The 68,676-nt window shown below is 52.5% G+C and overlaps 4 protein-coding genes and 1 long non-coding RNA gene across 8 annotated transcripts in view; 3 read left to right on the top strand and 2 right to left on the bottom strand.

Moving 5' to 3' along the window:
- The first annotated feature begins 350 nt into the window (after positions 1–350).
- GRPEL2 (GrpE like 2, mitochondrial) lies at positions 351–12,376 on the top strand. Its single transcript, XM_062607702.1, has 4 exons — positions 351–496; positions 5,624–5,792; positions 6,654–6,735; positions 8,094–12,376. The coding sequence occupies exons 1-4, from the start codon at positions 429–431 to the stop codon at positions 8,447–8,449; spliced, it is 675 nt and encodes a 224-aa protein (XP_062463686.1). The 5' UTR covers positions 351–428; the 3' UTR covers positions 8,450–12,376.
- A 2,201-nt stretch (positions 12,377–14,577) lies between these two features.
- Positions 14,578–17,575, top strand: PCYOX1L (prenylcysteine oxidase 1 like). The gene is made up of 6 exons (XM_062607703.1): positions 14,578–14,694; positions 14,870–15,076; positions 15,482–15,656; positions 15,734–15,945; positions 16,039–16,179; positions 16,751–17,575. Exons 1-6 carry the CDS (start codon positions 14,604–14,606, stop codon positions 17,407–17,409), a joined length of 1,485 nt encoding a protein of 494 aa, XP_062463687.1. The 5' UTR covers positions 14,578–14,603; the 3' UTR covers positions 17,410–17,575.
- An 836-nt stretch (positions 17,576–18,411) lies between these two features.
- IL17B (interleukin 17B) lies at positions 18,412–20,452 on the bottom strand. The gene is made up of 3 exons (XM_062607481.1): positions 20,220–20,452; positions 19,052–19,338; positions 18,412–18,849 (listed from the first exon to the last, which is right to left on the bottom strand). The coding sequence occupies exons 1-3, from the start codon at positions 20,238–20,240 to the stop codon at positions 18,591–18,593; spliced, it is 567 nt and encodes a 188-aa protein (XP_062463465.1). The 5' UTR covers positions 20,241–20,452; the 3' UTR covers positions 18,412–18,590.
- Positions 20,453–28,707: 8,255 nt separating this feature from the next.
- Positions 28,708–37,638, top strand: LOC134158085 (uncharacterized). The gene is made up of 2 exons (XR_009962584.1): positions 28,708–28,895; positions 36,192–37,638. It is a non-coding gene; the product is annotated as an uncharacterized LOC134158085 (long non-coding RNA).
- A 12,846-nt stretch (positions 37,639–50,484) lies between these two features.
- CSNK1A1 (casein kinase 1 alpha 1) overlaps positions 50,485–68,676 on the bottom strand; it is a 35,761-nt gene continuing 17,569 nt past the window's right edge. The window contains exons 5-11 of one of the 4 annotated variants that reach the window (XM_062607735.1): positions 68,467–68,550; positions 65,034–65,173; positions 61,800–61,878; positions 60,727–60,801; positions 59,331–59,437; positions 58,388–58,500; positions 50,485–53,178 (exon numbers count right to left, since the gene is read on the bottom strand). In XM_062607735.1, the coding sequence (XP_062463719.1) occupies positions 53,171–53,178; positions 58,388–58,500; positions 59,331–59,437; positions 60,727–60,801; positions 61,800–61,878; positions 65,034–65,173; positions 68,467–68,550 (606 nt within the window). In that variant the 3' untranslated portion in view covers positions 50,485–53,170. Of the gene's footprint in view, positions 53,179–58,346; positions 58,501–59,330; positions 59,438–60,726; positions 60,802–61,799; positions 61,879–65,033; positions 65,174–68,466; positions 68,551–68,676 lie in introns of those variants that run through there. The other 3 variants (XM_062607733.1, XM_062607736.1, XM_062607734.1) reach the window with 3 other exon arrangements.

Genomic DNA, 68,676 nt, shown 5'->3' on the forward strand with positions numbered 1-68,676 from the left:
CCTCACAGGGAAGAGCTTCTGCCTAAGAGCTCATCTCAGCCTCCCCTCTGGCAGGTTCAAGCCATTCCCCTCCCGTTGTCACTACACTCCCGTTAGATCCCTCCCCACCTCTGACTGACCCGTCAAAGGCACACCGCCACCGTTTGGGGGATTTTTACTGTTTCTTTACCAAGAGGTAAGAAGCACCATTTCCTCCACCTCGGGTCCGCCTGCTGGGCCAAGCCGCTTGGTGTTTGCTGATCAAGAGCTGAGCCCACCCCGTTACCACCCCTCAGCTCACAGCCACACGACCCCGATGCACTGCACCGCCAAACTCGACCCGGCCCGGCCCCGCTGCGCTGCCCGCCGGGCCTCGCAGGGGCTGCCGGGAGCTGTAGTCTGCGGGCGGTGGCGCTGCGCTGCAGGCGGCGCCGTGGCTGTGCGGGGCCATGGCCGCCCGCTCCGTGCGGCGGCTCGGCAGCGGGCTCTCGCTCGGCGGCGCGGCGCGGCGGGGCAGGTACGTGCTGCGGGGCGAGTGTGGGAGCGGCCGCGTGTCCCCGCAGCCGTTCGCGGCCGCGGCGCTGAACCCTCCCCGCCCCGCGGTGCGGGACGTGGCAGCCCCGGGCCCGGGCCTGGCGAGGAGCCGCGGCGGCGCCGGGCCCGGAGCGCCCGGCGGGTGTGGGGCGGCGCCGGGAGGGCCCCGTACCCCCGGGAGGGCTTCAGTTTCCCCTCACCAGGGCAGCGCTGCCCACCGTCAGAAGGCCTGGGACAAAAACGGGCTCGCAATAATCAGTCTCTTGCCTGGAAAAGTGTAATTTTGAGGAGGAATTAATTGTAATTCCTAGCGAAAGGCGTTTCTGCGGTCAGTGAGCCGCGGTGTGAGGTTATGTCCTGCCGTTACACGTATCCACGGGTGATTTCTGCATCTCTTCCTGCCTGTCTGAACCATTTATGCGTGAATTACATGTTGCATGTGCTCCTTGGGGTTTATCCTCGGTAGTGATGCGGCACCTGCGCTCTCAGCGTGCTCTGGATGGATGAGGGAAGAGGATACGTTTAACTGGGCCACTGTTGAGCAGAAAAAAGTGTCCATTCTTATCTTTGGACATGGTGGGATATGGCTTGTAAAAGGGAAATCCATAACAGGTGCTTTGGTTATTGGAGTAAAATGTGGGCAGAAAAGTTTATTCTATGTTAGTTTATTCTAGAGGGGGTTTTCCCGTGGAAGAAAAAAAAAGACCATTTAAATGCATTAAAATAATTCTGCAGCATGTAATAGAAGCAGCGGTGTGTGGGACTAGATGTAAAGGTGCGTGGTGAAAGTCGTCCCTTTATATGCTCATATATATGTGAAAACTGTTCACAGTGTGCACCAAGTTGGAAGTAGGTGGCTTTGATGGGAGCTGATCCACAGAGGGTTGCTTGTGCAGCCTGGAGAAGAGAAGGCTCCGGGGAACCTTAGATCAGTTCCCAGTGCCTAAAGGGGCTACAAGAAACCTGGAGAGGGGCTTTGAACAAGGGCCTGTGGGGACAGGCCAAGGGGAATGGCTTTAACTTGACCCAGGAGAAACTGAGATGAGCTCTTAGGCAGAAGCTCTTCCCTGTGAGGGTGCTGAGGCGCTGGCACAGGGTGCCCAGAGAAGCTGTGGCTGCCCCATCCCTGGCAGTGTTCAAGGCCAGGTTGGACACAGGGGCTTGGAGCAACCTGCTCCAGTGGAAGGTGTCCCTGCCTGTGGCAGGGGGTTGAATCTGGATGAGCTTTAAGATCCCGTCCAACACAAGTCTGTGAGTCTGTGATTCTATAAACTCACTGCAGTCAGGAGCCTGCTGCCCAGTTTAACTCTGTCCTGTGTTAAGGTGCAGTTGTGTGCTCCAGTTCCATGGGAGAGGAATCCACATAGAATTGATCTCTGGTATCACTTCCTGATGAAACTGAGCACAGTAATTGGGGGTCGTTAGGAGACTTCCTGCCAAAGCAAGCTCATGGAGTTAAACCACAGCTAATGCAGATGTTTCTGTGTGTCTCACCACTTGCGTGCTTTGTCATGCTAATTTGGGAGGAGGAGGGAGTGTTTAAGGAGAGGTGTGGTAGGACCCTTGTGTTCAGAGGGAACAAGACAGTCTTGGAACATTTCACCATCGTGCCTATGCTCCAGAAAGAGGTGATACTGTTGTTCTGACCACAGAGGGGTGTTCTCATAGCGTAAATTATGATCTTTAAGGACAGTTGGCTTAAGCCATGTGGCTACAGTCAACTTGTCTGCTACATCTGTCTGTCTGGTTTTGTGACATCACTTTGTAAATCCTTCTGTATCACCAGTTTAGTTGTATAATCCCTTCACATGCTCTGGGACTTCCATGTGTCTGTCACTTTAGGATGTGTCAACTTCCTCCAGGGGGATTTCTGCCTATTTTTAGGGTGGCTGTGATCAAGACTGTGTTTGAAGATGGAGCACAGTGCAGTGGACAGACTATAAATAGCACTTGCCCATTTTAGTGGCAAGGAAGATGTAAATTGGGTGGCATTTTCAATTCTGCATAATAAGAATTCCCTTTGGAGTCAGTCTGTGGTTCTTGCATCCTGCCTACAACTTTTAAGGCAGTTCGTCTGAGCAGCACACGATGCATGGGGCATGTCACTGCATGGGGGAATGCTCTGTGGCTCGGTTTCAGGAGCTGGAGAAAGGAGTCCATGCAGGCAACTCTCTGCTTCACGTAGGCAGGTCCCTGCAGCTGAGGCACCAGCTCATTCCTGCCCTTCTCCTACACACCAAAACACACCCATTGGAGTAGTGTAAATCACTTGCAGAGGGAAATGACTCACCTTTGCTTCGTGGATGCAAGAGTTAACTCATTTGTGTAGCTTTTTTAAGGCATGAGAGTCTAACCTGTGAGGTGCCTGCCAAGGCTGCTTCCTCAGCTGCATTTCAGGTTCCTTGCTTCATCTGTAGCACGGCCAATTTCCGTCCCTGCAGCTCTTTAAGTGAAAGGTAAGATGGTAAAGGACAGAGCTTGTAGTTGGTGCTTACCATGGACACACCTTTTATTTTACAGTGGAAGCTATGCAGTTGTTTAAAGCTTCATGGATTGATTTTGAAGCCTTGGTGAAGGGGGTCCTGTGTCCTCACCTCCAGTTTAGTCTAATTTCTGTAACTTAGAAAAAGTGCTGTGTAAACCAGTCAACACACAAAGGTGGCAAGCATCTTAGAAATCATTCGAGATGGGGTCTTGTGCCTTAAACTGATCTCTGCAGCCAGGGATAAAATATGGGGTTATCTTCTGTGTTGGCATTCCTGAAACCCAGAACTGCAGTGGCTGGGTAGCTCTTTAAGAAAAGCCTGGTGACAGCCCCTCTCCTGGTTCTTTAAAGATTAAATGAGAAGAACATCTTATTCTACAGCAAGTGTAGGTAGCAGAGGCACTTTCGGACTAGTATTTGGCATGCAGTGTGCTGAAAAGGAATGGTTTGACATACAGATCGTGTTTTAAGTACTTAATAAAAAAATTCATATGCAAATGCCTTCAGTTGGGAAAAAGGAAGTTTGTCATTAGTGCTGTATTTAGCAACCTTGTACTAAAGATACGCTGAGGCAACATCTGGGCTGTTAAATTTGGGGTGATGGGAGATGCTAGGGCACATATAAACCTCTTAAACTGTGCTTTGGTCAAAGAGCCCTGGCTGCCACCCAAAGGCGGACACCTCTTCCCTTCCCCATATTCTCCCTTGCACATGTCACCAGGCTTCATGTCTCCTGTACTGGCACTTGCACTCATCTGATCTGTCAGCAGACCTATTCAGGGACACAGAAAAGTCTTTTTGTTTTGTAGGGTTAGTTTTCAGCTGGTTTAACTCCCTGCAGCTTCATTCTGCACAGCTCTAGTACTGGAGTAAGGGGAGCAAAACATGTCCCTTCCATTTGCTGCTGTAAGCTCAGCTTAGCTGGACTACTGAACAGCACTTTGGTCTTATAGTCCATTTGACAGACCCAGAAACAAATGATGGACTCTTCTGTGACATTGTAACTGAGCAATATAAGCCTTGCTGAAAAGTAAGAGAGCTTTTAATGGTGCAGGCCTGGTAATGTGAACTCACTCTATTGATTGTAGAGCCTGAATTAGCATCTCTGGGCAGTGTTGAATTGTGCTGTATAAACACACAAGTTTGAGTCAGAGCCAGCACAGTGATTTCCATGCCATGCTTCATTTGACTCAGTAGAGGTGCACTTAGTGTATGCAAAACCCCTCTATTAAAGGGGATGTTGAAAGCCCTGCTCAGAGGAAGAGCTCAGGCATTCCCAAAAAAGGAGATACCCTTCCTTGTTAAGTGTATACTGAAGTGTTTCCTGAATGGAGCTGATCTGGAAGGAAATTGAACTTTCTTCTGTACACCTATTCTAGGTCTAGACCTGTATAAAGTCATGAGAGGGGAGGTGGGCTGAGGCTTTGGCCTCATGCTGGCAAGAACGGGTCCTGTCTAGGTCCGTTTGTAAAAGTGCTGTAGGAGGGGGAGTGGAAGCTCTTGGTTTCACTCTGGCAGTGACAGCATTGTTCCTGCAGGTGAAGGACTTTTTAGAAAAGAACAGAATGAAGCAAAAAAGTATTTTCACACTGGGTTTGATCATCTTCTGACCTAACCGTTTTCAGCCAGACTTCTATTATCCAGTTTTTGGGAAACCTGTGGGGTTGTTACTGAGGCGGTGTTCATGCAGCTCAGCCCAATTATCCACCTCTGTGGTGGTTTCATCATCTCATCTGCAAGTTGTGGAGTCAGCTCCTGGGTGAGCTCCACCTGCTGTACCAGCACAACCTTTGGCAAGTGTGCTTTTTAGATGAAAAGCATACTTGGGATGAAAAAGTCACTGCAGATAAGGTAGGCTTCAGCACTTGGGGCTTGGGCTTGTTTTGGGTTTTGTTTTTTTTTTGCCTTTGGGACTTCATTGCCAGTAGAGATAAAAATAGTTTAAGTGCTTAGAACTGTTGGAGAATATTAGGCACAACTTTCAGTTGGCATGCTCAGTCCCTTTTCCAGAGCTAATGGAGCTGTGAAGGTCCTGGCAGAAGGCTCCAGAATATTTGGGGTGTACAAAACTTGGTCATGTCTCTGACAGTTCTCTTTCATCTCTTAACTGCAGTCAGTGTGAAAACTGGTTCAGTCTAGCGAGTGCTACTTTGCAAGAACTGATTGGCAAAAGCTTCAAACTCTCTTCCTCTTTGCTCAATAGGAGAAAAACTGAATACACCAAATACTGTGTCTGTCTGGGGTTTTCTACATCACTAAAACCAGCTTTATACTGCTCAACTCCTCAAGACTACCTTGCAAAAGCTTGCTGAAGTTTGCCATTTGGTATTGACTGCCTGTACTGGGGGTCAGCAAAAATGCAACCCACAGCTTGTTTTCGTGTGAAAATCGGAGTCGTTGCAAGGCGTGTCAAGGAAGTGTTCAGCCTCTGTAGTGACATGAGTGTAAAGTAAAAGAAGTTTTCAAAACATCTGTGCTTCTGTGCTGCTTGTCTGTATTTCCTGAGAGGAGCTAAGATTTTATCTAGAACCTGTGTGCCTTTAGTAAGAGCTGCTTTTAGTAACAACACTAAACTCAAATTCTTGTTGAGCCTGTTGTTACTTAACTTCCCTTCTTTGTCGTTAGCTTATGTTTCAGGGGGTCCCCCCGTGTTTTCAGCACTGCAGCTCAGCAGAGAAGTACAGGAGACGAGTGCGGCCCAGAAGATCCCCATGATGAGCCCAAGCATCCCCTTTCTGACTGTGCCATAAAGCACAAAGCCATCAAATTGGAAGAACAAGTCCGAGATTTAACTGTGAGTATGCTGCTGGTGGCATCTTTCATTCAGCCCCTGTGACTCGGTCTGTCTTTCACACCCAGCTTTGTCTGTAAGCCCTATAGCACATACACAACACCGCTGTGCTGTGGCAGACTTCAAAGCAGCTGTGCTTTAAGTGTGAGAGGTGGCACTGTGGAAGTACAGTCTGCCTTCCCCAGAAACGCCATCTGTCAGTGGTACCTAGGAGCAAGACACTGGTAGTATGATCTTGACAGGCAAAACTGTATGTTGGAGATGGTCTGGTCAGTTCTTTCACAGCATTGTACAGAGGGAATGGCAGTAGCTTTGTCGTAATTAGCATCACATACTGTGTTGCACCAGATCTGGATTGTCTGAGAAGGGACGTCCTCTATAGTGACAGCGGTGTGGTGGAGATGGTGGGGATCACGTTATAGGAACTTTGAAGAACAGATGTGACAAAGGAGAGGATTAAATACCGGAGCACCAGGCAACTCTGGAGATAATCACCCTGAGAATACTACTGCACCAAGTGATAAATCAGCCGTTGTGGAGCCGTTGCTGAGACCACCAGTGCCTGCTAGAGGAGGGAGTGTCTCAGTGGTTGCAGTGAGTCACGCAAAAAGCAGCAGCCTGACACTGATGTTCAGTTGAGCTGCACCCCAAATGCTTCTGGCCTTCACTTGGGTCTTTTGAGGGAGTTGCATTTGTGCTGATGGATCAGGAGAGGGACTTGGGTTTGCATGTAATGACAACGAGGAGCCCAGCACAACCTTCTGATCTGAAGCAGGCTCTATTTAAAGCTTAAGGGATTGCCAGCTGTCAGGAAGTGGGTTTTATCTCTTTGTTTGATGTCTCCCCTTGTGATGGTGGTTACAGGAGCGATACCGGAAAGCTTTGGCGGATTCTGAGAATGTCCGGAGGAGAACACAGAAGTTTGTGGAAGATGCCAAGCTCTTTGGTAAGTGAAAGGAGGCTGAGCTGTGTTTACTGCACTATCATGGCTGTCTGAGTATAAAGCGCTGATCAGCAGTGTTTCTCTGCCCCTGTTCTGCACTCAGTCATTGTAAAGTCTGGCATGATATTTGCCTGGACTCTTGGTGTCCGGGCTTGCTCACTGTTTAACTGTGTGTCCAGCAGTGTCCTGTCAGGGTTACCTCAGTGACTCTTCTGTGATTTTTTTTCACTTTTTTTATTTTATTTTTTAAATAGAATAGGTCTAGTGCAGCTGAGTGCAGTTCTCCTGACTTGGTTGAAATTTCAGGCTTTTCTGCGTGCTGAGAATTAGCTCTGGCAAGGGTGTATGATGTACTCTTAGCTGTGTTACCAGGTTGTGATCTTTACCATATTAACAGCTTCTCTTCTGCTCTAGCTTTTAGGAGGTAGATCCTGCCTGGGACAAAGGTTGTAAATTCCTAGATCAGATGTTCCTTAAAACTTTTATAAGAAATATTTTAACATCAGGGAAGATAATTGGATTTGTAGCTTTGACAACATAAATGATTCAATGAGCTGGTTGGTAATCAGTCTCCTTCTGTCTGTCCTTTGTTGCTTCTCCTTCATGCTTCTTCATTCTGCACTTGTTTAAACATGTATGTACAACTATTGACGGAACCTAACTATTGTTTCTTTCTCTGTTTTCCTAATGTGTGTTTCCAGTAAGTTCATTACAGCATCTATGTAACTGAGGGAGGCTGGTTTTCCTGACATTTCTGCACTGTGTACTGCACCACTTCTACTGATGTATACAATCTAACCCCTTTTTTCTAATGAAAAAGACTGCATGACTTTTGATGACCAACCCAAGGACCATTCTGTCCCGCCTTCCACAGTGGTTTTAACTTACGAATAAAATTGTGGTTGTACCTTGGAATGGTCATATATTATTTTTACTTCCCCCCATTGTATTTATTTCCCATGTGCACGGGCATTTGTGTGAGTGGCTTGGCAAAACATTTGTCTGTGGGACCGTGTGAGACCATGTGTGGAATAGTGTCCTAAATGGCAAGTCTTAATTGCTAGAATTTCTTGGAGTGAAACACTAATGGTCTGCTTTGTCAGGTATACTATATATATGTGTGTGTATTTATGGATGTACCTTTCCTGCACACACCTTGATCTGGGGAATCTTGATAATTACCCATGTAATGCTAAAGCTTTGGCTACAGGATACAGAAGACACTGTCTGCTCTTGCTGAAGTAGCAATTCAGTTAGCAGCCTTAAAGGGGCTTTGAAACTGCTGTGACTGTGCCTGTCATCAGTGCTGTAGCTCTGTATGTTCTACCCTTCATTTACTTCTTGCTTCTTTGTGCCCGTAGGGATCCAGAGTTTCTGCAAAGACCTTGTGGAGGTAGCAGATATCTTGGAGAAGACCGCTGAGAGCGCTGCAGAAGAAGCAGAGCCTAGTAATCCAAACCCAACCCTGATGAAAATCTACGAAGGTCTCTCTCTCATAGAGGCCAAATTGCAAAGTGTATTTGCCAAACATGGCCTTCAGAAGATGAACCCTGTTGGTGGCAAATACGATCCGTACGACCATGAAATAGTCTGCCATGTGCCAGCAGAGGGGATGCAGCCGGGCACGATAGCACTGGTGACTCAGGATGGGTATAAACTCCATGGTCGCACCATCAGACATGCACTCGTCGGCGTGGCAGTAGAGTCACAGGAATGACGTGGGCTTGCCCACCAGCATCTGGGACCTTGCTGTGCTGAGGACCCCTTAGCACTCAGTGACAACTGCAGCTGCATGTCTTTACTTATTTATTAAGCTAGGTTTGTACTGTATGTTGGCTTCTTTATAATGTGTGCAGTCATTTTGGCATTCATTCTAAGGTACTTGTATATTTAATAATCCTTTCTGGGGTATGTGGAGTAAGTAGTACTAGGAGTCCTGCTATTTGTCAGAAACATGGCACTGTAGCCCCTTTCTCCATTGCTCATTTCTCCATTAAGACTTGTACGGGGAAGAGGGGAGATATGGGAGAGAAAGGGAATTCTCTGAGAGCTAAGGAATCTTGTCTCCTGGCTCCATCTCTGAGATGGATTCCTGCAGCGGCCTTCAGAAAAGTCACTTCTCTGCCTCAGTTTCCATATCTGTATTAAGGGAGTATAATAATACTTACTGACCTACCTCACAGGGATGTGGTGAGGCTTTTTCTTTGCAAAGCACTCAGAAGAGAAAAAGCCCAAAGGGCTGAGTATTATTATCAGGCTGTTTTGGTGTCTTCCCTTGTCCCCAGACCCTTCAGGTGGGGATGAAGATCATCACCTGAAATGACATTGAGGGGCAACTTTTTCTTATTTTCCATTCAACTTCAGGAAAAGAATCCTGAATTAATGAAATCTCTCTTGTACTACAGTTGAATAGGGCTGAGGTTTTGAAGAGAATTTGGTTGTTAGGTCAGACTAACATGTTAATATTTGTTCTCCAGGTAAAATTTCAGCTTACCTCCTTGTTCCTAAAGGTAAAACAAGGGGTTGTGGTTCTTGGTGAAAACAGAAAACTGTTCTCAAATCTCTTTTTCTCTAACCAAAACCTGTATTTTAGAGGAGAGTAATTTCTCTTCCCTGATGGGTATTTGTGCAGCGTTGAAGCATGATAAACTATATGCTCTTTGTTGCAGCTGCTGGCAAAATGGAGATGCACCCTTAAGCAGGAAATCTGGACTGTTCTATTTTCTCAGCTCTCCAATAATGGTACTCAGATAACACCAACTTCCAGTTCACATTCAGACTCTACCTTTGTGTGCCCACAGTAAATGTTAAACCTTTGGGGTTTTGATGCAAGAAGAGAAATATTTTCTACTAGAAATCTGAAGTGCCCTTGAACCATTTTTAGCAGCAGTGATAAGAAAGCAAGAGAAGCATAAAGCTGAGGAAGTGAAAGTTGACCTCAAGCCATCCTCTTAGTTGCAGGCATGTTGTTGTCACAGCATGGCATATGTATTTCCCAGTGGTCCTTTTGCCTGGGAGTCCATTTATCTCAGCTGAACGGATGCAGTCACTGAGTAAATTCAGAATTTAACCCTTTACAGAGAAGCAAGCAGTATAGTGACAGAAGAGTTTTATAAAACCAGCCTGTGGTCTGCACAACACAAAGCCAAGGCAGGAATGGTTGTTTTCAGGTTGATCCTTACTGATTCATTAATTCCTGCCTTTTTACTTGCTAGAATTGGATCCATGGCCTGACAGTTATTTGATACCCATTTCCAAAAGCTATTTATTTTGGATCCTATCACTGGTTTGGAAGGAAGCTTATTCTTCTCCCATTCCTTTGCAGGCTTCAGTTGCATAATCCTTTTGTGGTAGACTTCAAGATTACCGCAGCCTTCACTTAGCAGCTATCGACAGTGATCTGGGGAGACTCTGTGCAGTTGATGACTGTCAGTCCAGAAATTTAAGGAAGATGCATGTTTTTAATATGCTTCATGCAAGCTGCTTAGATGACAGCTCTATGGGGGTGACTCGGTAGCAGATACATTTGAAGTGCAGTTTTCTGCCACTGCGTAGTTAGGTTTTCAGGCAGGTACTTGTGTTTTCAACCCTGAAACAGTGCTTCATGGCAGCATTAGATCATTTTGGACTAACCTCTTGTTCGGTGCTCCTGTTGTAACGTGGTGTTGGAAATCTGAGATATGCAGGACCTCCTGTTCGTTGTTTTTCTGGTCTGCATGCTGACTGGGCCACCAGGTTATGCTGTTACCCAAGACAAAGAGCAGGTAAAATACGAGACATGGCAATGCAAGTCTTGCTGTTCTGCCTCAAGGCTCTCTGCAGCCTGTTTGAGGAAACTGTCTTCAGCTGGAAGGAGCACTGGTTCTCTGCTGCTTCTTCAGCCCGTGCTGTATCAGCTGAGTCTTTTTGCAATATGAGGGGAGAGCTGGTTATGAAAACTTAACTGAATGTGAAACTTTCTTTCTAAGGAACTAAACAAAAGCAAAGGCATTTTATACAACAGGTAGTTTTCTGTTGTAGCAAGGCTGCAGCTTACCTGAGCCAGATTTAAGTCGTGTGTGACCAGAAGTGATGGGATCCAAATCGTCTTTAAATAGACCCACAGAACCCCTTGACTGTGAAGGTGTTCTGTGGCTGCTTGGTCCACCTTCAGACTATTTGCCAGCCTTCCTGCCTCCTCAGCTTGTATTCACCCATTTTTGCCTTAAAGAAATATCCTTAAATGCACTCCAAACCTTCTGTCTGTACTAAGAGGTTATTGATTCAGCTTGTGTGTGGGGGATCTAGTTTCACTGAGGCACTGCTGTGTGGCTAGAACAGGAATCTGAGGGATCCAGTTCCTGTGCAGTCTTTCTCACCTTCCTGCAGGCCCTGTTTAATTTGGGCCAAGTTATTTTCCCTGTTTTTTTTTCAATCTATGAAACTTCTCCAGGATCTTACCAGGCTTTTATGCTGATTACTGTAAGATGTACCCATTGTTTAGAGACTTTTACAGACGTTACCAAAGAGATAAATACTGTAGCTGTTGTTTGTCCTCGTTTCTGCTTCCTCTGAATGTTGAAGTGAAAATGAAATAACCAAACCTGGATTCCATTGCAGAATCCAGATTTCCTAGGCAAAACTTGATTCACTTGCCTTTCAAGCACACTTATGATCTCTTTTCTCCTGGATGAGATTGCATACGGGTGGATTGAGTTTCTCTGCTGTAGGTGCTTGCTCTGTAGGTCTGCCCTGTTTGTGTAAAGCTTGCACACTCAGCACAGTGGGGCAGCCTCCCCACTGCTGCGGTTCCATTGCACTCTGCAGTTACACCAGAGAGGAGACAACCCATGAGCTTTTTCTCTCCAGTCACTTTATCCAATGACTAGTAAAACAGAGGAGAATGTTAACAGGGACAGGATAGAGGAGAGGAAGTGGACATACCTCTTATCACTTCCACTCCATTTGCACAGCCACAAACTGGAGAGCTGGGAATGCAGACAGCTAGGTGAGATGTGCAGGTGGTGTTGGTGCATGGACCTGCATTTATGCTTTCGAGAGGTGGCAGTCCCACCAGCAATGTAGGCATTTGCCTTGTTCTGTGACCTTGCTGCACTTGGTGGGATGTATATGAGTTGAGCTCCTGGATGAGTCTGCAGCTGTGCTGTCTCATGAGTGCAGTGGCATCTGAACTCTGACCGGGAGCAGTGTAGAATGTGAATGTTGCTTTGTGAACCTTAAATTCTCAGTGCTTCATCAGCAGAGCTGCTGTTGGGAGACAGCTGTGATAGATCAGTAGCTATTAGCAGTCCTTTAATTTTTAAAAAACCCTGTATTTAAGTTTTATATTGTGAATATTGTAGTATTTTTTTATTTTCAAACTTGGGATGCTCTGATGTTACTTGCAAAGGCAAACGAACAAAGCGTTGCTAATCTCCAAAAACCTAGGTTCTTTTAGTTGTTGGGAAGCCTGTATATATTGTATTGTTTTGTGTTTCTGTGCTCTTTGTTTACCCAAAGGTTCTGGCGCAGTATGAAAGACAAAGACTGAAGTGCGGGAGTGGTGCAAGTAATTGACAACAACATTTGAGTTAATGTTGGAAAGGGCTGATTTCCTTTAGATGTCCAGATACTGTCCATTTGCTAATAAAAAAGCATTGCAGTTGCTGCTTCTTCCTTTTTTCCCTGCCCCAGCCTGCTGCTTGTTCTGATTGGGCAGGACTGCAAATGAGAGATGTTGCTATTCTGATCTGATGGTCCAAACTGAGAGCCTTTGGCCATGTTGAACATTTTACTAACAGTGCATCTGGATGTGTGCCATGGGTGAGTTGTTGGGTGAGTTGTCAGGGATTTCTGCAGTGATCAACGGTCCAAGTATGTTGTTCCCTGGTTCTCCTGTGCCTGCTTCTCTGTTCTGAGCAAGTCCTCTGGTGAACCATCCTGTAGGGAAACGCTGTCTGCAAGCCTTTGTTGACGGCTCATTCTGCAGAGCACTGCTAGCAGTCAAACCCTTGATGTCTGGTTTTGCCCTTCTGTTCTCTCACAGCTTTGCTTTGTTGTGGTTTGGGTGTTCTGTGTGTGATGTGCTGTAGCAGGCGTGCTGTAGGGCCTGAGCGCCATCCAGGATGGCTCAGTACACAGCCTGTATTAACGCTTGGGATATCCGCAGGCGGGTTGTGATTTCAGGGATTTGTTGGAGAGAAGAACAAGCTTTCCCTGTAGGGTGTGATTGCAGCAGATCTCATTCTCTGCAAAAATAGATGGGCCTTCATTCCTGGTTTTGCTTTAGTCTCCCTACTGCTGATAGGTATTGATAGGCCTTGCTTGCCTTGTCCTCCTGAAACTTGGAATGCCCCTGGGTACTTCTCACTGGAAAAAAACCTGCAAAAGACCATTTACAAATGGCCTTTATGGGGGGAGAGCTGTATTTCTGTGCCAGCAGGGTTCCCTTACTGCAGAGGTTACATCCCATTGCCAGGGCTCTTCTTTGAGCCCAAGATGTGTGGGCACTGCTCCATGCTCACTAACTGGACTAGATGAGGAAGCAGTGCTGCCTGCTGCTGTGTTAGTTAATTTCTGGCTCTGCTGGTTTTTCTCCACGGCAACAGTGAGAGTTGGGAGTTCTCAAACCACAGCCATCTGCAGAAAAGTATCGGAGCTTGTGAGCAAAGGGAAGAGCATTTTGCTTCTGGCACAGTATTGCAGAGCACCTGCAAGCAAGGGCACAGTCTGCCATGAGAGGGAGGTGATGGGGAGCGGTGCTGACCCGCACCCTTGGAGCCAGATTTCTCATCACCCGCAGCCAGGGTTAAATCAGCCTGGTTAAGTAAGAGCTTGTTAAAACCAGAAGCGTGCTGCACAGATACTTGTGTGCTGTGCTTTAAGCTGCTTTGGGAATGTCTTCTCCCCATCCTGGTGGGTTCATAGTGCCCATTGTAAGGATTTGGGTAAGCTGAGCAACAGGAGGTTTTGTCTGTTACCCCCCCCCCCCTAAAAAAAAATGTTCATGCCTGAGTTTCTGGGTTGCCTTTGTCCTCCGCCATGGTGGGGCCTCGCTGGGGGAAAGGAGGGAGTCTGTGCTTGTGTCAAGTTTCTCCTGAAACAAAGTTCAGATGATGATTCTCAAACTAGATTGTGTCCCTTGGTCTGGAGCTAGTGCTGGGCTACAGCAGGCTCCAGGTCTGCAATTACATGTCCTACCTGCTCTAAGTTTCTGCTCAGTCTTTGCTATCCTTTGTAATCTGAGCAGCAGCAGGCTCCCAGATGGGATTTCCATGGCATGAGCTGCCTGCTCTCAGGTACCTTGTTTTGCCCAGGGCAGAAAGTACAAGTGAAGGCTTGAAATACCCTTGGTGATGTGCGAGCCATGCAGGACCCAGCCTGCTCCCCTCAGCCGGGTACCGAGCACCATGTGCTATTGCCCATGTGCAGACCGAGCACACTAAATGCTGGGGGAGCTCCTGGTTCTGGGCCCTTGTTTCACCCGTGGGTTCACAGCGAGTGCGGTGCTGCTGAAGGTCTGATGGCAGCACAGGCAGTGTGTGAGGGACAGAGGGCACCGAGGATGCCGGCTGTGGCTGTGCCGGGGGTTGCTCATGTGCTACACCCAGGTCCCCTGTGACCCTCACTGGGGGTAGCTGCTGGAGGTCACTGACCACAGGGGCTGTTGTTACCCCGGGGCTGTGCGCGCCCGCTGCTCACTGCACGGCCGCTGCCCCTCCTCGCCCCACCGCCCGCCGCCGCGCTGGCTCCAGGTCCCCACTGCCCGGGCAGGCCCCTGCTGCCCGCCGGCAGCTGGGGCGGGGCGCGGCGGGGGCCGGGCTGCGGCAGGGGCGGGCCGAGCCGAGCCGGGCCGTGCCGGGCGGGTGCAGCCGGGCCCCGCTCTCCGCGCCATGGCCCCGCCGCCCGCCGCGCTGCTGCTGCCGGCCCTGGCCGCGCTCCTGGCCGCGCCCGCCGCCGCCCGCGCCCCGCCGCGCAGCATCGGTAAGAGCAGAGATGGGGGGGTACGGGGAGGGGAGGGGAGGGCGCCCATCGCGGTACCGGCAGCGCCCGGCCTCCTCCCTGCCTGCATCCGCGGTGCGCTGCCGCGATGGATGCGTCCCCGCGGGGAGCCGGGCGGCAGCGGAGCTCTGACCCCGCCGCCCCTCTCCGCCGGCAGCCGTGGTGGGCGCCGGGCTGGGCGGCTCGGCCGTCGCCTACTTCCTGCAGCAGCACTTCGGGCCGCAGGTGCAGCTGGATGTGTACGAGGCGGCGGCGGTGGGCGGGCGGCTGGCGACCCTCACCGTCAACAAGCAGCAGTACGAGAGCAGGGGAGCCTCCATCCACGCGCTCAGCCTCCACATGCAGGACTTCGTCAAGATCCTGGGTGAGCGCTGACACCCCAACACTTGCATGGCCTCCATCCCCAAGGATTGTTACCCCGGTGTAGTGGGGAGGTCTGCTCCCAGTGTGCAGTAGTGCTGTCCCTGCACCCTGGAAGAGAATGGGATGGGGCAGCCCAGCAAAGCATCAGGGCAAGGGGTCCTGGTGGGATTGGGGGGGGGGGGTGTGTGTTCATAAACTCCCCCTCCCCATTTGCCCCACTAGCAGGAGCAATTCCATGGGATGTGCCACCATACAGGGTCTGGCTGGGGTCCCACTGCCCCAGGGTCTCACACTCCCTGATGCTCCTCCAAGAGCATCTCTGCCCATATCCCCACCATGGTGGTGTTTGGTGCTGGCCTTTCCCAGGAGCCAGCCGAGCACAGTGGGGCCCCCATGCTCCCCACAGGCCTCAAGCACCGGCGTGAGGTGGCAGGGAAGAGTGCCATATTCAGCGGGGAGCACTTCGTCCTGGAGGAGACCGACTGGTACCTGCTCAACCTCTTCCGTCTCTGGTGGCACTATGGCATCAGCTTCCTGCGCCTGCAGATGTGGGTGGAGGAGGTGATGGAGAAGTTCATGAGGTAGGAGAGCCCGTGGGGCTGGGGAGGGATGCATGGGGCCTTCCCAGGCACCGAGGACATCATCCTGTCCCCTCCAGGATCTACAAGTACCAGGCGCATGGCTACGCCTTCTCCAGCCTGGAGGAGCTGCTGCGCTCACTGGGCGGTGATGCCTTCATCAACATGACGCAGCGCTCGGTGGCCGAGTCCTTGCTGGAGGTGGGCGTCACGCAGCGCTTCGTGGACGATGTGATCGCGGCCGTGCTGCGCTCCAGCTACGGGCAGTCGGTGCTGGTGCCCGCCTTCGCAGGTGAGACCGGGACCATGCTCCTCCCCCTGTGACTCCTTCGCTGCGTTCCCTCCATGGGCAGGCTCTTGAGCCTCCCTCCTCTTCCTCTCCCAGGAGCCATGTCGCTGGCAGGGGCCCAGGGCAGCACTTGGGCAGTGGAAGGAGGCAACAAGCTGGTGTGTTCAGGTCTGCTGAAGCTGACCAAAGCCAACGTCATTGCAGCCAGGGTGACGGGCGTCTCTCTGCACAGCTCGGGTGAGCCTGGGGACAGGGTCTGCTCTGGGCGCACCAGGGCAGGAGGTTGGTGGTGGCAGCAAGGGATGCTGGAGCAAAGAGAGAGCACTGGGAGGCTGGAGAGCATCCTTGTCCTGGTACAGTGTTTGGGTGAGGGCCCAGGGGTCTGTCCATCTCCTCCCGTTTTCTGATCCAGTAGGAGCCCTGCAGCACAGACCTCAGCCCTGAGGCTCCACTCTCTCCATCCTGAGGTCCCCCAGGTCAATTCTCTGTCACCATCCTTGTTGCATGGTCCCCCATTCAGCACAGCAGAAGGGCTCGGTTCCTGGGGTTTGGGGATGCACTGTGCTGCCCCATTCCTTCTTGCCCCACTAGGCTTGGCTTCTCTGGAAACTTATCCCACAGACTTGATACAATCTTCCTTATGCTGCCTTAAAGCATCAGCAGCTCATCCCTAACCATCAAATGCTGTGGTCCAGCACTGGTGTGTACTGGGAAACGGGGGGATGAAGGCCATGCTATAAAAAAGGGGGCCAGGGCAATGCCGCATGGTGCTCGGGGCTACTCCTAACCATCAACCATCTCTTTGCAGAGGGGAGAGCCCTGTACCAGGTGCACTATGAGGGCAGTGAAGGCCAGGGCTCAGCCTTCTATGACATGGTGGTTGTGACAACTCCCCTGCACCCCAGCAGGAGCAACTTCACCTTTGAGAACTTCGAGCCACCCATCACTGACTTCCCTGGAGCCTTCCAGCCCTCCGTCACCTCCGTGGTGCACGGCTACCTCAACTCCTCCTACTTCGGCTTCCCTGACCCCAAGCTCTTCCCCTTTGCCAGCATCCTCACCACTGACACCCCCGACCTCTTCTTCCACGCCATGGACAATATCTGTCCTGTCAACATCTCGGCAGCTTTCCGCCGCAAGCAGCCCCAGGAGGCCGCGGTGTGGCGGGTCCTGTCCCAGCAGCCGCTGGACAAGCAGCAGCTGAAGACCCTCTTCAGGTCCTACTACTCGGTGCAGGTGACGGAGTGGCAGACGTATCCCCGCTACGATGCTGCCAAGTCCCTCCCACCCATTGTGCTCCATGAAAACCTGTTCTACCTCAGCGGGGTGGAGTGGGTGGCCAGCTCCATGGAGATGATAGCGGTGGCAGCCAAGAACGTGGCCCTGCTGGCTTATAACCGCTGGCATCAGGACCTGGAGAAAATCGACCAGAAGGACTTGATGCACAAGGTGAAGACCGAGCTGTGACACCCAGGGGAGGTGGTGGGCTGGGAGCTTCTGCGTGTAGTAGTGTGGGGAGTATTTATTGCTATGGGGGCCCCAGGGGGTTTGGGGCTGGAGGAGAAGGGACGGGCTGTGTCCCAGGTGACTTGAACATGCACCACCTTCAGGAATACAGTCCCTGCCCAGTGTTGCTGTGTGTGCCATGTGCCTCAGTTTCCCTTTCCCCCCTCTGTAGCCTCTACTCAAAAGAAGCTTGTGCATCTGTTCTGGGGAGGGACATCAGGGGGCTTTCAAGGACAAGGTGGCTGGCGTTGGCACACATGGGTTCCCCCTGGTGAGCTGCCCAGCTTCCACCTTAGTCTTCTGCCTGCATGGATTTGCTTCCAATAACCTGGGTGGTAGGGCTGGCCCAGCCAGGGCAGGAGATCTTGTGGCCTCTTCCATGCCATGTGTGCATGGAGCCAACCCCCCATTGCAGGCCTGATGCCCCAGGGATGGGCGTGCAGAGTGGGTGCTTGCAGGTTCCAGCTTGCAGGGAGAGGTGCTGCCGGATGCTCCCTGCTTCCAGGGTTCTCCAGGCTGTGTTTTGGGGATCAGAAGAGCCTCTCTGGGAGAAGCCAGAGCAACACCCCCCATTGGGCAGGGCCAGAGGGGCAGCATGAAGGGCTGAGGCAGGGAGCAGCTCAGACAGGGGCCAGCGATGCGCTTTATTGAGGACCTCAGAAGCCACCCAAACCCCCATCCATTTGCCCCGCTTCCTGGCCCAGCACAGAGGAACTGGTAGGTGCACAGAAGGACTGGGCGCTCCCGGAGCTGTGGCACCAATGGAGCAAATGAAGGCAAACAGGGGCTTTGGGGATGGAGGAGGGTGGATCCTGCCCAGGGGGGGAGAACAGCAGCCCACCATGCTGAGCAATTCCATGAAGGGGGGGGAGTCTCAGGGGGGTGCCTGGCTGCGAGGCTGGCTGTGGGACTGTGCAGCTGGTGACTGGCAGGGGCAGTCCCCGCAATGGGTGTCCCCTGAGGCTGATGGAGCCTGCAGGGTGATTTCAGGGAGCACTTGGAGTTGCCATCACCTTGCACAGGGTCTCCCGTCAGCCTGATACTCAGCGAGGTGATCCTCTCCCAGAGGGCTGGGCAAGCTAGGAAGCAAGAACAAGCTGGTTAGATGCCCATAGGTAGTTGCAGGGGTTAGCTTTGCTATCTCAGAACATGCAGGTGCAGCCCACAGCAATGGTCTCCATGACCATCTGGTACTTCTTGTGACACTTCTTCTTCCCAGAGGGCTTGTGCCCTGCTTCTCCTGGCACCGGGCAGAGCAGCCTGCGGACAGGCAGCCGGCTGTAGATGGGAATGCTGGCCATGGTGCGGTCCTCCTGCATCGTGAAGGGGTTGATGCAGCCAGTGCAGAGGCATCGGGCCTCAGGGATGTCTGCTGGGATCCGTGTTGCATCGTGGTTTATGCTGGAAGAGAGGGAAAGTGAGACATGGTTGGAGAGATGGGGGGCAATGGGTGGCTTGGAATGGGCAGGGCATTGCCTCTGCAGGGTGGCGTGGGGTGCTGTGTTGCATCACACCGTCCGCAGCCACCGCAGCCCTGCGCTGATGGAGCTGTAGCTGCCATGGTGCTTGCTGGTATATCCCCCAGGTCCCTGCCCCAACTCACCTGTATGCCCAGGGGGACAGGCTCCTCCGGTTGGACCTCCAGAGCCTCAAGTTGACCTGGCACTTGGTGTCACCTGGCTCAGAGCTGTTCCTCAGCTGGTGCACCATGTCCTGGATGCTGCGCTCGTAGTCTGCCATGGTGGTATAGGGGTCATCCAGGGCCCAGGCGAGGGCAGGGGTGGCTGTGGGAGGCCGTGCCAGGCCCCTTCTCCTGCCCTTGGCTGCCTTGCTTTGGTCCTTCGCTTCGGGAACCAGGACCATGGCAAAGGTGAAGATGCAGAGGAGAAGCTGAGGAGGAAGGAGGGATGGTTCATGGCTCCCCTTGAAGGGCAGCTCTCCCACCTCCCATGGGCCGCGGGGTGATAACATGACCACTTTGACTTTGGAGGGGCATGTGCAGTCTCCAAAGAGCAACACCAGCCTGCAGGGTGAGACCCATGGGAGCACATGAGGGCAGTTTGCAGGGATGATGGGCACACGGTTGTGGTGAGCCTCCAGCCCAAGGCCCAGCTGATGCATGTGGCTGCAAAGCCCCTTGCCCTGGCTTTTGCCCAAGGTTTCCCTGCCCGTGCTGCTGGAGCTGTGCCTGGTCCTTTCCCTGCCCTCAGCTCAGGCTGTACCTGGCATCCCAGGTTGCAAAGGAGCTTTAGAGGTGACACAGTCAAGAATGGGATCTTTATCCAAACCCTCCTCTCCCTCCCTCTATGCTCTGGGGACGATGAGAAAGAAAAGAAAGATGCTTTTTCCTTCCCTTCTCGCTCCAGCCTCGCAGGGCCAAGCTCCCCTGTGCCGACACCCGGCAGGCTGCCCAGTGGCGAACAAAGTGGCTTTCTGTAGTCCTGCTCCCTGCTATTTGTGTCCCTGCAGCTGGCAGCTCCGCACCCTGCCTGCTGTCCTGCAGCCGTGCCCTGAGGTGTGTGGTCCCAGGGCAGGGACCGCTCTGCCGGGGCTGTTTTCCCCTTCCCATGCTGTCAGGTCACGCTATTGCCTCTCTGGTCTCCGAGCCTGTTGCATCCTCACCATGCCGAGTGTGGGAGTGATGGGGCTGGCAGGCCACAGCACCTCCAAAGCAAACAAACCCAGGTAGCCACCCGTAAACAAGCGTGCAAACGGTTCTATTGAAGAAGGCAAAGGAGGAGCAAGCCCCGCGCCGCCGTGCAGTCACCTACCAGGTTTGGAGCCCGCTCCATCGCGGCGGAGGGGCTGCCGGCCGCCGTCCTGCAGTGAGGCTGGCACCAGAGCGGCCGGGAGCTATAAAGGGAAAGCCTCAGCCCCCGGCTGTGCTCCTCGGGAGGTGTGTCCGGTCCCCGAGGTGCCAGCGCTGGCAGGGCAGGGGCCAGCGTGGTCTGGGACTCGGCCACCCGCCACCTCCCCTGGCGCTGGTTCCATCTGCGGCTGCGACAGCAGCGGGACCCCGCTGGAGCCCGGAGGGGTCGCTGGGCAATGCCTTGCCCTGGGGACGGGGTTTGGACTCGACCCCTGTGGGGCCACCATCGCGGTGACACGGCAGCTGGGCTGGGGGAGTGTGTGTGGGGGCTGTGTCCTCTGCTGGCAGCGATGGGTGCAGGTCCTGGGGGTCAGCCGAGCCCATCCATGTCACACCACCAGCTTTGCTGTCCCCAGGAGACACCAGACCCTTCTGCCCAGCACCGAGGTAACGGCACCCATCACTTCCTGCACCCTTGGTCTGTGTCACCAAGCCCTTCCCCTCCTGCTGTCCTCAAGCCTGTCCCCAGCCCCTGAGAGTGGGAACAAACCAGAGCAGCAGGGTGGCGGATGTCAGCGGTGGGGTGCCGAGCACCGAGACTCAGGGTGCTGCGGTGGGGGACTCTGGGGCTGTGATGCCCTGTCCCTGATCAGACGGGGCTGGCCTTGGCGTGCGACGGGGGCCGCAGCATCGCGGCTTTGAAGCCCCTTGCCCCGGGCTGTCCCTGTCCCCGTCCCCGTGGCCAGGCAGCAGCTGTGCCACACGATGGTGCTGTCCTCCACTTAACCGCACCGCCCGCCCGCCGTCTTCCTGTCTGCATCCTTCCTCCGCAACTTCCCTCCCTGCATCCGTCCTCCCTGCATCCCTCCTCCTTGCATCCCTCCCTCCTTTCCTCTTCCCCTCCATCCCTCCCTGCATCCCTCTTCCCGTCCATACCTCCTCCCCGGCCACGGGAGGCGAGATGCCCGGTGCTCTTCCCCTCCCTCTGGGACAGCGGGGTCTGTCCTGCTCCTTTGGAGGTACCCTTTACACTGTTACGGCTGCAGCTCCCGGAGGGGATGCTCCACCTCTCTTTGGTGTTTTCTGCCCTTCCTGCTCCCACCCCAGCACCGCCAGTGTGTGTGGCAGCACCAGATGCTGAGTTTCCCTCTGACTCCTTACTTGCTGTTGATCCCCAGGGGTTTGGAGGCCCTTGTGCATTGTAGAGCAGTGGGAAATTTCCACCTCCTTTTCCCAGCCCATGAACTGGGCCTCTAGAAAACCCTGTGAATAGGTTAAAACTCACTGCACCCCTAGCTCTCACTGTCCCTCTTCTCCTCCCAGCCCTGCCATCCCCGGGGATGCAACAGGGAGCACAGTCTGGCTGCTCCCACACACAGGGCAGCCTCACATCAACACCCCCAGAACAGCATTTATGGGGCTTTGCCATGCTCCCAGATGAGGTCTGGTGCTGTGCACTGAGCACAGCATGTCCCTTTTGTCACTTTGGGGACCTGGCCATGGCAGGGGCCCTGCAGCCACCTGCCTCTGCTGCATTGAGTGGCTCAGCAGCACTCATCCCTCTGCCAGCAGCCTTTCCTGGGGTGCTGAGCCAGCCCCTGCTGCACCCCTGTTCCATGATCCCCCAGGGAGGGGCAGTGAGCAGCATGGGCACCCGGAGGGTGCTGCAGTGCCTGTGTGTGCCTCGGCCGCCTGCGTTGTGTCAGCGCTCGGCAATGCTGTTTACACATGAGAGAGGCTCAGAGGCATCTGCACCGGCAGCCAGTTACCCAGTTTTGATCTTTTTTGGTGAAAAGGAAACCAGGGCTTTCCAGACATGGCTGCATTTGATAAGCTGGGGGAGGCGGTGGTGGCTTTTCCCCATCGCCTCGCACAAGGGGAGGAACAATGTGTGTGAGCGGCTGGGTCACAGCCAGCCCCTGCCTCCCGCCTGGGATGGGACAGCCAACATGCTCAGTTTGCCAGTGCCAGCTGTGGTGCTGCCCCTGGGGGAGCAGGGTGTGCTGGGTCACCCTGCTGCGGGGACGCAATGGGGAGGGTGGCTGGAAACCCCTGCATGGCTTCCATGGGGGGGGATGTGGTTTTGGGTTTGTTGTAGTGCTCATCCCTGCTATCTCCCCACCACATTGCCCCAGTGCCACAGCAAACGTGTGGTGTCCCAGGCAGAACAGGAGGGGCCATGAAGATAGATAGGTTCTACCTGCCCTGAGTAAACTCTGGCACATATTTCCCAGTGTAGCCATCACAGAACCTGCTGCCGTGTCTCTGTCCAAGATCAAGCTCCCGGCGCAGAAGGATGGAGGGTGGATGTGCTGTGCTTGGCAGAAGAGATGTGCTGGCCAGGGAGCATGTGGCAGAGCATACAGTGAGAACCACAGGTAAGGGAATGGGGGCAATCAGACCCCAGTTCCCACACTGTCAGAAAACAGCTCTCTGCCTTTGTCACAAGCAGGAATGTTCCTGCCGGGGTGAGAGCCGCTGACATGGGGTCTGTGGTCCCTCCAGTGCTGGTGCCACACTGCAGGGCATGGCCTCTTCCCAGGCACCACGCTGCTCCAGAGCCTGGATCTTCCACAGGACTTGTGATGCCCAGCACACCTGAGCACACGCACACTGTGTGTGCCCGGGGCAGGCAGGAGGCTCCAGCACCGCCGCGGTGGCACCTCCTACCTCTGCATGAGCAACATTTTCCACTCATCAAAAGTAAGTGTGCTCAGGCCTCACCCCATCCAGCCCCACACTGCAGTGGGGAGGAGGGCTGGGACCAGGCCCCCCCCAGCAGGTATCTCCCATCCTAGCCGGCAGCGCAGAGCTCGCTCACATCCATATTTGCACAAAGCCCCGCGCAGCGCGTGAGCACTGCAGAGACACCCGGGCCAAAAAGGCTTATTTTAAGCTCACTGGAAAAGGAACATTGTTTGGTGGGAATTAAAACTCCTCGTTCTCAAAAAAGGGAAAAACAAAAAGTGTTGAATTCTGGCCCAGCTGGCAAGGGCAGATGGGAATTTGGTGCTGGCATCGAGCGGGGTGGGTGCCCTCCCCTCCTGTGCCCCTGTGACGCTGGTGCTGTCCCCAGAGTCCCTGGTGGGAAGGGTTTTCCCATAGGAGGGAAGGGATAGCACCCAATGTGGGTGCTTGTGGCCATGGAGCCACCCTGAGGCTCTGGGTCGCCGAAGGCAGTAGGGGTGACCGTGGTGGCTGTGTGAGGGGCTGAATGAACTGTTGGCAGCCTGGGGTCTCGCTGTGCCTGGGTTGTACATCAAAGGGCAGTATTATTTATACAGCCTTAATCCGGCTGTCTCCTCGGGGTGGGGGGGGAGCTGGGTGATGCTGGGGGCTGTCTGTAAATCACGCCCTTTGGATCACTCGCGTGAGGTAACAGCCAGGCTCCGGGTCGGGAGGCAGGGCTGTGCTGCGGGGCCAGCAGCACCCAGGAGGCTCACACGGGGCCAGCGGCGTCGGCAGAGCTCCGTGACGGGGTGACGGGGGGGGACGGGAGGGAGGGTGCGGGTCCGGCACATCCTGCCGCCGGCACATCCATCAGCAGCCCAGCGTTTACAGCACGTCGCTGGTTACATGATCCAGACGCGCAGGTTCCTCCTGCCCCTCTCCTCTCCTGCCTTTTGTTTTCTTTTGCCTCCTGCTCCTGGAGACAGAGCACCTGATGGAAAAAGCCTGTTCTGCCGCTTCCCATGTCGGACACGCTCGCTTGCTTCCGCCCCTGCTCGGCACTGTGCCGTGATGGATCCCTGCTCCTGCTGCCCCACACTGGCTCACCCTACGGTGGCAGTGGGGAACAATCGCAGGGGCCGGGACTAGAGCATGGCAGGGACAGACCCCAGACCCAGTGGGACCCCTCTGGGTTCTCTATGTGGGGCAGTCCCTGACCGCCATAGGACATAACAGAGCAGAGCCATGGTGTTCTTCAGGCAGAGAGGCTGCAGGGACCACTGAGGCACTACCTGGGCATGTGTTCCATCAGCCTGCCAAGCCCAATGGGCACTTGGCCTCATGCCCTGCTCCCTGTGTCCCCTGTGCTTGCCCTTCCACCCTCCCCAGCCCTTTGGGCTCCTGGCCTCATTGTGTGCCCCATTGCCCGCCAGTGCAGAGCATGGACAGACGATGTGGGGCTCCCAAATAAGTTGGTTTTGCTCCCCCTTGCAGCTGAAAGCAGCCAAAGCAGCAATGAGTCACTGACCCCTGAGGACTTCCGAGGGGTGGCTGCATTTCGTGATGCATTGCAAAGGTGAGACACGGTCCTGCCAGGATGTCCTCTGCATGCCAGCTCCTGGCCATGGGAAGGGCTGGTCCTCCAGCCCCATGCAGGACATGGGGCAGCTTGGAGCCAGACTCGCTGCCCTCCCTGCAAGGCCACGGTGCTGGAGGGAGCTCAGGGCAGCGATGCCATCTGGGTCTGCAAGGAGAAATCCTCTCGTTTTGAGGGCTTTGGTGGCTTTTGCTTGTGGGCAGGCATCCAAGCTCCCAGTTTCCCAGGGCACAGCAGAAGGCGGAGGTAAATGGAAAGCTCAGCAGTGACAGTGACGTCTGGTGCGTAGTGTTCAAATCAAACCTCTCCTCTCCACAGCCCTGGGCATGGGGACACCGCTGCATGTGTTGGTAACCAGTGCGGAATGGTCACCAGGTGGGATCTGGTGGTTGCAGTCAGGGCAGAAAGCCTCCTGCCCTGGTCCCCATCCCTGCTCCTGTGCTGCTGTTTCAGCAGTCTGTGGTGGGAAGGGATTTACAGAGCAGCACAGGCCAGTCCTGAAGGTCACCTTCAGAGCGCAGCTCACCCATTCATCACCGTCCTGCCCCTGCAAAGGAGACAGTGCATGCATGGGGGCAAGGGAGGCAGGGGCTGCATGCTCTGGGGTGTAATGACACACTCAAGGGCTGAGAAACACCCAATAGCGCCCAGCACCCCTCTGATGTGGGACAGCAAATGAAAAGGCTCTAAATTGGGTGTGTTTGGATGTCAACGGGGCTCATGGGAGAGGGGGCTCTCTTGTGGCTCCCTGAGCTCACGGGAAGGTGGGAGCAGCCCTCAGAGCCTGCCCAGGGCACCCTCTCCATCACCGCCCCACAGCATTGCCCACTGCCTGCAATGAGAGCACCGGTCCCTCACACCCAGCCCAGGAGCTGGAGCTCAGCAGCAGGGTGGAAAAAGAAGGCACTTTTGTGGAGATCCTGAATCTGAATGGCGGTGAGGAGGGCTCGCTGGGCAGCATCTGAGCAAAGGAGCAACGAAAACAAACCCGCGCCAAGAAATCCTGCTTTGCCCCAAATGTTTTTCTTATGGAGTTGTAACAAGGCAAGAGTTGTAAAGATAGTAACCTCCTAAACATTACCTTATTAAGGCTTCTCAGAAACCACAGGGCACGACCCCTCTGGGTCATGGAACAAGAGAGCAGCATCCAGCGAACAAACAGAGGCTAACGTTACATTTTTCACTTCATTTAGGAAACCTGTTTTCTAATTATAGGGCTTGTTTCATGGCAGCAGTTGGTTGTGTTTCACTCAAAGCCAGCCCACCGAGAGCAGGGGCTGCACAGCCATATGGAGAGGAGAAGGGATGGGGTGGCAGGGGCTGGGAGATGCCGGCTCCATCCTGGCTCCCAGGGAGGCTGCTGGGCTCACAGGGCACGGGATAGGGATGAGCTCAGTACTGCAGGCATGGGGTGCCTCACATAGTGAGGGGTACAGGGGTCAGACATGGTGTGGGAGGGCTCTGTGCCCCGGAGGAGCCCCAGTGTGTCCTGGGGACATGCCACACATGCTGTCCTAGCTCTGTGCCATGCACCAAGGTTTATCTGCAGCACAGGGGCCACGCTGTGCTCTGTGCGGTTCCTTTTGCTCGTCCAGCCTAGCCTGGCTTGCCCTGTGCCCTGGTGACCACAGGCAGACCTGCTGCAGGCTGTCTGCTCCTGGGCCATAGCAAAATCAAGGCTTGTCCTGCCATGGGCCACTGGAACTGTGTGTGTGCAGGGATTGAACCAAGCAGTCAGGGTTTGCATTCAGCAGCCCCACAGAAATCCTTCCTATTCCTGGCCAGGTACCCCAGTGGTGGCCCAGGCTCCTTGGAGGACCCCAGCTCCCTCTGACCTGGCTTTGGCCATCTTGCCATAGGTCCAGGCGCTGCCGCCCCAGTCCCTGCTCTCCTGGCAGATGCTGAGCATCCCCCACAGCCATGTTGGTGGCTGCTTTCCAGTGCCTTGTGCTCGCTCCCACCAGTGTCCTGTGCTCCCCCCGCTGGGTCAGGTCGCGCTGGCCTGCAGCCCTGCATCCCCATTGCAGAGCGGGGCTGAGAACACGGTTGTTCCCCCATTTGCCCGTTTTGTGATGCAGGGTTCATTGCTGCAGGGAGCAGAGGTGAGTGTGTGCGTGTATAGTGGTGCAAAATCACACTCCAGTTCCTTACTCCTTTCCAGGGCAGAAACCTCCCAGACAACTCACCCTGCCCCTCGGCTAGACCCTATTGCTGGAACTTCTCCTCCACACTGGTTGTGCTCCGCACTGTCCCTGCTCACACCTCGAGGTGCCATCCCAGGAGGTGGCTGGCACAGCTGGGTGCTCAGCAGCAGCCTGCCCATCCACTGCTGCTCCTCCTCACCCTTTTACCTCCCAGAATGTCTTGCCCATGCTCCTTCTTTCCAGCTGATTCTCCATCAGCTGAGCTAAACCAGGCCAGCCAGTTCAGAGCTGGCTTTGTCAGCTTTCCTTCACCCCCCAGGAGAGCTGCATGACTCTGAGCACCCATCTCCTGCAGGCAGCAGGGGTTGTTCCAGCCCTGACCCTCTAGAGATGTCTGCAGCCACTCAGGGCTGGTTTGCTGGGGCCAGCCACAGCTTCAGCATGGGAGGATGTCCCAGGGTGGATACGGAGGGCCTGAAAGGACATTCAGCTTCTGTAGCAGGGACTTTGGTGCTGAGGTGACGCGTAAGTCTAGGAGCAGCAGGAGGAACACCAACGCTCCACAGCATCCCTGTACAAAGCCTGGCACGATGGCACAGGGGCCCTGGTCCTGGCTTTGGGGCTGTGCCCAGCTCCCAGGCTCAAGGGCCTGAGGACGGTAGGGCTCGTCTCCTTTCCTGGTCCCTCCAGAATGTGCTGATGGAAATCCTGCCCTGCCAGGCTCTTACTCCACCTTTGTCCCCACTGAGGCCAGGGCAGTGCGTGCACATCCCAGGCCCCACGAGTGCTCAGCAGTGCTGCTGTGCCCATGCTCAGCTCAGGATGAGCTCCTTCCCATGAGCCAGGAGAATTCTCCAGACATGAGACCCCAGCCACCAGCCCTTTTCTTCCCCCATGGAGAGATACCAGCTTGGAAACCCCAGAGGAGAAGCTGTTGGTCCTCCTTTCACTCCCCAGCTCTCCCTCAGTCATCACTTGCTAGAGAGGTCCCTGCAGTGGCTGCTTCCTCCTCTGGAGTCGAGCTGCTGGCTCCACTGCCCCAGGAGAGCCCAGCACAGCGCTGGGGCTCAGGCAGGACAGCAGTGTTCAGAGCAGAGGCCGTGCTTTCCTTGCCATGCCAGGGGCTGACGGCCGGTGCAGGAGGATGAAGGCACATCAGTGCCGGGTGTTTCCCTCCGCAGCTGCCAACTGGCTGCTCGTTCCCGGGGCCCCAATGCCGGCTGGAGGCCATACATGGACTCATGGTCCATGCAGAGCCGGGAGGGGCTGAGCAGACGCAGCCCTGCAGTGATGAAGCTCCCACCCTGGCTCCCCGCGGTGCTAAAACCCAGGGAAAGGTGCCACGTGCATCCAGTTCTGGCTTCACCATCACTCTCCCATGTGGATCCCGGCCCCAGCAGCACTCGGGATCTCACCCTGCACACACGGGCAGCCCCGCGTCCTCCAAAACGCCTTTTTTTCCCAGGCCAGATGGAGCCTTTCAAAGTAATGTGAATCACGAGCCGCCTCCAGCCGGGCCAGGGAGCATCTCCGCTTCCTTCCCCCGGCCGGCGGGACAGCCGCCAGCACCACGCCGGCCCCACGGCCAGGCTGCCCCACCGGACCCCCGCCCCACCGGCGGTGGGATGCGCGTCCCCCCCCCCCGTGCACGCAGGAAGTCAGCTATTGCAAACAACTTTCTCCGGTCGGGACGGCCTGGGTTCCCAGGCGTGCCGCTGGCAGCCCTGCAGCCCTGGCTGCTCTCCTCCCCCCTGCTCCCCCCATAGCCCTCCTTCCCTCGCTCCCCCTCTCCGCCTTAATGACTTCCACATGGGCCTCTGGCATCCCGAGCCAAGCCTCCAGCATTGTCTGAAATCTCCAAATTTAGAAGAAATATGAAAATTGTCAAGCAGCCCTTCCTTAGGGGGTAAAAGCAACACTCGGCTGCGCGGCGGCGGGTCGCGGCGGCGGGTCCACGTGACGGCACCCCAGCCAATGGATCCCCTCGGCGCCCCTGACAGCGGTGCCCGTCGCAGCCTGGCCTCCTCCTGCAGCTCATATAAGGTAAAAACAAAAAGGTTTTGCAGCTTCTGAGCAGCCTGGAAGCAGTTTTTCACTGAGGGGTCCCGTGCCAGCTGCTTAAAAAACCCCGGCTGGCAGCACCGGGGTCCCAGTGGCGGTTATAATGTGCCGGGAGGAGGTGGCGGGGCTGTGCCCGCATCCCGTGGTGCCTCGTGTGGCGCAGCAGGTAGGTGCCCGTGGATGGAGGGAGCGGGAAGGTGCGCGGGTGGCAGCGATGGGCGCATGGCGTGATGAGGATGGGCGGATGCTGGTGCGGTGTGAGTGCTGCTGCTCTGCCTGGTGCCTGCCCTGGGTGTGCGCAGGGACAGGCAGGGGACAGCGTGGCTCCTCCAGCATCCCTCCAGCCATGGGATGCTCAGCCCAGACGGCTTCGAGTAGGTTGGGCAGGGGTGCTTTGGGAGGGAGGTGAGCAGAGCAGGGCCATGGGATGCACGTAGGGAAACCCACTGGGCATGGAGCTGGCAAGGAATAGCAAGAGCTGCCTCGGGACCGGGCAGCCCTGAGCTAAGAGGTTCCCCAAAATCTGTCCCTACAGCTCCGTCCTGGCCCTGGGAGAGGGGTTTGTTGGGGCTCACCCAGCTTTGTGGAGGTGGGGAAGGGCCCTCCCAGAACTGGGGGAGGAATTGCTTCCTGCTCTGTGCATGTCTAGGATGGGAAAAATGGGAAGCTGGAGGGAGGCATGCTCCTCATGCAGCAGAACCATGGGCAGTTCGCTCGGCTCCACTGCCCGGCCATGATGCTGCCACTGTCCGGGGGAAACCGACTGGGAGGAGAGGGGGCTGGAGCTCACCACGGGAGACTTCCAGGGTACTGAAGACACAATGACCGAGAGAACCCCACAGCCCACAGATCTTGGAACCCCAGTGCCAGTCCAGCTGGTGCCACTGCCTCACTCTGTGCCCCTGGCTGCAGCCCATAGCCAGCACACTGGTGTGACCCCAGCTGCTGGCATCGCCCAGCTCCATCACTCACTGGGTGACCGGTTGCCTCATCCTACTACCCTGGCGGCTCAGCAGCGACTGATGAGCGAGGTCACCCTATGGGAGCCAGCGGCTGGGCTGGTGGGGACAGCACAGGGCGTGCAGCCAGCAATGGCAGCGCTGCGATGGCTTCAGGGCATAGACACGGCTTGTTCCTAGACAGCCTCGAGCTGAAGCATTGTAAAGGCTCCCTCTGGGTTGTGCCTCCTCCCTGCCCGTCCCTTGCAGGACGTGGTGCTGCCTCTGCCTGGGTTACGGCTGGCTCCGGGCTGTCCATCTGCTCCCAGGGCACCAGCAGTGTCTGTCCCCTCCCAGAGGGTCACCTGAGGACACGGTGCCCCACGGGCATGTCGCAGCAAGCTGCCATGTCCCTCCTCCGCAGGCAGCTCCCACTGCCGCAGGGACAAACACCAGCAGGGTCCTGCATGAGCACAGTGGGTCCAGCCAGGGCGAGTGACATCCTTGGGGGTGCAAGCTCCTGTATGGGCTACGTGTCCCTCTGCAAAGGGACAGTGACAGTAACCAGGGCACCGTAACCTCTCAGGGCAGCTGTGGCCACCACCGTCCCGTCTGTCCCCATCCAGCTGTGTTTCAATGGATTCCCACTGTCGCTGGCTGCTCCTAAGGAGTTGCAGCATCTCAGCACTGGGATGGAGCATGTGGGGATGGAGAACCACCAGTGTGACACGGCCAACTCCGTCCTAGCGGCAGTGTCCCCAGCATGGAGCTATCCTGCCTATGCTGTCCCAGCTCCCCAGCCTCTGCGCACTGGCCAGGGTGCTCTGTTGAAGGGCAATGGCATTGCCTCCCCATTGCTGGCCAACAGGAGAGGAGTTTATTTCCAACAAACACAGGCAGACGCCTCCGCCAAAGATTTCCCAAGCAGTTATCAGCAGGAATTCGGGGACGGTTCTGTCTAGACAGGCTGCAGCTCTGGGTGGCTGCTGGATGGAGTGGCATTTCCCTCCACGCTTGTCAAGAGGCAGTCTGGAGATGATTAAGGGCTTTTTTTTTCTTGCTTTTCTTTCCCTTTTCTCCGTCTCCTTTTCTACCCAAGAACCAGCATTTTTCCTGATCAGGCTTTTCCAAGGCTTGTTCTTCTGTACCCGCAGTGAAACCTGCCTTTGCTCATCCCTGGCTTCCTGCTGCTCCTCTTCTAGGGCTGAGCTGGGTTGAGCCAGGGCCCAGGGTGCAGCCTGCCGCAGCTTCTTGCTGACCATGGCCAAGATGAGCCATACTTCAGCCCATGGCACTGCTCTGCCTCCCAGCAGTGGGGCTCCTGCAGCAGCAGGCAGGATGCTGGGCACTGTGCTCAGCAGTCACTGCCATGCCTTGGTTATGGTGATGGGCAGTGGCGTGGTGCAGGCATCCGGCAGGCAGGAGCACAGGCAGTGCAGGGGCTGAGCACTGGGCTGGGGACCCCAGGATGGCTACAGTGCCTTAACCTGTGCAGGGCAGAAGCAGCAAGAGCTTGTCTTCATGAGCGAGCCGCCGTGAGCAGCAAGCGATGAGGCAAGAGGCTGGAAATCTGAGCTCTGGAGACATTTCACCATCCTTTGACCTTGGCCGGGAGCACAGACACAAGCGAGCAGATCCTGCACTGGGGGGAGGCTCCAGCCGGGGGTGAAGCCCAACACACATCCTGTGGCTGCAGACCAGGGGTGCTGGGGGGGCACGCACTGTTCCTGGAACCCCGAAACCCTGTAGAGCCAGGGTTACCTGGGGTGGGCACAGCAAGGCCAGCCTGGGCAGCGAAAGGAACAAGTGGGTGCTCTGGGCTGCCCCAGGGACAGGCAGGGACCCTTCCAGCATCCAGATCCCTGCTGTACACTCAGCCTGTGCAGCTGCAGAGCTGCGCATGGAGCTGCTGTGGCAGCACCGTCCTGGGGCAGGGAGAAGCAGCGGCACCAGGGCAGAGCTGGCCTCCGCAAAGCAGTGTGCAGGAGCCCGTTTCAGCTCTGGTGCAGTGGGGCTGAGCTCCAGTGCCTGGGCTGTGGTGGCTGTGAGGCAGCATGGGTTGAGGTGAGGGGCAGAGCTGCTTTGTGCTGGTGGACAAAGTGGGGATGGTCACACTGCCTGTGGGGATGGGGAGGAGGCTCTGGAGGGCTGGCAAGTGCTTGCCTTAGGTGTGTGCTGTATGCGGCTGTCAGTGAGGCAGGAGAACAGACACACATGCAGCCGGCCTGCCCAGGCTCTGTTTGGTTTCAGATATTGAAGTAGGAGGTGCTGAGCACCAACGTGTTCCCTGTCCCACTGGGGGGGAACCATGCAGTGCCAGAGCCGCAGGAGATGGTCAGGGTGCTGGGATGCAGTGTGCTGATGGGCACCATCCCGCTCCAGGCAATCTGCCCCCTGTGAATCTCATGTGCTTGGCCCCAGCTGGGGCTGTGTTAGGAAGGGGACCCGACAGCACTGTTAAGCCTCTTCCCCAGCTGCTACAGGTGGGATGTGCTGGCAGTGCTAGATGCTGCCCACCCAGGGCAGCAGGGTCTGTGGGTGATGGCCGGCAGCATGCAGGCGGCCAGGTCTGTGCCCCAAGACCGCTGTGAGAGAGCACATCTGACCTGCAGGGATGTGCACCACCATGTCCCTGTCATGGTGGCAACACAGGGCTGGGGGGTGGATGTCAGTGCCTCTCCCTGGGCTGGGAGGCGGATGAGCAGCTTCCCTTGGACAAGAGACAGCAGCAGACAGGGCCCGGGATGGGGCTGTGGGGCTGTGGCACATGCCACGCTGTGCGTGGTGCAGATGCTCTGTGGTGGCCAGTGGGTCAGCCTGGTGCTCACTGTGGGACTCACTCGCTGGTTGCTGGTACACAGGGCAACGTCTCTCGCTTCCAGCCTGGCCTTACCTGGGATCCCTCCTTGCAGATCTGTTCTTCCTTTGCTTCCCTCCCCTTTCAAACTTATATTTTAAATTCCATTTTCATTATTGGTGCCTCCATCCCTCTCAAACCCCATCACACCTGAGCAGATGAGCTGCACCACTCCCACCAGCCTGAGTATCAGTCCTGATGTACCTTTTGTGCTCCATCCTTTTCCACATCTCATCTCCTGCTTGCTTGAAGCTCGGCCCATTTAGGGCTTTTTCTTTTAGTGTCGTTTACTGCTCAGCTGGGTGGGCAGCAGGCAGGGCTGGGAACGCTGGGGCCTGCAGGGGGTGTGAATTACTAACTGGGGTCCTCTCATGTCCAGATGATGCTGTGCACCGCGCCCCCAATCCCCCTCTCCCTCATGGAGCAGAGATAAGATGATAAGGGCTGGATAAGGAGCCAAGAGCACTGGCAGCTTAATGAGCTCCAGCCTCTGCTAGAGGAAAGGGAGCCTTGCTGCTCCCTGCCTGTTCCAGCTCCAGGCTCTTTGTTGGCCTCATGAGCTCCTGCACACCGCTATGCCAAGGAGCATCCCAAGGAGCATCCCTTCCATCAGCTCCTCAGGCAAGCTCTGGCTGGAAGCCATTCAGGATCTGGGTGAGGAGCAGAGCCCAGGGAGCAAGGAAGATGCTAGAGCAGCCTCCCTGCACCGCTTGGGAACAGCGTCCACGGGGAGCTCTCTGCACAGCACTCTGGGTTCCCACCAGCGAGGGCTGCAGGCTGGTGACGTGACGGCCTGTTCCCGCTGGGACTTCACCCCTGCACCACTTCCTCTGGACCGGGAATGTGACGTGTAAACAGAGCGGGAGGGCTGGTGCTGGGACCCGCTCCCACGCTCCATGTGCCCTGGGGCCTGCACCTGGACACCAGGCATCAGCCTCGGGCTCCAAACACCTTCCAGTGGTGGGCTGGGGAGGGGGCCCAGGGCTGCTCTGCCCCATGGAGCGGGAGGAAACCATCTAAGGATGAGGACATGGCTGTTGGTGGGCTGGGGGCAGCGGGGAAGGGCTGCGGCCGTGGGAAAGGCGATGACCGCACTGCTGTGTGCATTGGCTCTTCCTTAGCCATGCCGCTTCCTGCTCCTCCTGCTTGCTCCTCTGGAGGCTCTTTCTCACCCCTAAACCAGGCTCTAGTGCTGCAGGAGGGTTTCAGCCTCATGGCACCAGCAGCTTTGCAGAAACCATTGGGCTCTGTGTGGTAGCACAGGACGGGCATCACTGGTCCCCTGCCCCTCGTTGATGTCAACTTGGTTTGCAGCTTGAAGGTGGCAGACACCTTGTCTGTCCCTGGGCTCCCTCCTGCCATCCCCACCCTCTATCTCAAGCCCAGCTCTCCTCATAGGCACCAAATTAGGTGATTTCTCCCTCACTCCAGCACCAGGAGAGAGGCCGCCTGCCCCAGGGGGGAAAATGAGCACAAACCAGATGTGCTCTCCCCTCCACACCCATCCCCGCTCCGAGCCCCCCAAACCTGCTCCTTTGTTCTTGGCACTATAATTTATCCCAGCACAGCCCATCAAGGAGCACCATCCCCCTGGGCCCCCTTGGCTCGTCCCCAGCATGGGAGATGGGGGCCGCCCGGTCTCCAAATCTGCCTTTTTGACCATAAAAGGGTTGGAACGCCGCGACCGGTGGAAGGATGGGAAAGGGAAGGCAGAGCTATTTATAGCCCAGCATCAGGACCTCAGCCTGAACCCGGGGTTAATCAGCCTGCCACCAGATTAGGATCTCCCTTGGCCCCTCCACTTTCTCATAAACCTTTGATTTAATACCAGTGCTGGTGAGGGAGGCAGGGAGGAAGGGAAACAGGAGGTACCTCTCCTCTGCAGAGGCTGCTATAGTCCATGGGGACCGGGATGGAGATGCTGGGAGAGCTGGAAGGCCCCACTGGGAAGGGGCATTGGAGCTGTCCTGCCACCAGCGTGTGCTGCCAAGGAACACTGAGCAGCATCCCTGTGTGACCGCTGCCTGTGAGGGACACCCAACAGGCAGCAGAAGCTGCCCTGGGGTCAGTCCCTTAGGTTTCTATAGAGCACAGTGAGTTCTTCCAGTACGAGCATGTTCCCCTCCGTCACCTAGGAGGAGGCACCAGGTGGAGGGGTCCTTGGGCAGGATTCACCTTGCTGATACCACCCAGCAATGAGTCCCGCAGCCAGCAGGAGGTGGCATCAGGGCTGCTTGAGTAGCGGATGGCCAAGCTGGGTCAAAGCCCATCTGGGGCAATGATGGAGCCCCAAGGGCTGGTGGAGATCAGGCTTTTGGGGGCCAGGAGGAGCAGAAAGGGTGCACGCACAGGGATGAGCATCACCCAGTGCCTTCCTCCCTCCTTCAGGGAGCAGGGCAGAGCCAGAGGGTTCAGGCTTCCCTCAAAGGCGAGGGCCTGGCCTCCCAGCTGGTCTCATGGGGCTGGGGAATTTGAAGGAGGAAACAAATCCCAACTGCTGTTAAAGGGACATTTCCTGCAGCCCCGGGCTGCCTGGAGAGGGGAAAGGGCGCTGTGTTGTAACCGCAGGGAGGGCCGAGCTCTGACTCAGCCCCGCGCCGCCGGGCAGGCAGCTCGTGGCCACCGAGCACCCACCGGGGAAGCGCTCAGCAGAGCAGGAGGCTGGAGGTGAGCAGCGGGCAGGGGGAAGGCAGCGCCAGCGGTGCTGGTGTGAGCGAGGAAGGAGCCGGGGCGCTGTCCTGGGCACGCACGCCGTGCCCTGGCAGCCTCGGCCGGGAGATGCGGTGGTGTTTGATGGTCCCCACAGCATCGGCAGGACCTTGAGTCCAGCCGTTTGTTATCCTGGTGTCTTCTTCTGGAGCTATGGGGAGTGCTTGCATGATGCGAGCGAGGGGACAACCAACCCCGGGCTGTAGCTGTCCTGGCAGACACAGGTTGGGACACACTGGTGTCCCCCGACACAGAGGTCCTCCAGCAACAACAGGAGTGCTGAGGAGCAGAGCGTGGTGGCTGTGTGGCATAATGGTGGTAGCCTCCTTTCCTTGGGAAACCAGGACAAATCCAAGAGTGGAGATGGGGGGAAAGGGCAGGCCCTGAAGCACTGGCTTTTCCACCCCATCCTGGGGACATGCGCTGGGGTCATCAGAGGGAGGATGGGGTGCCTCTTTCGCTCTAAGATCTCCGCTGTGGCAGCGGTGGGTGAGCCCCGCAGATGTTTTCCCTCCATCCCGGCAGGATGCTCAGACCAGCGCATTCCTGCAGCCCTTCGCAGCGTTTCTACCCCACCACCACCTCCCTGGGGATGGAGCTGAGGGCCGTGGGGGCAGAGAAGGCTCCATTCTGTCTTTTCCCATTGAGGCTAGGACGCTGACAGAGGGAGGACAGGGGCCATCCCCAGGGCCCACTGCAGGGCTCCTGCAGGGTGACCTGCAGCTACCACCAGGAGAGGGGAATGTGTCCCACACACACATGGCTTTGAGCAGCCAAAGGGAGGTCTGTGAGTGACTGTTATGTGGTTTCTTGTGGGCATGGAGCTGTTGGCGTTGCTGTCCTCTGTCCTGTGGGGCGCTGGACCCCATAGCAGCTGCCCAAGAAGGGATCCAAGAGCTCTACAGCAGCCCACACTCCCTCTGCCCCACCACACTGATTGCCATCCTCTGTCTTACAGGCTCTGCCATGGGTGTCCCTGGGGACATGGGAGCTGCTGAAGGCATGTGATGACCGATCAGCCCCAGGAGCATGGCCAGCGGCAAGAGACAGGCAGAGCCAGCAGGACAGCAGCTGCCGCACGGGCACAGGCTGTGGAGGATCCTGCCCCTGTCCCCATTGCCCCACTGCACAAAGCGGGGCTGCCTCCCAGCACTTCGCTCCTTGCTCACAGCAGGATGGTCCCTTCCTTGGGGTGTGTGTGGGGCTGGGGTGCTGCCCGGCAGGGCCAGCAGTGGGGCAGAGGCTCTGCAATGGCACGTGGTGGCAGGAGGGTCCCTGCAGCACCTCCCCTGGCACTGGGTCCCTGTGGCTGTTCCCACCCTTGGCCAGAGCTCAGGGCTGGCCTGGCCACGGCTGGTATGGAGATAACCTCACACTGGCCAAGGCTGCTCCCAAACCTCATTCCCAACCCATGGATGCCACCAACTTGGGGCACTGTGGGGGTCTTCTCCCCACTCTTTCCTACTAAGAACCAGGGGCAGCACATGGGGAGCTCAGCCCATTGCACGGGGTGGCTTCTGCCCCAGTTCGCAGCTGGGTGCACCCAGCCGGGGGCCGGTGCCGGATGCAGGGGCTCAGTGGAGGTGCAGCATCTGCTTCTCGTCAGGCTGCCGGAGCGCGGGCCCCGCTCTGATAGATGCTCTGTTTATCACGTTCCGGCTCTGCACAGGATGTTAGTGTTCGCCTGCAAAAGGCTTTTTTGGACTCTGCCGCTCCCTCCATCCTCCCTCTCCTCCTGCTTAGCCCCAGATCCTCGCCCTTGGGTCCAGATGGGCTGAAGCCTCTTCAGACCTGGGGGTGAAGGTCCAGGGAGCATACACCCCACAGCCCCTTGTCCCTGCCCATGGGAAGGGCTGGGCTCAGCCCTGCCACCCTGGGAATGGATGGGGATGGGAAGCAGAGGTTCCTGCCAGCTGCAGGCTCTGCCCTGATGGGGACTGGGACAGGGACAAGGGCTGAAGGGACAGCAGGAGCTCCTCATCCCCTGGGGCAGGGAAGGGGCAGAGGGCAGGGAGGGATGAGCTCTGTGATACACATAGCCCCACACCGTACCAGGGTGCCCTGGCCCTGCTGAGTGGCAGCCCTGGGGGCACTTCCATCACCCTCACCCTCTTGCCCAGCTCCTCACTAACTCTCATGGGGGACGCATGGATTTAGAGGCAGACTCCCCCCCTTTCTGTCCCTATCCCTGTCTGTCCCTGCAGAGCAGAGCTACCAAGCCCAGGTCTGTCCTGCCAAGGTGCTGGGGCTGGGCATGGGGGATGCAGACACATGGCACTGGAGGGGGAAAACCTCTCTGCCTGCAGCCAGCCAGGCAGACACACAGCTTTCCTACGGGATGAGCCATCGACACACGCCAGCCGCAGCGAGGATGACCACGGGCTCCTCCATGTCTCCCAGCCCAAGGTGCAGTGCTGCATCTCTGGTCAATTGGGAGTCTGAGATGAAGCACTGTAGCTCGGGAAGGGAGGAACTGCACACCCTGGGACCGCACAGGATGTGAGGATGTGATGTGAGGAGAGCTGACCCCCATGTCTGCTCAGGACCCTGGCCTGGTGCTGGGCACCAGTGGGAGGGATTGCAGAGGAATGTGGGAGCCTTGTGTGTCAGGGGCACAGCAGGGATGTGGCAGCAGCATCCCCCATCAGCCAGCAGTGAGGAAGTGTGGGGCTGGCCCAGAGCCCAGGTCGCCGTGCCCTCGGGGTCCAGTTTTCCCAGGAATCCCTTGGGTGCTACGTTGGGGATTCCTGGAAATACTGTTCTTGGGGCCACGGCTCGGCGGCTGCAGAGGGCCCATCCCATGGGGAGCCACAGCCTGCAGAAGAGACATCCACCAAGGTATGGGGCCACCTGGGGAGCTGCAAGCGGGAGGGAGGCATGGCTACCCCAGCCATGGGGAGGTGGGCAATGCAGCACAGGCAGCCCCAGCTGCCCCACACCAAAGAATGATGGATGTCTCTGGACATCCTCACTGCAAGAGGATGGAGCTGGTGTGCAGATGGCCGGTGCACATTGCTTCCACCCTGCACCTCCCTGCCCTGAGGTCAATAAAGGTCTCAGCTCCCGACTGACTCTGTCCTGACTGTTCCTTTGGGGCTGGGAGCAGAGTGGGAGCCCATGGTCTGATGCCAGCACACTCTGGGGCAGAAAGGAGAGCCAGGAGCCACCCGTGGAGCAACCCGGGGCTGCTCTCTCCTCCTGCACTGTCCTCCCTTCCATGTCCCACAGCTCCCAGCCCCGCCGTGCTCCTGCCACTGGCACTGATGCACTGCCCCTGCTGCGGGCTGGGCCGGGAGCTGGGATCTCTCCCTGCAGACTCCGGGCTCTCAGGTCCACCCCTCGTGAATCACATCCCTGCCCGCACCGGAGCCCCAGCGTGCGGGGCTGACCCGACCCCAGCCCGGGAGCTGCGAGATCGGGGGACGGGTGCAGAGAGACACTACCGGCCTGCTCCTGCCTGCACACGGGTGGAGACAGGAGATGACAGGGGCAGCAGGCAGCAGGTGCAGGCAGCAGGAGCAGGCCGGAACAGAAACAGGCAAGAGCAGGCAGCAGGAGCAGGCAGCATGCTCGGGAGGTGCGGACTGCAGGTGGCGGTGCTGCGTAGGTCTGAGCAGGCAGCCCGCGCTGCCCGCCCTGCCTGTCCTGCCCAGTCCTGCCCCCCCCCGGCGCGCTGCCGGACCCGGAGGGGGAGCACCCAGTCACCGGGGGGCACCCGCTGTCCCCTCCTTTGCCACGCACCGCTGCGCCGTGTCCCCGCTCCAGTTCATGCCCTGCCTCCTTGGATGCCAGCGATACAAACCTGCCCGGGTGGGTGCCACAGGGACAGGGACCCCGCTTGCCCCCGCTCTGGTTGCCGTTCACAGCTGATCAATGGATGACCCCCCCCCCCCCCCCAAGCTCTAAGAACAAGTGCAGGGTGAGGGGCAGCATAGGGTACAGGGCTGGCAGCGCTGGTCCCTATCTCCCAGCCGGAATAGACGAGTGTTCCTAATCCCCCAGCTACTCCCACCCCTAAATGCAGCTAGACAGACACCCGCAGCAAGGACAGGCCCCTGGGGACAGCCAGGCAATGCCAGCACGGCCACCATGCTGCTGCCATGGCACATCCCGCACACCACACAGCCCTGTTCCTACCCACACCATTCCCTGCTCATGCCCCAATGCCCCAGGGCTAACTGAAACACCCCAGAGCTAACCAGAAATGCCCCAGGGTAACCAGAATGCTTCGGAACTAACTGAAATGCCCCAGGGGTAACTGACATGTCCCAGGGCCAACTGCCTCCCCACCCATACTGCTGACTCAGCGGGGTGCAGCCAGCAGCACACCAGGCTAGGACTCGCTGCTGACGCAGGGCCCCATCACCCCATTGCCTGCACTCCCGGTGCCTGGCACCACCCTCCCAGGCGTGCCCCGTCCCCTCCCCATGGCCTTCAAAGGAGAGATGGGCAAACCCATGTGTGCCTGTCTGGGGACATGGAAGGGGCACTGGGCTCTTGCCATTTGGTTCCCAAAGCTCCTGGTGGGGTTTGGGGTGTCTGCGATGGGACAGGGACAGATCCTGCCCAGAGGGACCACCCCAAACCCAGCTGGAATGGACAAAGATGGGGAAAGCCCTTCCCATCCCGCATAAGTAGAAATCACAAAACCTCTCTGGAAATGCCAAGCCAAGCACCAAACCCAGCCTCCCCCCGCGACAGCGCTGCTGGGTTGCCGTGGCTGCAACTGCTCTGCCTCAACCCTTTCCAAGCAGTTTGTTCTGATGCCGGTTGTTAGGGGGTTACACGGCATGCCGGTGCAGGATAGAAAGTCATGTCTGCCTCACACACACCCAAATTAAAACAACACGGCACTCGGCTCAGGAAATGCCAACTCAGGGAGTTCTGATCGTTTCCTTCTTTCTCTTTCCCCCTTTTCTCAGCTAGGAAATCTATCAGGGATGACCCTGTCCCTGAGATATTTAGGTTTGGACAATATTGGCAATTTCTGGCCCAAAAAATGCCCTTTAATTGAGGAATTCCTGACCTGCCCCAGCATGTGGGAGGCACCACTGTTCTCCTTGTCCCCACCTCTCACTACCAGCTCCCAACCAGGACCTACCTGGGCAGCAGCACCAGCACCATCACCAGCAGGGGATGGGCAGAGACCCTGCACTAGGCAAATGTCCACCTTGGGACTCACTGGGTGCATCCCCCAGCCCCATTCATACGGGTTACCAGCAGCTCTGGGCATAAAGCCTGGAGCACTGAGCCATCTACTTGATAGGGAAACTGAGGCACACATTTCCTGCCTGTCCCTTGCCACAAGGACAACACAGCCAGGGCTTTGCTACTCACCCCAGGTCACAGAATCCCAGCCTGATTTGTGTTGAAGGGACCTTAAAGCTCATCCAGTTCCAACCCCTGCCATGGGCAGGGGCACCTTCCACTAGAGCAGCTGCTCCAAGCCCTGTCCAACGTGGCCTTGAGCACTGCCAGGGATGGGGCAGCCACAGCTTCTCTGGGCACCCTGTGCCAGAGCTTCCTAAGATACCAACCATCTCAGTCTGCACTGTTCTAGTTTACAGCCATTCCCCCTTGTCCCATTGCTACACACTCCCATAAAAGTCCCTCTCCAGACTTCTTGTTGGCCCCATTAGGCATTGGAAGACTGGCCAGGAGAGGAAGTCCAGGCCACATGGGATGGGGGCAAAGCCTCATTGCTCCGTGAGGCTCATCCAGGACCCATGGCAGTGCTGGGGTGAGCAGAGCTGGCACGGGGCAGTGCTGGGGCCGTGCCACTCTGTGCCTAGGACAAAGGGGTGCCATGGTGCCCCAGCAGCAGCCACAGGCGCCGCACACTCCCTGCCTCAGTGTCCTCACTGTGCGACGGCGCTGGCACGGCTCAGCACAGCACAGCACAGCCCAGGCCGGATCCGTGCCGCTGGGTGCCGGGCCAGGGCTGCCATGCGGGAAGGGCGTTGTCCTGAGTCAGCCGCAGCCCCGCTGGCACAGCCCCGCGCCCCGCATGCAGGAGGGAGCTGGCAGCAGCCGTGCTGAGCAGACATGATCATTCTTTCCTTGCTCCCAGCAGGACAAGCACCACCACCACCCCCCCGATCCCTGCTCTCTGGAAAGCACCCAGCAGTGGAGGCTGAGCACCACACTCCCTTTTTTGGGCAGTTTCCCCCATCCCAGGGTCCTGCAGTTATTGTCTGTGCAGAAACTCAGCAGCCATAAATCCTCCTCTGCCTGCAGGGGCTGCCTGCCTGCGCTCTCTGCCTCCTCTCCATCTCCTCCCAGAGCCACATGTGGTGCCACAGCCCTCTAAAGCTGATACTGGGGGTCTCTTAGAGCCATCCCTGCCCTAGCACGGGGACACTTGTCCCCATGGGTGCCCAGGGTGGAGGTGGTAGGAGGGTTCTGTGCGTGTCCCACCAGGCCACCAAGCTGTGGCAGGGCAGGGGCTTGTCACCATCACTCATAGAGACCATCGAGATGATGAGCCCTGATGAGCTGTGGTGGCAAAACGAAATAGATTCACTGACCCACCATGGGAACCACAGACAAGTATATACTTACCAGGCAGCAGCAATCGGCTTAAAGCTAATCCCTGTGTCCTGCTCTGGCCTCGGGCAGGGCCCCACGAAGTGGGTGATGCCACCACTGCCAGGGCCTGGAGAGAAACAGGGTGGGTTTAACAGGGGTTGGTGGGTGCTGGTGTGGCAGCCCTGGGACAGCCACTGGTACCCACAGCCCTGTGCCCAGCTCTCACCAGCACACACAGCCAGGCATCCCCCTGCCCTTCCCTGAGCTCCACAGCCTGGCATGGCGCGAACAGACCCTGGTGCCAGCCATGAGTGCCCAGCACACTCAGCACCATGGCCCTCACAGCACTGCACCACGTGCATAGCCCTGAGGAGGTGTGGAGTACCCTGGTTTATTTCCTGGCAAGGGCAGGACATCCCCGCGCTGGGAAAAGCTCCTGGGATTAGGGCTTTGTGCATGTGCAGGGTTTGAAGAGCTCAGCGGGGCTGTGATGAGGCGAGGGCGTGTGAACATGCACACACGCACACAGTGAGAGGCAGATGAGCAGCAGAGCCCATCCGTGTCCCCAGGGGGCCCTGCATGCACCCCTGCTCCTCCCTGCCCGGCACAGCCCTTCCATGGGCCCTTCACGGCACATCCCCCTGCCCCACATCCACCACCTCCTGCCAGCAGTTCCCCAGGGCCACGCTGCTGAGCCCCCCGGGGCTGTACTGGAGGCAGGATGCTGGCAGCACTGTCCCCTCAAACCCTGCGGTCTCACAGCACCGCAGGGTAACCCCAGCTCCGGAGCAGTGCCTGCACACCCAGCCCTGCCCCTGCCAGGGCTCAGCCACGCCGGCTGAGCTGCTCCCGCTGATGCAGCGGGATGGGATTAATGCGTGCGTGGGAAGCCGGAGAAGGAGCAGGAGGGGGCAGGCATGGCCCCATGGGAGCTCAGGCGTGCAGGAGTCACGCAGGGGGACGCCGGAACGGGGATGGCTCCAGCCCGTGCACAGGGCTGGGGATGCGGGTGTCTGTTTCCGTGCCTGCTGAAGGGCTCAGCTCGCCCAGCACCCATGGGTGCCCTGGCTCCCAGCTTGGGCTCGCAGCCACCCGCCCTGCTGAGTCAGCACCGGGTTGTGTTGGTGCCTGAGTCCTGCGATGCTGCCAAACCCGCACGCAGGAGCTCAGCGGCCCTGTCCTGACTGAGCAAAGCACGGGCAGGCAGGGTGCTGCCCAAACCCGCATCTCCGTACCCCATGCACCCTCTCACTGTGCGGGCAGCACAAGGGGTGCCGGTGGGACCCAGGCAGCACAGCCCCGCCAGCCCATGGCTCGGAGCCGCCGGTGCCCAGCCCATCCCCGCGGCACCAGGCGCAGCCCGGCGCGCACACCCAGACCGACGGCGCTGCCAAAGCCCCTCCATCAGCAGGGCCCGGCGCGGCAGCTCCAGACCTGCTCCGCACCAGGCAGGGCCGGCTCGCCCTGCCCCGCTGCCCCCTGCGGGAGCCAAACGCGCCCAGGGAGCGCCGAGGCAGCGCCAGGACGTTGCCAACAGGACAGGTTCCCACCGCCGCTCCCTCCTCCCCACGTCCCTCTGGGCATGGGATGAGGGCTGGCTTTGCTGCGCACCGGGAGCAGAGACCGTGCACAGCTCGCTGCACGGGCTCAGTCCCACAGGGCCGGCTGGGACTGCTCTGCTCCCCTCGCCGGGATCGCCCGTGGGATGGTGAGAACCCGCATTGATCCAAGGAGCACCTCAACCTCAGTGCTGTGGGCCGGGCTCTGGCTCTACCTCATCTCCTTCTCTAGGGAAGCAGCCCAAGCACGGGGTCCTGAGGCGCATTAACCCCTACCCTGGGGCTATGTTCCTGTGCAGGATAAACCAGCTTGGGAGTGCTTTGGCCACCCTAGACCATCCAGGAGCATGGTAATGACGTAGCCAGGGTGGTGGGACTCTGAGCTATGGCTTGTCCTGCTGCAGTAAACCCCTGCCTGGGCAGAGAAAGGTCCTATAGCCGCAAGCCAGCTGTGAGCCCAGGTGGACTATGGAGCTTGAACAAGGGGCTGCAGCTGGCTCCTTCCATCTGCATTAATCTGCATGAAAATGAGCAGGGAAACCTAAACACACACATACAGAGGCTGGGAGTACGAGCCTGTGCAGGGCAGGAGCTGCCAGGATGAGCCCTGTGGGCTGCCCCAAACCCCCTTTCAGATGGGCACCAGTGGGCTCTGCACAGCACCATGGCAACATGCCACAAGGGTGGTGAACAAAGCTCAGTCCCCTCTCCCAGCACAGAGTCGTTGCTGGGCTCTGCACCCCTCATCACCCAGGCTGGCACCAGCATCCCCGTGCCCAACAGTAGGAAGGGCAGGAACAAGCACAGCACTTGCTCCCGCTGTGCCATGGGGTACACACAGCCCCGTTCCTCCCTGCCTCCCAACAGCCACAACCCAGGCTCTGCTTTTACAATCTTCTCCCTCAAACCAGCAAGGGTTGGGCGTTCACAGACTGTTGAGAAAGAGTCGGCCCCAACCTGCCCTCCCTGGCTCCACGCACCAGCGCCCAGAGTCCTGGAGCTGGAGACTCCAGCCAGAGCCGCAGCAGCCAAGGAGCATTTCATCACTCAGCCTTGCCCCAGGTCGCGCAGCTCCTGACGTGGGTCTGTCCAGCCGAGGAGAACTGGGAGAAACAGAGCAACTTTGTACTTGCCCTCAATTAATGAGTGACCTAATTTAGAGGGAAATCTGGGCTAAGTGGGATGAAGAAGCTGGAGCCAGCTGCTTAGGGGTGCCATGGCACAAACCAGGCTGAGCCTGCGAGCTCCAGATTTGCACAGGGCAGGGGAACCAGTTCAGAGCTTTGAAAGAAAATGCCCTAAGAGTTTTTTATAGCTGAAAACAACCTCATGCTGCACTCTCTCTCCTGAGCCCACCAGCAAGGGGACAGCCCTGCTCAGCCAGCCCCAAGGGAGGTGAGGGACCAGGGCCGGGATGCAGGGGCAGCGGGAGGTTGGGTCTCGGCTCCTCTCCCGGGGCCATGGGAGGGGGGAGCAGCGCAGACATTCCCTGGTGGGTGGAAGAGCCGGAGAACGCGTTCGTCTGGTGAAACGCTGCCGGCAGCGGGAGCGGCGCTTCAGCTCCATGGCAGCTTTGAGGGGTAGGCGTTGGTCCTGCCCAGCCGGCGGGGTGACAGAGGTGCTTATCTAACAGGACCGGCAAGTCCCGCGCGTGTATCTGCTCCTAGAGACGGCACTGCCCAAGCTGGCAGCCTCCCCTCCTGCTCCGGAGCCTGGGAAAGCCGGGACCAGCCCCGCAGGAGCAGACACGGTACCTGGGGCCTCTCTGCAGGGAAGAGGCTGGGTGGCAGCTCACACATTTTAAGCCAAAGCACTTCCCACGCTGTGCTCCGCCTTGCATCAGCAACACCTCCAGACTCCAGCTATCAGGCAAAGCCAGACTAGACGCTAGGGATTTACCACGCTCCTCCTGATGCAACCTGAAGCAACGAGCAGCTTATTCTCGCCCCATCTGAGGGAAAAGCAGTGTTATTTCTCAAGCTGGACGGTGGGGTGCCAGGAACGAGGTGGGTGGGTTGGAGAGGGCAGCCAGGCTGAGCTGTGTTACCCAGCACCTACAAACCGGGCTCCTTCAATACTTCATTTTGAACCCATGTGCAAAGCACCACAGACATTGCCTGTGCCCCAGACGGCAGACGTGGCTGATCGCACAGACCCAGAGAGGAGGGAGCTCTGCTCCAGCTCTGCTTGTGCTGCAGGAGCACGAGTCTCCTTTATGGGCTCTTGCAGTGGAGCTGGTACAGCACCATCCCCCCTGCACTCAAAGTGCTGCAGAAAACCTTTTTCTTGGAGAGAAAGATGTGTGTCAGGTCCCCCAGCAACTGTCCCTCTTGGGACACAGCTCCATGGGCTGGCACAGCCCCGGCAGCCAGGCACAAGGGTGATCTTAAGGCTTCAGCTGCTTTGTGTTCACCTAATTCATCCATGGGGTTTTAGCAGAATCAGGGCTTTTCCCAAAGAGGCTGCTGGCAGCGGCAGGCCCAAGGGCAGCAGGACAAGCCCTGCAGAGGCCGTGCCCAGCACTCCCATCCCCTGGGACGGATCCCAGGCAGGCTGGGAGCAGGCAGAGCTGCTGCAGCACTATCATGGACCATCTCCGCAGATGCTCCCAGGCAGTGAGGACCCAGCGGGGCAGAGGGGAGCAGGGTGAGGATGTGCCCGAGCCCTGGGCTGGGCCAGTGCTTTGGAACACGCTGCAGAGCAGACACACAGGTCTGCAGGCTGGCAGCACCCTCAAGCTGCCCACAGTCAGCTCCAGGGCAGCTGGAGAGCTCTCAGGAGCTCATGTGGAGCTGGTTCAGCCTTTAGTTCCCAGGGTGTTGGCAGAGAGGCTGAGATCAGGACTTGAGCCTTGGCTCTCAATTACCAACCACAGGGGGACTAAAAGCAGCTGTGGATCCACACAGGAGGCTTCCCTGCCCTGCTAGAGATAGGACTCGGGCACAAGCACTTCTTCCCTGGAAAGCATTCCCTGAGGTTTGGGATTCCTTCCGATCCCACAAAGCTCCCCTTGCAACACTGATCCCGAGTACCCCACATTCCCACAGCTCAGCCGCATTAACAAACACCAGCAGCTGGCAAGCTATTTAGAGCAGCAGGATTGCTCCCAGCATCGATTTCCTCTCCCATTACCTGCCAGAGCACAGCCTGCCAGCATGGCAGCCCCACATGCGTTAGAACCTCGCAGGCTTGCCACCACGCTCCACACAAGCCCTCATGTCATGCCTAGGGAGAACCAGCCTGCAATAGGCTTGTGCCCTGCTTACTCCAGTGTCTTGCATTTATTTAAACGTCTTCCTAGAGGTCACAGGGAAGCTGCTGTGAACTCTGTGTTTGACAGACACCAATGCTGGCCCCAGGAGGCTCAGCACATGGCTGTTCAGCTCCCTCCTTGGAAAAGCCAACTCAGGAAGAGCTGCCCAGCTGAGCCAGTCTGGCCAGTAGAGTGATTGCATCTTCTGCAGCCACTGATGGCATCTGCTCACACAGCTACCACTGACTGCAGCCTTTTGGGACACTCGGGGCAGGAATGGAAGCAGTGGGCCGACAAACCCAGCAGTCTTTCACTAGGAAAAGCTGAGCACAGCAGCACAGACCCCACAAGCTGTTTGTGTGTCGGGAAGCAAGAAACAAGCCACTTCCAATCAGCATCAAGCTCCCAAGCCCATGCTTTGCCTCTTGGGAAGGCGCTGGCAGCACTCAGCTCACATCCCACTTGCGAGCTCTCCCCAGCAGGTATGGGAAGGGCAAAGGTGCAGTGTGAAAAGCTGTCGATGAGAGGGAGGTCACTGGGTGGTGAATTGTGCTGTGTTAACAGCGGGAGCTCGGCAGGGCCGCGTCACTCAGCGTTAGCGCAGCAGCACCTGCCCACGCTGGGCGTGCAGTGCAAACAGGGTTTATTGCTGCTCCTCAGCAGTGCAGCACCAGCCCAGCTAATAAAAGCCATCAGTTAATACTCCCCGGGCAGCCCAAGGGGAGAATGGCCGCAGACGGGCTCCTCGCCTTCCCTCCCGCAGAAGAAAGGGTCTCGGGAAGGAAGCTGGGCACTTCCAGGATGTGAGTCAGCAGGGAATTCTGGCTATACCTGCTGTTCGAGCAGTGCCATGCAGCAGGAGTTACCCCAGGTCTGAGTGGCGTAATGCAAGTGCCAGCCCCCAGGAACATGAACACACGCTCCACTGTGCAAACACTCTAGGTGCTGTTTGCAGCACCAGTAACCCCAGCCTGGATGTGCCTGGTGCAAACAGTCCTGGCCCAGCACCAGCAGCCACCGAGAAGGAAGAATAAGCTGGGCACAAGCTGAGCTGTGCCAGGGAGAGCCTTCAGCACACAAGAACCAATCTATTTGCTGCCCAAGTGATTCTTCTCAGCTCAAAGCACTGAAACCAGTTTCTAGCTTTACTTCTCTGCTCTTGGTCTGCACTGCCTGAATGCACCTGCCTGTCCACCAAGGCAGACAAACGCTTCCTTGCTCCTGTCTGCCTGATCTGGGCAAAGCCCTACCTATAGCTGTCACCAGATGAAGATCTGGCAAATCCCATCCACAGAGGCTTGGCCAGCTTGGTCCAGCAGCAAGAACCTGCTTTGGAACCCAGCTGCAAGCCCCAAGCTGGTCCTGGGGCCAGCAGCAGTGGTGAAACATCAGCCCTTGTAGTCATGCAGAGATGGGCTCAAGGACCTTTCAATTACCCACGCTGCCAAGAAGCAGAGTTACCAGTTGGTGTACAAACCCCATGAGCAGCACATGCAGCAGCGAGGGCGAGCCAGACAGACACCAGGGTGAGCAGTGCCAAGACACCAGCCTCTAATCGCAGGGTTCTCAGTTACACACACCCCATGGTCTCACTTGGGAAAGTCCCCTAGCGCTGCTTTGTATGCGCCACAGCAACAAGGGAGGGACTCTGCCTTCTCCCTTCCTCGTACTTTGGTCCGTTTGCTCACTGTGCCCCTGTTGTGGAGGACCAGGAGGCGGCAGGGAGCACAGTGAGTCATACAGATACCACCACCCCACCCCTGCAGTCATCAGGCACCTGCCCTGTGCCTTTACAGCGCTGTAAAAGGCAAGGCCCAGGTTCATCATCGCACGCAGGGGCCCTGGGTACAGCAAGGGAAGCTCACAAGCCTGTATGACAACATGGACACTCCTTCAGGCTCTTCTGATGATCTAGAATTGCTTCCTTTCACAAAGAAGTTCAAAGTCCATCACCTGAAAAGCAGCGTAAGGCTGTTAGTCCACGGGTGGTGAGAACAGGGAACCAAGAGCTGGCTCACTGAGACACAGGGAGTGCACAGAGCAGCATATTGATGCTATCCTTCAACTCAGAGAGGAAAGGACATAAAGTTCAGACCAGCTGTGTTCACAAATATTATCCACATTATCAACAGGACAAAATGCTCCTGGAGAACGCAAACAGAACAGTTAGCGCTGAGTGTGCTCAGGTACTTCTGAAGTAGACCCTGGTACCAAAATGCCAAGCTGTTCTCTGAAGAAGGAGCTACATCACCTTCAGAGCTCTTTTATGGACAAACAGACTTGGAAATCTAATCACTCTGAGAATACTCCTTAGCTCCTTCTGACTTCCAGCTACCTGAATGCAGCACTTGCAACAGGCACATCTAAGAACATCTCACACAATGCAGAAAGCCAAGTTAGCATCTTAAAGATTTCACACCTTTAGTCCTGAGCTTTGCACAGCAGCTGAGCACACTGCAGCTCCTTTACAAACACGGTCAGAGCCCTCCCTTAGCACAGCACATTTCCCTATGGTGAAGGACAATACTCCTGGCTCTATTCTGAAAAGCTTTGTTAATGCAGCTGAGCACAGTGCCTGTCCTCATGCCCTAGCACCGCAGTCAATCCCAGCTCTTCGCATGCAGGCCTGGTACCACCCTCCCCCTTTCCTGTTTAGCCCTGGGATTACATTAAAGAGCCATTTCCACATTAGAACACCCCACAAACGCAGCCCTTCCACTCAGGCCCTATTAGGAGGGCGGGCACTTCCTCTGTGTCATCCCTGGTCTAATGTTTCCAGAGGCATTAGTGCTCAGAGCAAACAGCTCTTCCTCCCAGGCCACTTTTCCTTAGTCCGGAGCCTGCCGTGCTCCTGAACTTGCATTATGACATCAAGCTGATATGGTATCATGATGGTTTCACTGCAATTAAGGAGCAGATGGGGCTGATGGAGCCGGCTAAGCAACAAATCTTCTAAATTGGAAAATGCTGCCAAGAGAAATTAAAGCCTGATGCAAAAAAAGCCAGCTTGGGATCACAGAAGAAATCCAGCTGGGAGGTACTGCAGGGAGGCATAGAGCACAATCTCCTGCTCAGAGCAGCACAGCTCAGGGGCCTTCACCTCTGCTGCAGCCCATGTAGGAAAAGCACAGCACACAAAGCACATGCAAGTCCCTGCAAGTTGTAAGCAACACACCTGAAAGAGCCAACTGAGAGAATAGGCAGAACAACGCCACAGCAGGACACGTAACCTTGAAAAATAACCCCACACAGACAGAATTCAACAGAGGTCAGCAGAAACCAAATTAGAGTAGTGCACACTGGACAGACTTGACACACCTACCAGAAACATCCAGCTTTCAGCCCAACTGCTTTCAACACAGCCAGGGCTTGAATTCATCACTTGGTCCCAGCGTCCATCACCACACAGAACAGGGGCAAGGCAGGGAGAGGAACATTACTAATGTTACCAACAAGTGATACCTACAGCAATCTGCCCCTCTTTCACAGCCTTTTATGGGAGAAAAGGCTTGCACTTGCTTTTAACAAGGAACGTCTTAAATAGGTTAAAACTAATGAACTGGTACACTGTAGGAGCACTTCACGCTCCAAATTAAGCAATCGTTTTGCAAGGTGGCCTTAGGACGCCCCTCTAGAGTTGTTATAAGGAGGTTAATAAATTGCTTTGAAACCCTGTACACAGCTTAGTAAAATGATTAAGAACCTGTTGTCACAGCCTAATGTCATTACCTGAATTCTAGCACTTTCCAGGGAGCACCAGGTTGTAGCTCTTGCCCTTTACAGCCTCTGTTATAATGATAATTACTTGTAAAGGGCCTGGAATTACTTGCAGAAGTTTCTGACTTTGCATCAGCACAGCAGGTAAGAATAAACCTCCCAACACAAACCCTTTGCAAAGCTGCAACCAGAAGTCAAGATCCACATAGTTTTTAATGCTTTCAGTTTGAAGTCTTTGTTACAAACCAAATTGATTACACAGCAAATGAGTGTTCAGTATCACAGCATCTCTTTAAGGAAGGTTGCCATCTCATGCACTGCTCAGATGCCTGCTGCAGGCTGGCTTTCTGTAAAGCAGCACAACAAGGCTGACAGTTCAAGCTCACACCTCTGTGCAGGAGTAAACTCTATTACACACCATGTCTGAAACACTAACTGGACTCCTTGTCCCTCCATAGGACAAGGCTTGCAGTTGTAACAACTACAAACAAATGCGTTTTGACACTCCGAGCACATGAACTGTTCTTACTTACAGTGCTTATCAAGGGCAGTTTTGTTTCTAAAGTTTGACAACCCTCCTCAAAGTCATGAGCAAATTTAATGGACAGAGGAAATAATTTCTTCTCCTGAAACCAAATTATTTCCTCCAACTTTCAAATATTTCATGTCAAAGCAAGAAAAGTGGTGCCAAAACAATTCCGAGCAGCCACTCTGAAAACAGCTGTCAAGAAGGCATTTCATTGATGCTTCTTCCCCTTCCACCAATGTATGTTGTCAGAGGCATTGCCTTGACAGTAGAAATCATATATAAGGACATAACATAGTATTCTAGATACCAGTTCTTAGAAACATACCAGTTTTCATATGAGGCACTGCTTGTAAAGCATCCTTATTCGCATAGGGCAATACTTGGGTCTGGAAGAACATCCTAGCCAGAACGAGCTTCTTCCACCTTCCACGTACCAGAGAGAGACTGCTCTGACTCAGAAGAGGTTTCCAAATGTGCACTGCTATCTCTGAAGCCCAGCAGACTTTTTGCTGCCCTGTACTCCCAGATTATCTATACAAATGTTTATTAGCACACAATGTTCTCCACCTAAAGTTTAACATCTTCTCAGGGCAGATCCTTCTTGTAAGGAGAGTATGCATAGTGACCGCACAGGAACACGGCCTTGATCCAGGTTACCCCTCCATGAGGGCAGAGGGTGCACAGTGTAAGTGTTGCGATCTTCGAGAAATGGTTTTCAAAAGGAAAGACCTTTTCAAACAGTAAAAAGATGAGTTGTGAGCAGGAACTCTGCTACATGCATGGAAACTGTCTAAAAAGCTAACATACAAACAACATTTACACAATAGGCATCTGGCAGCATTTTCAGACATTTTTTTAATTTATTCTGACATGCTATAAAGGAATAAATTACACTGTTAAAGAATTACCAGCAATAAAAGTATTTCTTTCTTTCAGCTGGGCTAGAATAGGAGTGAGAAGGAAGACAGCCTGGGGCAGTAACCAATGTGAACTCTGCATGGTGCGAGGCTGTCCCCGAGAACAAGAGTAAATCTGGTCATATCCACTTCACAAGAACTTGAAAGAAAATGCCTTGGTTTAAAACCATCCGAATACTCCATCCAAATTTGTTTGCTTAAAACCAGCAATCCCAGGTCAGTCCAGCCGGTGCGGGACACGGCAGCGCTCTGGGGGGGAGCTGCCCATGCCGGGTCTGCAAAAGATGCCATTTTGGTTTAAAAAGCTCCAATCTTTAGTACAGAGGGCTGGTCTCAACCAACAAGTTATAAAAATGCAAGACTGCCCCTTCCCCCTCAAGGAAAAAATACAAAATTTATTTAAAAACAAAACAAGGAAGAGTTACAACACTAAATCTAAAATGATTTAGAAAGAAATAGGACGTCTTTTGCTTAACAAATGGCCTTGCAACTTGGTTTAAAAACAGGGTAATGCAGATTTCTTCAACTGAATTAACAAGGCAAATTAAAAAACCTCATTTCCTTACAGAAAAGAGTTTTTAGTTTTTAATGAACTTGTAAACAAAAAAAAGCTCCCGCTTCAAAATAAAAACAAAATCCCAGATCATATAGATGTTTACAGTGATTACATTTATCTAAGCAACTTACATACAGGTTCAGTTGTAAGATGTTAACTAAATTTCGTGACAAATATGCTGTTTTTCCTTTTATACCAAGAACATTATAGAGTTAATGCAGAGTCCTAAAGATTATCTAGTAGTCGCTAAGTTTCTCTTAAGTCTTCACTTTAGATGCTGTTATTTCTAGCACAGGTAAGCAGGCAGAGTCTTTCATACGCTTAAAAACTGGAATCTTTGGTTACTACCATGTCAGCTGGCTTGGTATGTTGCACATAGAAGCCAACAACTTTAAGAATGTTTTAAGTGTACAACTTTCAAAACCCAGGGAGGAATAACCAGAAAAGAGTGCACAATTGTGAGCATTTACAATTATCACAACTGTTGCCGAAGACTGTTCATGCCATTCTTCCAAAACAATGAGATCTCATAAGCAGTGTAGTTCAAAGTAAAAAGGTAACAAAAATTGGCATATGCACAATTTTCTCCACTTGTGTGTCAACCATTAGTTAACTTTTCCACTTGAAAAAAATGCAATAGAAAACTGGACACCATGTTTCACTATCTCAGTAATATTCACAATTACAGCTGCTACAACTCAAAGTGCAGCATCACTGACACTGCCCAGAGCCAGTTTATACTGATAGTAAGTTCTTTACACCAAGTAAATGGTTGCCCACAGCCACTGGCAAGTGTACGTATGAACTAAAATTTCTAGGATTTGGGGAGTGACAAGTCCTGCTCCGATCTGCTCTGCTTTGTCCCATCCTTGCCATGCTCAGAAACCTGCAAGATAAACACAAGGGCAACTTACTGATACGGGATGGAAACAAGAAACAGCCTTCACAGTAGGAGAATTAATCATCAGTTATGGTCATTCAAAGGGGAAAATGCTGCTCTGTCTTAGAACGGCAGAGTTCCTGGTGTCCACTTCCAAAGCTAACCAGCATTTGCCACCACCCTTCAGCTCAAACACACACCTCTCGCTCACACCTACTACTGCACAGAACAGGCTTATGTACCAGCTGGATGCCACATTCCTCAAACAGGAATTCAGACCAACAGTTTGAAAACAAGATGTGTTATTGCCACTAGGAAGCAGGATGTAATTTCATAGGATTGTTTTCTACTTGTCTGCAGTGTCTCATGTTTATATCCTTGAATGTCAAACTGTCATCTGATTGCAGTGGTGCTTTTCAGAGAAGCAGTACAGCAGTGTCACACAGACACAAGGAAAAGGAACAGGAATAACTTACCTTACAGTAACTAGTGTTAGCTACGAGCTCACACGTACGACGCTCTGGGCAACCAGAACAGAAGTGTGAACCTTTGTCAGTGACTAGGAACCCAATATACCTTCTGTCCTTGGAAGGACAAGTGAAACAGCTCATGTGACAGGGGAGATGGGGTGTCAGGAACAATCCTTTCAACACTCAGTACTCCAAATGACAAATTCAAGACATTGTGGAAAAGGGAGAGTAAAGAAATACACACACACATCTCCAAGAACCAGTTACTGCAAGCTAAGCCAGTCTTCATGTGACTGCTTATGTACTCATTTCTACTATTCAGGTAGTAGCAGCACTGTGCTTTAAAGAGGAAAAAGGAGTCTCAACCAAAGATGACTTTGCCAAGCAAGTTTCCGTTCTGGATGCCCTCCAAAGGCACAGTGTTCTGCTGATGGATGAATTCATCTGAGCAACAGCTCTGAGCTTTTGCAAAAGAAATCTCTTCAGTGAAATACAAAGCTGACCTCAGCTATAGCTTGTGCTGTCATCCAGAGAGAAGCAAGTGCAAACAAGTCTTAAACATAGCCTCACATTCAATCAAAAAACGTATCTGGACAGTACCCAGAAGACAGCTTTAAGTCTTCCAAAATAGGCTACATGTAATTTAGAAGAGATTCAATAGCTTTGTTTGAACTGAGACTTAATGCACTGAAGGACAATTCTCTTTATCCAGCACTAGCAATTAAAAATAAAACTCCTGCACCAGAATTAGGACAGCCATTCCCACTTGGGTGCAAATTCTCACAGAAACCTCAGTGATTCCCTAGTTCCTCTGCCATAAAGTTGTCCATAACTCTTACTTGATGCATACAACTGAAAATTACACTGTTTTTCCATTTAGGGTGTTCAGTCATGAACTCTGATTCATCATTTGAAGCACTTTCTCCATCAAAGCAGCCAAAACTAAGTCAACAAAGGAAGAATGTGCTCCCAGTGTGGAAACTCCCTGCTTTAGAAGCCTGGACCTTTCAAATGAAAGCGGGATCCTGAACCTGAGGACAAAGGATTTGCTAACAAATGACTTGCTGCTGTTTGTTAGAATAGCTCAAATCCAAGTTATTATAGGCAAGAGAATGTCCGACTATGGAGCACTACAGGGAACTGGATTCAACCCACAAAATCTCTTGCAAGTCCTATTAAGACTACACAGAGATGTTCCCAAACACAGCACAGCCACAGCTGTTCAAGTGAGATGTTGACTCATTCATGTAGCACACAAGACTTTGCCAGTATGAAGAACATGCTGAGGAGTTTATGCCAGCACCTTTCTAACAAAATCTCTGCTATATACAGGACCAGCTTGAGTCTGCACATTGATGACTCCTTGTCCCCCTGGGGGAATACCCAAAACCTCAATCTCTATGCTACAAGAGAGATAATAAGGTTGCTTTATTATTATTACCACAGCTGCAGATCTGATCAGCAAGGGGAAAGTAACTATACTGCTGTACTCCAAAAGCTTCTCTACTTAAGAGGTGTTCAACCTTTTTCTCTAATAACTGCAAACAGTGAGAAGTATTTTGTTGTCAATTGGCTAAATTTCAAGAAATGAACTAATAGTCCATTCTGAGAAATACTGCCACGATCACAAGCTAATGGGGCTGCTGACAGACTTACAGAACTCAACACTGAAGGGAATTAAAAATGTCTTGCAAATGGAACCGATAGACTTTATCCCTGAGACTGACTGCTTGAGTCAGTTTTATGACTGAGGGAAGCTGACTGTAAACATTGCTACAAATCACACCTGAACTGCTGCACTGTCAAGAGATCAAGAGCTGAACTTCCCTGTGTCAGCAGAACAGCTCACTCTGTTCACATCTCCCAGGTTCAAAACCAGCTGACCTTGCTGTTACAAAAGACACTGCACACAGTTCCAGAGAGAGACAGGGAGGGGAAAAAAAAGGCCACTGACAGGACAGGCTGCCCTGGAACCACACAGAATATTCAGCCTGAACAGCCTACAGAACTCTGTGAGATGGTTTAATATGGATCCGAGACAGGAATGTTGATAAATGAGTACACTGTTCAAGCACTCAAAGTCACAGAAGTCTCTGTACTTCAAAAAAATTAAGATTTCACCACCCTGCCCAGGTGCATGCTTTCAATAGTACTTACACTTTATACAGTATACTGTAAGGATTTAACCAATACATGCACCTGTGAATTGCTATTTCCAGTACTCTTGTTAAACTGGATGTGGTTACCAGAGGGATATAATTTGATACCATGAAGCCTTTTAAGCCACTTCAGCATAGGCTTTGCTACAGCAGCTATGTAAGAATTTAACTGAACTCCGTGAAAAAAAAATGCCATGTATTTCATTAATCTTCAATGCGACAGCAACTTACACTCAGCAACTCATACAGTCTCCTGCCTGAGCTTAGCTGGTTTCAGAAAAGCTTCATTAGCAAGCAATATTCCCCACATAAAGGCATGTAGGATTTTAGAAATCTGGAATCTTTACTTTGATGAAGAGACCAAGCTAACTATTTTAGGACCTGGGAAAGTCTTCAGATGTTGGATAAGCACTACATTAACACTCTGCTGACATTACAGCTTGATCAATCCAAAGGTCACAAGCCTTTTCTTCAACATGGGGAGGAAAGAGGAGGGAGTCATTCCTCCAAAAGGCTGTTACTCCATGCAAGAGTCAATGAAATTCTGCTAGAACAGCAGCACCTTCTCTGTAGCTATAGCTATGGCCTTATTATCCAAGAAGTTGGTAAGGAACGTTTGTCAAGAAACAGAAATGGTCTGTAAGGTTCAACAGCAAGACAGCTTCCCTGTACTCATGCTTGTCAGTCAGCTGCCACTTTGCACTCTCACACTAAATTATCACTACAAGGTGGAGGCAGATAATCATAATGACCTTTTCTTCACTTAAGGTATAGCAGTTGAAAAGTGAGCCAGGAGAAAAGCACCTTAATCCTCAGGATACCTCACCAGCAAGGCAGTATTTTAAGTGCATACAACCTGCTTTTCAGGGCACTGCCCATTTACAGATCATCACCTCCTGTAAGAGCTTCACTTTGAGCACCAGCTGTTGCAAAGAGTGCGCTGTTGCTCAGATGATTTCCTCCTGCTCTAACCACCAGCCTCTCCACACCCTTACACAGGGCTGGGTTCAGCACTGGGGGTTGAACTTCAGTCAGAGCTGCTGCACTTCAGGAAGCCTGGGTGCTTAATCACTGGTTCTGTATGTACTGGGGTTTCGGCTGAGGGAACTGGTTTATGGCCCTCAATGTTGTAACACCAGCTGGCTCCAGCAGAACAGGTTGGACTTTCAATGCCACAAAGAACCTGAAATTTTAATAGTATCCTATGGAAATTTTTCTTCTTCAAGAAATCATTTCAGATGGAATCTTAGGAAGACCAGCAGGTATTTTACTGCATCTTTCTGGATGAAGTGGTGTGGTTTTGGATAGCTATTTTGACTAAAGTCACCTGATAATGTTTGAACACAGCCACAGTACATTAAAACCAATGTTCTGATTTATTGTAAACACTTGTGCATTTCTTGGACTTTCAAGTCTGCCAGGTTAGCTTCATATATTGTTTTATACATATAAAAGTGATAGTTTGCAAGAATGTACTGAAGAGCAGCAAGTACTAGCAATACCCCAGTACATAATTTAAGCCTAGCTTCTCTATTCTTACTTGAAAGACCTCATTAGCTTCAGTTTTATCCACAGCTCATCTTGAGGAATCAGTTTCATTACCAGGCTGCCTGCAATAGTCACTAGCTGTAGCAGTTTCATTCTAGCAACTTACAAGACTTAACACTGGCAGATTTACATCACAAAAAAAAAAAAACCAACACTTCTAGAAAGAATATGTAAAAAAAATAAAAATCAAGTAATTCATATGTGCCTTTTCAGAACTCAGTTTTCAATTCTTACACAATTACACCTTGAACATCTCACAACATTTCCCTTTGAAACCATAACCTGGAAACATTAAGAATAGTCAAGAAACCTGAAGCCCACCCAAGAGCATCCAGACACTTCAGAAAATTGTGACTTGGCAGTCCCCATCAGCTCAGGGTTACTCCTTGGTTTAGGCAAGGCATTTTGAGCTCACTGGTCCTCTCCTTTAACTCTGGACCAAATGTCTCAATGTAAACCCACTCGAGGAAGCCAGATCATTCACAATTTTCCGTTTCCAATGTTTGAGGTATACAGAACAGATGCAAACCCACAGCACTACACCAGCTGGAACAGAGTAGAACCCAAAGTCACTAGATCCTTGCCTAGTTAATGAGATTTACCTTTCAAGAAGTGTTAGGTCTAGGATTTTGGATTGTATTATATATTTATATATATATAAATATATATATGTGTATATATATATATAAAATAAAGATGTCACATTCCCAACACCAAGTCAGTTTCTTGTTTTTGGAAAGTGGTTAATGCGGGAGCAAAAGATGCAGTGGTTAAAATGACCCAATATCCCCAGAAGAAATGATATGAAGAACAAGGACATTTTGGTATAAAGTTAGTAGTCAAATTCTCCAAGGACGTCTTTTGGTTTTGCTTTTTTTCAATTGACAGCCAAATAATGTTTTTTTTTAACCACCTCCTTGATCTAACACTTAAATTGCCAACATTGTCCAAATTAGTGTAATTTTTTTTTCCTGTAACGTCACTTGGTTCTTGGCTACTAACCTTTCATGTTACTCTTGGATTTGTCAGTTTGCTTGCCTGTGGGGGTTTGGGCCTGCTGCCCCTGCCCACTGGAAGAGGCTGCCTGCTGTGCTGCTTTCTGCTTTAACATTGTCCAGTCGAATGTGTAGTCATATTGGTGGTTCAAGGTCCTAGAAAGAGAGTGAAATACTTTAACACATCATAGCTTCCTTACTGCTAATACCAATCCTTTGCTGAAACCCTAGAACTACAGGTTAACTCCTTTTGTAAGCTTAAAGGCTTTTGTAACTTAAAAGGATTCCTGAAGCAAGCCCAAATACCATCGAGCAGTGTTTTCATCACTGTTTACACAAAGGTCTGCATTTGTAGCAGCATTATTTCCTCACAACCCAGCTTACCTATCTGCTTGCACTGAGGCGCTCAGCTTTCCTTTCTTTTAATACACAGTTTTAAGAACTGCAAGATGATGGAATAAAAATTGCTTTGGGTTCCAGAAACCTGGAGGGCGACTCTTGGGAGATCAGTACCAGCTCTTCTTTTGACAGATGCTGTTCACTCTACAAGGCTGAATTTATGTTCTGGTTTGTCTATCAAGCTCAGCCAAACAGCACTATTCCCCTCCACTGAAATCCATCCTCTGAGTGACACTGTTAGTCCCATCACCAATCTCCAAACATATAAAGTTTCAAACCCATCTATTGAGGAGTCCATTTTTAACGCTACCTGCAACAGAACTTGAAGCATGGGCTCAAGCCTCTAGCATTAGTGGTCAGATTACGCAACACAAAACCAAGAGAATCTTTGCCTTCATGTTTAATATTTAAAGGACCTAAAAATAATTGTTCAATAGCTTTTGAACTCTGAAATGAAAATAAGTCCCAGAAGAACTCCCTACACCTCACACATACGAAGCAGCTTTCTGCAGTGCAAATACCACATAGCAGTTAGCAACTGGTAAAGCATTGACAGAACTCCTGTACTTTTCCACTTTGAGACTGACCTGAAAAGAATACGGAATAATTGCCTCAGATACATGTAATCTGGTGCCTCTTCAAAGCGCAGGCCACGACAGTAGTTCAAATACATGGCAAATTCTGCAGGGAATCCCTGTAAATCAATAGTGTTAATCAAGCCACAGCTTGCAGCAAAAAGCTTCTAACAACCCTGTAATAAGGCAAAAAGCTGTATTTCTGTCTATAATAGCAGATAATAACTGGCTGAAGATTCATAAGTGTAAATTCCACTGAGCCTATAGTTATTCATTTATACTGTATTTCAGAAAGTGGATTTGATCAGCAGGTCCCCAGGTACACATGCCTTCCCCAGAATTGTTACCTGATGCATGTTTCACAATCACAAGTTCTCTACCACCAAAACCTTTAACACACAACGTATTTAAAGCACTTTATTCACCCTAGTTAAAACTAGTTCTCATTAACTAGGTCTCTGAAATTAATTACTGTCTCTTAAAAGATTCCATTCCTTGTTTCCTTGACAATCTACTTCAGCATACTAGAAGCAAGGTCAGTTACTACTAGTAAGTGTGAAGACTTGAACCATGAAAATCTCCTTCAAAGATCTGCTTTATATATCTGTACATTGAATGCTACACTAAAGCCAACATGTAAACAGGTAATAGCATACAGCACAGTGCTGTACTGCAAGAAAATGGAATATAGCAGTTCAGCACTCTGAAAGATGCTGTCAGACTGTAAGGGTATATAAGTGTGCATGACTAGAAAGTGCAATCATCGCTGCTGCTGTTCTATGTGCAAAGACTACCACATGTTTTTGAGGGCTTTTGCTAACAAGTATGTGGCTGCCACAGTTTAAGACCCAAAAGTATACTTTGGGTCTTCAGATTTCTCCTGAACTGTGGCAGCACTGGAAAAACATTCTGGCTCTAAAGGTCATTTGGGGTCAGAATTATGACTGGAAATAAAGAACATAATATGAACAATCTTGAAGAGGCAGAACCACGTATATATACGCAAGCTATACAGCTCTACCTTGGTTTGCTTTTTATCCTGCTGAACCCAGGACAAGGGCACATGTAGAGCTTTCACTGTAGAAACTTAAATGAGCAAGCCTACCCAAGAGAGCTGGAGAGCTTCCACAGCTGACAGGCACCAAGAACTAGAATGATGGTGGCATGAACAATGCCAAGAAACAGCAACAATTGCCTGCCCTGTTACACACATTCACAGTCTTACTGGGTGGCCAAACAAGGCAACCACGACCGCCAGAGAAGTATTATTCAGCAACAAATACCGTGTGAAAATACCTAATACATTGGCTCTAGTTAAAAACAACACACCAAAACCACCACCCTCCCCCTGCCTAAAGAAAGCAAAGACGTTCCTCTTCACAGTCTGACATCATTTGGAAACTCTTACCTTACACAAAACCTCAACAGGAGTGGACATTTTCTTTTCACTAATCTTTTCATACTTTTGCTTCTTTGTTGCAGCCTGTGGAACATGCAGGTCACAATATGAGAGATATTGTGCAACAATGGATTAACAAGGACAGTAGCAAAAAAACACACCAAACAAAAAACCAAAGACAAAAATCCTTTGGTCAACCATAAGCATTTTGTGAAATCTCCAAGTCCCACACACTTACTGCAGAGAGAATGAAGGTCAATCTGGTATTAAGATTTGGACACAGTTTAATACCATTTGTCGCAGTCTAATGCCTCCATCACATGGCACAACTCGTGTAGTTCTAGCTGCTGCTTTTGTCCATTAAACAGACCAGACTTACACTTCCATTTGCCAAAGTTCTATTAATTCCCACTCAGCACCCCATTCAAGGGCTGCCTGGGTGTTAGAGCAAGCAGCCATTACGTTCATTTGCAGCTGAAGAGTTCCAGTGTTACACAAGCAGCTTGCCTGTACAGAGACCGTGCAGCTGCAACACGATTTGAGTTACACAAGTCTCACATGGAGGAAGGCAATAATTAAAACATGAAAACAAATCACTGAAGTCCAGAGAACAGAAATATTTGCCATGCTTTTACTTGGCAACCATACATGAAAACCACTCAAAACAATTCTGTTGTAGCTACGCAGTTGTGCCATAACCTGGACTGAAGGTATCACTAAAGCTAAGCTTCCTACGTAAGAGATTATTTCAATGCTCTCCACTAACAATGTAATTTTCTACTTCCCAAGGGCCTCAGCCTAAACAGGACAATAATAATTTGCAAAGATGACGTAAGCTATTGTTTAGCATAAGTTTTCAGACAGTCAAACAATACACATTTTGCCTGCTGCACGAGAAGCAGAAAGGCCCTTTTTCCTATATTCTATAAATATCATGGCCTTGGGAAAAGCCACTTTGCGTAACTGAAGCTTAACTTAATATAAAATTACCTCTCCAGAGCAACAGGAGAAAGCACCATACCCAAACATGAAAAAGAAGAGGAAAAGAGGGTGTGCAGGGCGGGGAAGGCAACTTAACATACCTTTAATCCTTGCCAAGGCAGACTGGTTCTGTTAAAGTACATCAATACATAGCCTAGAGACTCCATGTCATCCCGACGACTGGAGAAAGAGGAAGAAAACATCAATTTACACAACTGGACATTTCACACTTGATTCCAAATAGTGCAAGCATTACTTATTTTATTTAAGGAGAGAGTAATTAAGGAATAAAACCTAAGCTCTGGTGCAAAGGAAGGTCTCTAACACAGCTAAGACATCTAGGTGTTCAGGATTCCACTCGGAGGCATGTAAGTCTTCACAAGCAAGAAGTGCTCCTATTCATTTTCCAAGTAAGGCACATTCAGTAGGTACTGTGTGTGGTAAGTTTCCATCTGTAGTTACATTAGAATAATTTGGGAAACAAAAAACTTTGGAAAATACGGATGAAATATTGAATGTCTTTCCCATTTAATTATATAGCTTGGATAGAAGCTGAGGTTTACCTGTAGGAACCATAGAATGCATTGTACAAAACACATGGCATTAGCTTTAACTTAAGATTTCCCTGAACTCTGCCTCAATCTGGGACCAAAACTGAACATCCGGCTCCAAAAGGGCATAACTACTTTCTTTCTCCACTCTGTTAAAACACCCTGAATTGCTTTTGTGACTTCTAAAACAAGCAATATTTAGAAAGGTGCATGCACAAATATGAGAAGAGCCTCTGTTTTCTTCCCACAAGAAGTCTGTTTCAAGGCAGTTAAAGATTTCCACCCATAGATCTCACTGAGAATTTGCATGCAAACTCTCATCTAAAAGGCTTCAAATGTTTTCTGTACTGCATAGGCTCCAGATCCACGCTTCAGCCACATGAACACCATCTACTGAGCTACATGGCTTTGAAGGTTACTAGGCCTAGTACAGTTCACTGAAGTGGAAAAAAACACTCCATGTTTTTTTTTCCTCTTGGCAAAGCTGCCTCTTCCCAGCTCTGGTAGAATCAGGTTTTTCCTCTGACTGCCCCTCTGCAGCTGGTATCTATTTAAGAAGGGACACAAAAACAACTTGTCTTTCTCCACCCAGCCCTCTTATCAAAAGAGCTGGACACACTGCTGCTGCTTGCCACCCAGGCACATCTACAAGAAAAGCATTTAAATGGCGGCAGGAAATTCTACACACTACCCGCACAAGGGCACAAAAGGCTGAGAACAGTGTTACAAACAGTACTACAGGAGTGGGTGAGAGTAAAGCAGCTTTTAAGTGGAAACAACCTGTAAGAATCCTGTCAGATCCTGGTATGAGAAGAAAGAAACTGTAGACAATGCTTTATGTTACAGCCAACCCAATACAGGCACTACCAATCACTAGAATGGTCAGCCTGTCACCCCCTCAACTCCTGTTCCAGTTCTCCAAGCCTTTGGGGATCCAGTTCAGCTATCCCAGAAGAAAACCAGCTTGGCTCCCTAAACCAGTTCACCACTGGCTGTTCCCAGGGGTGAAGTAAAAGAAAAGACTGGTTCTCTCCTCTTGACAGCAGCTAGCTCCGAGGTCATCTCAGCTGAAACATGAAGCCACAGCCGAAAACAGAGGGATGAAAAACGATACTAAGACCACAAGCTCCAGCCTGCAAAACTTGCTAATTCTGTTAGAATTGCAGATTTTAATCATCAACAGGATTCAGTGAACCAGTATGGGGTCATAATATAAAATTACATTTTCCAAGAAGTCAGTGGTAAATTCAGAAGCTATAAAGGGATTAATAGTTTCCATCCCCCATCCAGTTCATTGCTTTAATGTTTAATTTCATGATTTTGTAGTAGGAAACATTTAGTTCTGTAAATCTGTAGTGGATATATTACTCTGGAGCATACAAAGTGATTTTCAGGACAACACTCCATCACTAAACCAAAACATGGATAACATTGTAAACAGCTTGAGAACAGGAAAACATGTTCTGTAGCAGTCCAAGCACAGCAGAAACAGCTGAAATATTCTGCCATAATCTTCAGGACTGGTTTCTCTTTATTACAGGAATATATTATTTGTTTGCCTCACCACTGACTTCATCTAGACAATGTAATGGCTCTTAATATGCACCAAGCTACATGTTAGAATTCCCAGTACCAGCAGAGATGGTACAAGACCTCCAACTAAATTCAAAAGCATCATCCCTTGCAGCTCTTCCCCTTCACACAGCTATTCCCTTACAAGAACAGCTTGGGTTCTATGCAATGTACTGACCTCAGAAATGACAAATGTTATTTGCCTTACTTGTCCCATGTCAAATGGGCTTAAATAATGACACTGACAGATAACAAAAAAACACTTAAGGGAACTTGAGGAAATTAAAGCAAAAAGGAAACATGAAGCATTTTAAAAGCACCATGTATTTGTTAAGTTACATGTTCTTTTGAAGCTGACCACTAGAAATTCAGTCCTTCTCATCTTGATTAAACTGAAGGACAGAAGGACAGACATTCATGGCAGCTTTAACTATGTCTAACTGACCTCAGCACCATGTGACAAAGCCACGCTATTACACTTGTACAATAGCTAGGCATATAGGTAAGGAAAAAAGGCATCGCTTCATGTCTTAAGAGTACCTAACTATACTTCCAATCAATCTGAATTGCTATCTCCACTGGATTGCTCCTAGGGCACTGAAGTAGCAGTATGCTTTTGATCCAGATGATTAAAATATGCTTGTTGATTAAGCAAAGCTCAAGCACATAAATATATATATACACACACACATACAAAGCCATTGTGACTGTGTATACCAGAAACCAAAATACAATGTGAGTGAAGTAGAAGATCTTTAAGTCTTGCTTGCAGGCAAAAGGACAAACAACAGTTGAAAGGAGAATGAAAACACAGGACACAAACACCAGCTTTAGAATACTCCTGGCTACAGAGCTGCACCTCAAGCCAATCAGCAGTGGCATCAACAGGTACCAACACAGCCAGGAAAGTGCACCACTTTATTTGTGAAGGTCCTCTCACAGATCCACATGAAAGTATAGTTTATCCTTTAACAAAAAGGATAACTGTATGCAGAGCACCCACCTCATGCCTGCAATACTTAGTCTCGTCAATAAGAGAGTTAGATACTTGGATTGTTTTTCCCTACCCTTACACAGACAGCCAAAAAGAAAACCACTTGCAAAGGGATATATATACTTCTTCATATAACATTAGTTCAGACACTTCAGAAGCTTACAAATATGATCATCTTACAGCCTTCAAAAGCACAGCAGTAATATCCTTGAACTCACCTCTGCTCAATGCCAAGATGTGCATTGATACTGGCATATCGAGCTGTGCCAGTGAGATTTTTGTCTTCTCTGTATGGTATGTGTTGCCTTGTCCTGTTGTCCCGGTACTTTTTGGCCAAACCAAAGTCAATAAGGAATAACTTAAAGAAAAATGAAAATAGATTATATTCCTATACAATGCAAGGAATCCCCAACCTCTTTCACTAGGCCTTAGTAACATTTTAAGACATCCACACAATGTAACAGCCTACAGTTACAGAGGAAGCAAAGTAACAGTGCAGTGTCACAACTAGCTTTAACTAGCCAGTTAAAACAACTTCATAGTAAATGAGTTCAAGCTTTTTCTCAGTCCAGTGGGATAGATTAGACTGTGCTACTCAGCATCTGTATCTTAGATCTACAACTATTTGAAGTTTGCTATTTTGTAATTTGTATCACATTAGCTCAATAACTACAGTGCACAATTTAGGAAGGAAACTAGTATGTGCAAAAGCACACTTCACAAAACCCCATTCATGCTAGAGCAGTTTACATATACAGAGAGTTAATGGCAGCTCAGCAGCTTAATGCAATGAATGCACATCCTGTATTCTTCTCCAGGTTTCAAAGAGCACTGGCCATTCTGCAGAGCATAAGGCCAAAACCTTCAACAGCAAACAAGACATCTTGCTTTCAATCATATGCTCATATTAAGACTACCAGAACGCTATCACAGCAGCATGACGCACTTGCTAATGACATTAATACAGGCAGGAAGCTAGAGCCTAGTATCTGGAATCCAATTTTAGTCTGTAATAACCAAGCTTGCCCAATGGTTTGATATTTAACAACAACTGAGTGCGTGTGTTGTTATTAGTGTGTAACAGCCAGCCTATCTACAAAGGTTAATGCAGACTGTAACTTCTTGTGACAAGATTTCAGGACTAGACAAAAAAAACCTGAGGCAGAAGTATGTAAGGAACACTTCAAATTCTAGCAATCAGGCTGAGCTCCCAATTCCGACACTGGATTAATGCTACAGGATCGGGCTAGAACTCCTACAGATTAACAGTGAAAAAGTAAAGGGTGGGGGAAGGCTGGATGGAAAGATGACAAAAGGGTCAAGAAATTCCCAGTAAAAACCTAATCATCTTAAAGGTGATTCCAGAACAGAAGAGGCGGTTTTAAATGCAAACAAGCACTGGAGATTGATATGCAGGTACATCTGCATCCAGAACTGGAACAAAGGGTCACTCTGACACACCGAAATGCTGTGAATTGTAAAGCGACACTCAATGTGTATCAAAGACACTGAAAGACTGAAAGTTTTTGAATTCCATGAAAGGTACATCCTGGAATGCTGGTTAAAGATTTTCTAACTATAATAGCCTCAATGAGAGAAACAAAGCTAAAAACCTCTTAAACTACCAACATCAGAGCAGAAAACCTTGAGTTGAAATCTTGCCATGATTTACATTCAGCCACAAAGCACATTTGCTGTTCTGGCGAAGGTCACCCTGAAAGCCCAGAATGCTTAGAGCAAGAGCATGTAAATCCAAGTTTTTATATCAACTACACTGGTCAGTTAACTGAGGGTCTTGGTAGCTGTGTCAGTGCAACAAAGACATTAGAGGCAGTTACTCATGTATGGATGGACATGTTCTCCAGCTACCAAGCAATGAACTAGGTTGATACTGAACTCCTAATGCAGATAATACAAAGCTCCTATTCAATTACTGTACTGCAAATGCAATTCTCCTAGAAGCAAAGGCTGAGCTCAAATGCAATCCCTTCTTTTCTGATTAAGGCTTTCTAACCCAGTGACAGCCTCTGATGCATGGTTTGCAACAGTTACTTTTGCAGGGCCTCTGCCCCTTATTTTAAGCAAAATACTGTGAGCCTTGAGAATGGAAAACCAAATGCATACCAGTCGGAATATTTTCCCTGCATATTTAGCTATGAACTCTTTAAACAAGTCAAAGCCTTCATGTGCTTTCTGTCATCCTGGTGATCTTGCAGTTAATCGTATGAAGTGATAAAGTCACAGCTCATGAATCAAAATAGTTAACACTGGAAGTGTGCCTCATAGACAAGTAACTGGTGTCCAGCCCCGCTTAGCACAGTAATGGTAAGACTACTTTCTCCAAATAACTTATAAATGATGCTCTGCCTCTTCCCTAGCTTCTACAAGCTCTTAATATTAGAGCTGAACAAGGAAATTCTGTATTTTCTCAAGAGGCATGGGCAGAACCCCTAAGAAGAGAAGAATCAATTCAGCAACCAGACCTGTTTTACACCAGTCAAGTAACTGGATATTATTTACAGCACTGATTTTACTGGGGAAGTTTACTCTGTTCCCTTGCTTGGGGCCATTCTGTACTTCCCATTCACGACGAGCGGAAGGCAAAGCAGCAAGTCCATCTTGCAAAGAATTAAGTTGGAAGACACAGCTTGAGCTGGATGAGCACAGAATGTACTGATGCCAGCCAGCAGGAACACAGACGTATTCCCACAGATAACCTCATACCACCTTAATTCTGTTTGTTGCACAATCAGCAGGAAACTGGAGAAGTAGGGCAAGATATCTGCCAAGAGCAACTAGAGAAGTAGATCAAAGTCTCTGCCTCGACTGATAAGAAAGTTTCAGAGGCAGACAACAGAAGCCTGTCAGCTTGCCTACAGCAGCGAGCTGCCTGGGATTTAATACATGAAGGCTATCACTGCAGAAAGCTATGGACCGATTCTATGGCCAAACTCCTGAGCTATGATTCATACTCAGCAATTTCCAGCTGTCCTGCTACAAACTGGCATATGGCTTCATTCCTCTCCAATTTATCTTCTCTTAGAGAGTCAGGAGTAGTACATTTAGCACTACAAGATAAACTCATGCTTCTCCATGACAGAGCCTATCCGAGTAATTTCATTTTATAAGCACAATGGATGAAAACAGGAGTCCTCATTACACATTTGGAAAGATTTTGAACAAAAACTGCAAGGGAAGGAGTCTGGCTGAAGCAGTAAAAGAACTTCACATGCATTCAAAGGCATTGCAGGAGCCCTACAGGAAGGCAAGCAGACAGCCCTACACAGAAGCCCCACTATTTCACTAGGGTGGCACATCTGTCCTTCAACACACTCAACAGATTGCCTTCGAGTTTTAAAGGACAAAAATACAATCATTTCTGCATGTGAAACCAAGCACATACATTTAGCCTTTTTTAATATCCAGTTTAGAAATAATTCCACCATTTAAACAAGCGCCACAGGGAAACATCTTAGTAATGTTACATGTTTGCCAAGTATGTCTGAATAATGCCAACATAAGAGGTGCTTTTGCAAGGTCTACATTCTCCAGGAAATAAAAAAAAAGAAACAAAACAAACCAAAAAAAAAACAAAACAAAAATAAAGCACATGAATTTGGGGTTGAGGTTGGAATAGGAGACAGTTCAGACCTGGTTTAATCCTGAGAAAGATGGGTCCTGAGAAGTACTAACAGTCATGCTTCTTTTCCTCTTCCCCACTGGAGATTCTAAACACTGAACAAACAATAGAGGGTGGCAGTGCATCAAACAGTATTGCTTACATTGCAACAATGGCCGGCGCAGACAGGCAACACCGAGGCGTTTGAGAAAGAACAGGGTAGCCAAATGCCATCCTTCTTC

Source organism: Pezoporus occidentalis, unplaced genomic scaffold, assembly GCF_034315485.1.
Source record: "Pezoporus occidentalis ecotype Australia unplaced genomic scaffold, CSIRO_AGI_Poc_V1 ctg124, whole genome shotgun sequence".
Lineage (NCBI taxonomy): Eukaryota > Metazoa > Chordata > Aves > Psittaciformes > Psittacidae > Pezoporus > Pezoporus occidentalis.

Excerpts from the sequence above, each read along its gene's own strand:
- GRPEL2 (XM_062607702.1), top strand. The coding sequence starts at position 429 with ATGGCCGCCCGCTCCGTGCGGCGGCTCGGCAGCGGGCTCTCGCTCGGC. Across the intron at positions 497-5,623 it reads GGCGCGGCGCGGCGGGGCAG|CTTATGTTTCAGGGGGTCCC; the intron begins GTACGTGCTGCG and ends CTTTGTCGTTAG. Across the intron at positions 5,793-6,653 it reads AACAAGTCCGAGATTTAACT|GAGCGATACCGGAAAGCTTT; the intron begins GTGAGTATGCTG and ends TGGTGGTTACAG.
- PCYOX1L (XM_062607703.1), top strand. The coding sequence starts at position 14,604 with ATGGCCCCGCCGCCCGCCGCGCTGCTGCTGCCGGCCCTGGCCGCGCTC. Across the intron at positions 15,946-16,038 it reads GCTGGTGCCCGCCTTCGCAG|GAGCCATGTCGCTGGCAGGG; the intron begins GTGAGACCGGGA and ends TTCCTCTCCCAG. Across the intron at positions 16,180-16,750 it reads CGTCTCTCTGCACAGCTCGG|AGGGGAGAGCCCTGTACCAG; the intron begins GTGAGCCTGGGG and ends ATCTCTTTGCAG.
- IL17B (XM_062607481.1), bottom strand. The coding sequence starts at position 20,240 with ATGGAGCGGGCTCCAAACCTG. Across the intron at positions 19,339-20,219 it reads TGGAGCGGGCTCCAAACCTG|CTTCTCCTCTGCATCTTCAC; the intron begins GTAGGTGACTGC and ends CTTCCTCCTCAG. Across the intron at positions 18,850-19,051 it reads CTGTCCCCCTGGGCATACAG|CATAAACCACGATGCAACAC; the intron begins GTGAGTTGGGGC and ends CCTCTCTTCCAG.